The 70,595-nt window shown below is 51.4% G+C and overlaps 2 protein-coding genes across 2 annotated transcripts; both read right to left on the bottom strand.

Annotated features, from left to right (window-relative positions):
* Positions 1 to 16,799: 16,799 nt before the first annotated feature.
* PMP22 (peripheral myelin protein 22) lies at positions 16,800 to 35,264 on the bottom strand. The gene is made up of 5 exons (XM_086762275.1): positions 35,160 to 35,264; positions 34,175 to 34,275; positions 32,888 to 32,978; positions 21,750 to 21,890; positions 16,800 to 18,382 (listed from the first exon to the last, which is right to left on the bottom strand). The coding sequence occupies exons 2-5, from the start codon at positions 34,250 to 34,252 to the stop codon at positions 18,216 to 18,218; spliced, it is 477 nt and encodes a 158-aa protein (XP_086618401.1). The 5' UTR covers positions 34,253 to 34,275; positions 35,160 to 35,264; the 3' UTR covers positions 16,800 to 18,215.
* A 7,535-nt stretch (positions 35,265 to 42,799) lies between these two features.
* TEKT3 (tektin 3) lies at positions 42,800 to 53,865 on the bottom strand. The gene is given in 14 exon segments (XM_086762650.1): positions 42,800 to 43,049; positions 44,101 to 44,188; positions 44,191 to 44,254; positions 45,766 to 45,985; positions 47,198 to 47,329; positions 47,553 to 47,634; positions 47,808 to 47,826; positions 48,619 to 48,729; positions 49,103 to 49,156; positions 49,740 to 49,911; positions 49,913 to 50,096; positions 50,099 to 50,311; positions 51,910 to 51,975; positions 53,844 to 53,865. Coding segments are annotated over 14 exon segments (1,677 nt in total).
* Positions 53,866 to 70,595: the final 16,730 nt, after the last annotated feature.

The following is a 70,595-nucleotide window of genomic DNA, read 5'->3' as shown; positions in this document are numbered from 1 at the left end:
AGTGAATGTACTCTGTTTTCCTACGGATGCGTATTACTCCCTTGACTGACTTTGTAATTGAATTAGTTTAAGATTTCTGTCATCTCTGCCCATGCCTATAAAATCTCTCTCTTGCTCCCGGTACATCTCCCCTTGCAGGAAGAGCTGGCTGCGACACATCAACTGCCATGCTCGGCTGTGGGAATTGGGCCAGCGTGATGTGATTACAGCAACCTTGAGGCTGGCCAAACCTCAGTGGGGTTTGGGGTTTATTCCCCCTTCAGCAGCCAGTTTCCCATGTAGGTACACAAATTTGTTATTTACATATTTACCTTCCTGTCAAATTTGGTGGAAATCAGGCAGTGTGTTCAAGTGTGGGAAGGGGCACAGGGACGGAGAGAAATACATGTCCCTCGACCAACTGACTGCACAGCCAGCCTTTCCCTTTTCCAAGCAGACTCAAAACACTATTTTCTCCTGATATTGGGAAAAATGTTTGCATTTCCCTTCCTCTTTGAACTAGTGGCTCATGGCTGGCTTACCACAAAAAAAAAAAAAAAAAAAAAGTATTGAAATCCAGTAATATTCATCATATAACTGCAGGGAAGGAAGTGGGAAGGAACTTGGGGATGGGGATATCGTTCTTCAAGCATTTTAAACCAAAAGTCCATGTCACTTCCATGAGAATAAAAGAAAGTATTGACCATTTGATGGCTCCTCTTTATAACCAATTCAGAATTAGGCTTTGAATATTCATTTGTTATTTCTGCTCCCCACATTTTGCTTGCTTGAATGGAAATGCACAGAGAGGACTTCTCTGTTGACTTGCAGTCCCTTCACAAAGCACCTCCTGCAACCAGGAGGTAACCAGGGACCACCAGTCTGAACCAGTCTTTTCTCCCTTGTCCCAGCCCAGGATTGACTTAGCAGAAGCTGTTCCTGGGAAAAAAAGACAAAAAAAATAAATAAAAATAATAAAAAAAAAACCAAACAACACCCCAATGCCTGTTGCTGGTGCGTGCAATTTCTTTTTTCCCAGCTGTTTATCCAAACAGCCCTTTCCACAGTCTCAGGCTGGAACATGTCCCAAGCAGCCAGTTTCTTTTTTGTGTGGCAGGAAGAAACATAATTTTTTAAATCATGCAAATGAGGAACAAGATCCGTGTATAAAATAAACAGACAATCCATTTTTCACCTGTAATTGTTTCTTTGCCACATTAATAAAAATATGGCGTGTATTACGGTTAATGAATATGCAAATGAAGGATGATTAATAACTCATTTGGAGAGAAATGGGAAGATTCATTTACCTTCTGTAGCTGCTCTGTGCTTCCCATACTCTGCTCGATGTCCTTCCAGCTCCCGTCTCTTAATGCCTGAATCCCTTTGACACAAAATAGTAGAACCAGTAGTGCCCATATTAAACTGGAAACCATGTCCAAAGCATTTGTTTTTCATCTCTTTGAGGGCATCTAGCCCCTGCGTGGTGTATTTCTTCAGTCACTCAAGCACTCAGGTTGGACAGGAAGATTTGGGATCTGCATCCCACCTGGATAAATAAAGCCCCTTGCCAAGGTGTGCTCCCACAGGGGAACCATTGGGTGTGAGCATGGCCTGGGTGAAGGCTTTTCACTGAAAAGCCCCTTTCCATCCTTTGAGAGACACGTCTATGGGCAATAACCCTTTTTTGACACTATTATGGGGCTTTGGTTGTAATTTGGAAGTTTTCTTTAGAAAACATCTGATGGTGAAACATTTCCCTCTCTCACTCTATTTTTGTACAAAGGTCCTCCTGTCCCTGCTCCTGTCCTGCACAGACCCTCTCCAGCCTTGTCAAGCTTAGGGGGACCCCACTCCTGCTCATTAGCACCTCATGTGTGAGGGTCTTTGGGCTGGAAGTCCATCCACAGAGTGTCTCCCACATCCCCCCCAGCATCACTTCTCTTTCACAGCGGAGCGAGAGTCTGTTTGGCTGCTGCTACAAGAACGGACAAGGCACCTTGGCAGGGAAATCAGGCTGCCACGTCTGCAGGAGGCATCTCTCACCAGCTCGCGATCAGGGACACGGTATGGTCCTGTCCGCTCCCAGACACCCTTCAAGCCGGCGAGGCTGTGCGGGAGGAGGCCCTTGGTATCTGTGCAATGGAAAAAAAGAAAACAAATCTCTTTTCAGGGGAAAGGCGGTGGATTTTTCAAAAGCCAAACGCTTCTTTTCTTTCCTCTTCCTAAATTTCCCTTGCTTTCCAGGCTACATTTGAAAGGAAAAGTTCCAGGACTGCAGCAGCCTGCCTATTGTGAAAGAGGTCCTTCCTCTTGACACTTAAGCAGAGGTGTTATGAAAAGCCCACTACTGCTCCTTGTCCCCTGAATTACTAAGGTTATACCTGAACTGTGGCTTAGCCCCTGTGTTTTACCAGTCTGCAAACTGCAGGGCCAGCCCGTGCTGGGACCAATGCAGCACGCTCAGGGCTTGACCCCGGAGTCAGAGCGAGCAAGGATCACAAAGACCAATACCTCCTCTGCAGCCTGGGATCAGAAAAGGCTATTTTTCTGGGCCATGACATTGAGCTGGGATACAGTAGAATCGGGCACAGGACCCTGCAAAGTCCTTCCACAATGCACAAGGTCTGCGCAGAGAGGCCAGACCCCCACTGAGCGCTGGTGCATGCTATGAGTTTGCTGTGCTTGGGCAGTCTCATACACCAGTGCACCAATCTAGAGAAAACCAGGAGAAGCAGCCCCTTCAGGCTGTGGCAGGACTTTCTGCTCCAGCATTCCTGTTTATTCAGTGTTTGCATCATTTTGCAAGTCACCGTGTTAACATGCACATGTTGTGATAGAACAAAATCTCCACACTGAGGAACCTGAACTGCTGGGTACAAACCACTCAGGCGCAGGCACTGGGGGCAGAGGAATTTTCCTTTGGTTTCACTACAGTGTGGTGGGTTAAACTGGACTGAAACTGGTGCTTGGCAGCAATTTATTTTTTTTTTCTCCCCCACTTTCCCCCCTCATTAACTGACTGACCCTGCAGAGTGCTACGAGGCCACTGAGCTGGTCAGGGTCTTTAATCTCCTCCCAGCACCTCAGGACACACAGACCCTGCCTGCTCCACAGTTATGAAGACCTTGCACTGATTCCTATGAACGCTTTTTCTGCGCCCCGTGATCTCATCCGTAAGGACACACGCACCCTCTCGTGGCAGCAGTTTAATTTTCAAAGAGCCCAAGCTCTGCTTTTGTACAGGTTTTGGGGTCCCCTCCATGCTACACCTGCAAGTGAGCAAAGGCACCAACATGGGACAGACTTGCTGCATCTCATACCCATCCTCCCCGGTGTCCCCACAGCCCCGAGACCCTTTGGAAAACTAGGAAAGTCTTCCTACAGCTGCTGGGAATGGCTCATTTGGGTTGTACGTTTTTTTTTCAGGGAGTTGCTGAACTGGGCGTACGTTACCTGATGGACTGGTGGTGCTTTATTTCTGTAGAATTCAGGTTTTGATTCTGGATCGATCTGCAGAGTCATTTTGGGAATAAACCTTACAGTTTGTATTCGTATCTACTCCTTTCCTCCTAATCCCAGGGCAGTCTTTCCTCCCTACAGAAAAAAAATAATTAAAAAAAAAAATTCCTTCAGCTTCCATAAACAGCTAACTCCTTGAGAACCTCAGCTTTCCAGAAATACACAAACCTTCTTTTGGTCCCTCCTAGTTATCAGAGGTCACAACTCAGAAGGCATCTCCCAGACATCGATGAATAATGGCCGTTTGCCTGAGCAGAGGTGATGGAGCCAGCCCTCCCTGCAGCTCCTGGGCTTGCTGGGGTGTCCCCATGCCCGAGGCTCTCGGATACACACAGAGACAGGCTGACATCAGAGCTTATTTACAGCTTGGGGGGGACCCAGCTCCGTCCATGAGGCTTCAAAAGCCCTGAGGAGCCTAGAAGTCAGTGTAAGGGTCGGTCAGAAAATCAGTATTGTCTCAACCTTGTCATTGAGGACTTCCAGGTGGACTATGGACTTGATCTGGCCTAAAATTTAGGCTCACAACTTGACATGAGTTGCTGTGAGCAGCCTGCCTGAGATGCAGTTGTTTTTTTTTCCTCCTGGGAACAGAACGGAACTGTTATGGACAAGGCCGACTCTGGCCTAACAACAAAATGCACAACATCCTTGAAACGGCGGACAGAGTGGCGCAGAGGTGCCACGGCTCATCCCTGTTGTCAAAACTGGCAGAGATAACCGTGCAGCTGCTATCGAGGAGGATGAATCACAACTGCTGTCTCAAAAACAACGGTGAGAAAGTGCCCTTTCACGGAACTTTGCTAATTATAATGTACAAAAAAACCACACTTCTATCGTAAGGGTCGAGAGCAGGCGGAGATCCCCGAAGTAAGGAGGAGCAAGGTTTGCCACTTGGCATAAAAGGTCAACCCCCAACAACAAGACCCCGGAAGAGCTCTCCCCACCAAGGATCGACATTGATCGTGAGGACCGGCGAGACGCTGCCTGGACCTGGGACCATAGGGACGCCTTGGACCCACGGTGGTAGCTATTATCTTCTTTTTTCCCTTCCCTATCTTTACTTTTCCTTTTCACTCCCTTTCACCTATTGCACGCCGCTTTACGGGCAAAATAATAAAGTTTGTGCTGTTTGATTGAAACGCATCCCTTTGGCGTGTTCGCCGTAATTTTGCACTTCGAGATCGCATTAAAAGAACAATCACGAGTCCCGAGTGGGCCGTGACAGTCAGCTCCTGTAAACCCCTGCTCCTGTGCCGCTGGCGAAGGAAGCAAGTGATCCAAGCACAGGAAGGAAACGGGTCTGTTGTCCATCCTCTTTCAAGGGTGATTCCCTTGGAGGGGGAAAAAAAATAATTAAAATAAAATAATAATAATAAAAAAATAAAAATATACATATATAACAAGCTCATGTGCTTTCCCCAGTGAGCCGCGCTCCCGTGTGCTTGGCTTGACCACGCTGCGCCATACAGGAAGATATTTTTAATGGGGGTAAGCAGGCACATCCCTCGTGTAATCGCTCACACCCCACTACGCTGAGCAACCTTGCAGCATCCCAGCTGGAGCCCAGACATTGCCCAGTTTCCTGGGTGAGCCCAGGCAGGCAGGAACTGGCTATTTGCTTGCCATCAAAGTGAAAATTTGGCTGGAAACATGTCACTGGAAATTAAAATTTTTACAGGAAAGAAAAACCATGATTAATCATTTGTTCCAATTTCTGGTTAAAAGCAAGAATTTTCCTTAAAGTTCAGAAAAGCAGCTGTTTGTTTTGTTTTCTGTAACAAAAACCAGAACATTGGTCCTGAAAGAGTTTTTGAAAACCAGCTGCTTTGGTCAGTAAAGCAAAAACAAAAGGAAACCGTTGCAATGAGTAAAAATGTTTTTCTCTGAACTCCCAAGCATATAAAGAAAAGCCATAATCCAATTGATTACAGCCAGTATTGACTCGAGCCACTTGACGCTGCTGCAGACGATGAGTATTTGACGCCTCCAGCATCACAGACCTCCGCAGCCCCTTCCTGCTCCCAGTGTGCCACAGTCTCAGCAAGATGGGATAACGGCTCCGTTTGCAAAAAAAAATTCTTGCGTCCAGGTTCTCAAGGACTAAACCCACACTGGGGTGGTAATTCCCTGGTGCAGGGATTTGATCTGAAGATCTCGCAAGCAGCCACCCCGTGCTGTGTGCATGGGGAGTGCTTGCATCTCTGCTGGGCGCGGAAGGGACCCGTGGAGCCCAAGCCCACCTGTGGTTGGGCACAGCTGGTGGAGACACACTGGGGAAGGGGCCATGCAATGGCTGTTGGCAATCACTTCGCGTTTTCTCAGATACCTGGACTGGTATCTCCATCCTCCTCACTTGGAACACGGCTCTGTCTTTCCAAGGCTGATGGATTTAGGCAGATCACTGATAGACTTGTCTCTGGCTTACTCAGAGCATTTCAGCCACTAGGAAAAGAAGAAAAAAAAGAAAGAAAAAGAAAAAGAAAAAAATAAAGATATCTCTCTGGATCTTAGGTTATTCATTGATTTTTCAATTTGGACAAACCAAGTGTAATTCAAAAACCAAACTCTTCCTCATTAATGCACCTTTGCAGAATCCAGTTCTACAACAATCAATTAACACATAAATAATTAAAACAACATTTTAGAATAAGATGTTCTGTCCATAAGAAGGCCTGCAACATGCAAATTACAGGGCATTAATTCATACCTAGTTTTCTTAACGGACCTCGACCTTCAGCCTCATGTCTAGCAACAATGAAGTGTGAATTAATCCACTGTATTTCACACACTGTCAACTCATCCCATTTAAATGGGGCACAGCCCCCCCCAAAAGGTCACCCAAATCTGTGGGGAGAGCAGATGACGGTGTCAGCTTTGCTGCAGCTCTCGGAAGGGTTTGGGGCACCTCGAGGCTCCAGTGGCACCAAGCAAAGCCTGCAAACACCTCCCCTGCATGGACCCAGGCTTTATTTAACCCAACACTGGAGCATACAGGCTTGGGATCACCTTGCAGGGTAAAAATACCGCTTTGTCACGAGCTCATCTGATGCCTTAGCCTGGTCCCTCTGAAGGATCCAGGCACGGGCTGCTCCTTGGAGGTCTCCCACCCCAGACCAGCCCCACCACCCGGGGCTTCACAGCCCTCAAGGGACAGGCAAGCAGCAGCGAGCCCTGTGCGCTGTGCCCCATGTGCTGGATCCACAACCACCACGGGAGGAGCAGAGGTCCAGAGCTCAGACCTCCAGTCCCTAGAAAGCCCATGATCTTGGAGGACCCTGGCCCCATGGTCCTCTCCAGGCAGCTGGTTCACTCAGTGTGGTCAGAGGGATGCTTCAAAGGAAAGGATGCAAATTCTATTACCCATCCATCAAGGTTTCCTCCACTAAAATCAAATCTGGGCTGGGAACATGTCTGTGCTCCTGAACTTTGAGATGAGCTTTAATTAAGAGGTAAAATTATTAAAGCTGCGAGTTACTATAGCCTCAGGACCCCGGCCCAGTGAAATTAAGCAGATGGTCCAGGGGCAAGAAAAAGCCCTTTAATAAAGAAGCGTTTGCAATTCATGAGCATTAATTATGTCCACTTCTCTCATTTTAAAATACGTTATGCTTGTCAGCCATGGTATTGTGTAGAAAGCAAGCATGATGAATTAGGCAAACCCCTTCTGGTTCAGGACATGTTCTTTGTGTGACGAAAATTAAAAGTATTATCTCCCAGAAGATAGAGTGATTAGAATATTTAAGCACTCAGGGTTCCCCACCTTTCCCCCCACCACCTCGGCATCCCTTTGCAGGTTTTGGAGGGCGGGGATCTGGCCATCCCCAGGAGGGCAGGGGGGATGCACTGCCCTGCTCCCTGGGATGGGGACTGAGGGCACTGGGCTGCTCCCAGCAGCTGTTTAACAGGGAACCAGTGCCACCCTGGGCAAGTCATTTACCCTTTCATTTCACCCCCTGCCCACCCCATCTATTATTTATAATAAGACTGTAGCCCATAAAACAAAGGATGAGGGAGAGGGTCGATCCTGCCAAACTCCCTGCTCTGCTACAGTTTGCCATCACCGCCAACACCCTTCCTCACCCGATTTCCACGAGTGTGAAGTGCCACGCCATGGCACCCGCTTGCCGGATGCAGATCCCCATCCAGAGCCGCAGCGTTTCAATGGGACCACGCACAGCCAGACACAGCCCTGCCTGCCCAGGCAGCACTAGGCTGGGGAAACCAGGGTGACACCATAAAGTAGAGCAGGCACGAGGCTGAGACCTCCTCAGTCCCCACCCGCAGTCACAGTGCCCACCTACCCTGCTCACCTGGGTGGTACAACAGCCTCAGGAATCCAAACATACGGGCGACCCTGGGGTAGACCAGCTCTACAGCAATGCTGTCACTCTGCTTTTTGCAATGAGAGACAGACCTTCAGCTTTCACTGGTGCCGGGGCAGGGTATCCCAGCAACAGCACTCAACTCTCCAAACTCCAGCTCACCTGCGTGGAAGAAGAGGGCAGAGGTTTACACCATGCTGCCCTCAGGCCAGCCCAGCTCCCTTTTGCCGCTATCACGGCCTCCAGAAATGAAATAATCTCGGATTTTGCCTCTCAGAAAGGGAGGAAATATTGAATCTGTGCTACTTTTTTCAGAGAACAGCCACAAGTGGTTTAATTCAAGTAAATGTGTATACGAGACCCCCATTTGGGACGCAATGCATCGAGGAACCTTGCCATCCTAGTGCAATGAAGCTCTGGCTGAATGCCTGGAACTGTGCTAGATGTCTTGTTGCTCATCACTGTTATTGATAGACTGAAAGAGTTGAATCTACTTGTCTTGGTGGTAAGAGGTAGGTTTGAGACTGGTTTGGACTGGAAGAGACAGATTGGTGTGGGGAGGGAGCAAGCCCTTTGGAAAAACGAGCAGGATGCTCAGCCACCAACAGCACTGCCCGTCCGCACATGAAGCTTGAAAACATGATGTGAATAAGTGGCCACCCTAGCACCCTGGAAAACTCTGCAAAGCCACAGGAAAACACCAGTCTTTCTTATTCTTGTCCTTTTCTTTTTCCCCTCATCTCTTTCTTCTGAGCACTTGAAGCATTCAGTAAGACCACTTAAAACATAACAGCAAATAATTCCTCCTACCACCCCCAGCAACATGAATTGCTTCTTCATTGCTCTGATTCACAGCTAAAAAAGCCTCTCTTTGCATTTTCCTAGGTGCAAACTCTGGTTTTCTATGCAGGGGAGGTCTTGGACCATGCCTGTTGTTACAAGGCTGGTGGGAAAGGGAAGGGATAATAACTGGCTCAGACTGCTCCCCAGCACCGGAGGGCATCAGACAACCCAGCCTGACCTTACAGTGTGAAGCTGCCTGCCCTCCCTGTAATAGCTTCACCCACTACACAGCCTCATTTAGAGGTGACATCGTTTACATTCATAGAGATTTATTGGCTCTTCCTTTTGCCCCAAATTAAGGTCCATTGAGGGACCATTTGATTTTTCCAGGCATTAGTCAAAGAAGCCCAGCACTGGAGGAAATCATCTGTGCAAGTCTCCAACAGAGCCCTAGCAAGACCTGAGCACCAGGCTTTGGGAGGGCACAATCCACTCTGAAATTGGACCAACTCATCCCAAAAAGTGATCACACACACTGTGCTGACCATTGCTAAGGGCCAGTCTGAGCTGGTCTGCAGTGAAGTGAATCTGCAGCCTAGAGCTGGAAAATTGTTGCTTTAAAGTAAAATTGTGTATCCTTACACATAAGCCTGTGAATCCTGTGGTTTTGTTTAGTGAGGGGAGGCCTAAGGTGATAGCAATTGGTACCTGTTGTTTCTCAGCCTTCAGTAATCCCACAACAGAAGGGTCCTTTGAGAGCTTGGGCAAGGTGGCCAGCTGTTTATTCTCCTCCGTCTCCTACGACAATCCTTACACGCAACAAGCAAAACCAAAGGCTTGGGTTTGGCTTTACCCCGCCAACCCAGAGGAGGAGGAAGAGGATGCTCTGGGTGCCTGTTCAGTGCAGTGATGGCTCAATGCAATGGGTGGCTTGTCCTTGGTGCCTCTGCACTGCGCTGGAGCCCAGGTCAGCCTCCTCCCATGCAGAGAGCCCGGGAACAAGCCCAGTCTCCCACTGGGCAATGCAGGCTGGCGGGTACACCCAGCTCCTACCTGTGCTTTGCAGGTGGGGAAACCGAAGCAGCACCGTCTTGCCCACAGAACTGCATCGCACAGCACGGTTTTCAGGATGGCTTAGTCACACCGATCCACAGGATGGTGGGGATGCTCAGCTGCGCTCCCAGATGAGCTCCCTCAGCACAGCAGCTCCCTAGGACCCTGAACCCAGCAGCCTGCTGCAAGTGCTGTAGGAACCTGCTGCCCTCTCCTGCATGTTTCCAGGAAATCAGGGATTTTGTTTTCTTGTCAGCTTCATGGGGTTTTATTTCTGCTTCATGATTTAATTTGGCCGTGATCTGTTTATAGCATGCTTATAAAATATGCAGCCCCTTCTGAAACCTCCGTCCACATTAAAGTTTGCAGGGACAGAAATAATTGCCACATACACTGCCAAGCAAGAACAGCCCCAGAAGTAACACTCCCAGGCTGCTGCAGAACTGCGGAGCATCCTCTCCTAGACCAGGACATTCAGTCATGCAGCTCCTTGGCATTTACACAATATTTCATGCTTGTGTTCCCATCCCTTCACTGGCCATGTCCAGAGAGTCCCGGTCACTCCCTGCCAGAAGAAACTCAGCTGGTGACGCCATCTGAGATTAAAGCTCTTTGGATGCTATTGCCACTACACGAAGACATCTCAGGATGTCCCAAGGAGGTCCCCAAGGTTTGTTCTGAGACTTCTCAGGGAAAGGGGTGGGTGACCCTGCTGCAGGTTTCTCTAGTGAACCCCTAAGTCTTGTCAGCGGCTCAGGGACATCCGAACAGGCCTTAGGGGCAGGCGTAAGAAACACCTAATGCAGCCCAAACTCCTCCCTGGCACAGATGCTGCCCAAAGGACCGTGAGCTAAACCTGCCAGGAGCACCCAGGCAGAGCTCAGCCCCCATGTTTGCTCCCTGCTCTCTCCTGGCAGGGACCAGCCTCACAGCTGTCCTTCAAAGGGCACCGAGTGTCCCAGCCAACAGATCATGCCCAGCAGACACCCAGGCTCATCCCAGTGCCCCAGACATCTAGCAACTCAGGGCCTCCAGATGTGACCAGTGGGTTTTTGGAGCAGCAGCAGGAGGCTAGGCAGGGCTCCCCATGGCAACTGGAGCCAACCCACAGCACAGCTTTCCCAGGTCAGGCACCAAAGCTGCTGAAGGACAACCAGTGATACAGCTACCTCCTGCCACCAGTGGGTCATTTCCATGTGCAACGCTTTCCCTGCACACACATGCATACGATTTGCACGTGCAATTATCCCTTGACACAAGTATCTCTCAGTTGCCTTGCTGTGAGCCTGCCCAGCTGGCAGCCAAAGGAAGCTCCGACTCCCCCAACACTCATTTCCACACACAAACACACCAAAAAAAAACCAAAAAAACAAACCCACCATCTTTTTTTGATGAAGTCAAACACCAGCATACCTCATCGCAGTTCACGGCCAAATTCAGGTCCAGGGTCAGGCACACAAAGGGCTGCACAGGGCATTGGGAACGCACACCCTGCGGAGCTTTAACAACCCCGGGGGCTCGGGAACATCCTGCTCCAGCTGCTCTTGTGCTGCAAAAGGTCAGGTCCAGGTCCAGCAGCACAGCCAGGGCACTGGGGCCATGCTGAAGTGCCTCTGGGCTCAGGGGATCTCTCATTAAGGGGGAATAAGAGAGAAGAGGAGGGGGGAGGAAAAAAAAAATTTTGTGTATACTGAACACAAGGAAAGGGAGATGGAAAGTAATTGACTATCCTGGCTTACTCTCAGGCCTGTTAAATACTCCCCATCCCCGTGGTGTGGGCGGTAGCAGCACGAGGACAGGTGGGATCACCTCCAAATCATCCCCAGGTGCCTCACGGTCGATTAGAGGCGAACGGGGAGCAAGGGAGACGGGTTAAAGATTACGCAAAAGGCCAGGCCAGCGACGCAGCGGGGATCTCCTCTGCTCATCTATATCACAGACACTAATTTGGTTTCATTTACTTCAAAGACTTCCCTGTAGGCTGTGGTGTACGTAGGGTTGGGATCTATTTTTCTCAAAAGAGGTTTGAAAGGGGGCAGGGGCCTTTCTCTTGAAAGCATCCCAAGGGGAGTGCTTTGGGTTTTGATTCTTTTTTTTTTTTTTTTAACAAGGGCTATCTCCAAAGGCAGATAAGAGGGAGCCCTGGGAAATAAAAGCCAAAAAAGTATATATGAAAGGAAACACAACCGACAAAAACTTAAATGAAGCAGTTAAAGCACTTTAAAACAAAGCCTCTCTCCACCCAGGGCCTGCAGAGGGGCAATAAAACCATCCCGCAAAGTGCTAACTGATGATTCCCCCAGAAAAGTACGCCCTTCGGGGAAAGTTAAAGATGTTGAATTATCCCCTGGGAAGTGAATAAACCAGGAACAACTCAGTGCTTTTATCCTTTCATCAGTCTGGGAGAAGTGGCTTGTTAACGCTGGGAGGCTTAGGGAAAAGGTAAACCCAAGAGAGCAGCCATGGGGCAGGGAGCAGGATGTCCCCTTGCCAGGCAGTGAGGAAACTGGGAAAACTGGGTCCCAGACTGCAACCATGGACTTGATCCTTCCTGTGTTGTGATGGAGCTCAGAGCCCAGGAGCTCCACCCACTCCCAGCCCAGCCCTGAGCATCTTTCTGCAGTTTTGGGTGATTGCAGTTGCCCTTTGTGCATCCCACTCCAGGGAAGGGGCAGCGCGTCCTTGGGTGGAGGCAATGCCGGACACAGCGAGGGCTGAGGGCTGCGAAACCACACCGGGGACAGACCCTGCGGAGCATCCCTGGAGATGTTATGCTTTCAGCCCCAGTACAGATCATCCCTGGCTGAGATCAGGGTTAGACCCATCAAACACACTCTGGGTTTCTCTGCAAGGTCTCAAGCACCTCCTGACTTCAAAGCAGGAGACTTCAAGCGCTTGCATACGCTGACTGTGTGCTCAGCACCTGGGCTGCAGCCCCAGATCAGCCCATCCCCACGAGAGGAAGAGGGGACCTGCGGTGGAGGAAGCACTCCATAAATCACTGCACAAAGAGGCTGTGTTCAGGGAAGCATCAGTAACCATGTTAAATAATTACAGGGGAAAAAGGTGACCAAGTGAGAATAGGAGGGCAGTGGGGTCAGTGCCGAAGGGCAGAGATGGGAGGGCAGGCTGGAGGATGAGGATGGCGGAGGGATGGGAGAGCTCAGGCTAATGGATGCAAAAGAAAAAGTGTTGCTGGACTCTGAAAGCAGGCTGAGACTACTCCAGCCACGTCCTCAATGGATCCAAGACAGGTTCTCTGACATTACTTGTGGCATATAAAAATGATGGGGGGGGGGAAATTGCCACCCACCTCAGTTGTTGCTGAATGGCAGCAATAAAATGAATGTGGATGTGGTTCATCTTATTTAGTTAATAAAAAGAGACTAAGCAGACAAGATAGAAAATAAAATGAAAACAATGATCTGTATCAGGGCTGTTTGATTTACAGTGCCAAGGTCACTTGCCTGTACTGCTTCCTCCACACAGATTATGTAGGATAATTAATTGCATGTTGCTAACAAACTTGGCCACTTTGCTAATTGGTTTGAGTTTGTCATGAGGATGTCTGAGGCTCTCTGCAAGGTACTGGCCTTTGACAGGAACTCACAGTCACAAATGCTGGATTTGTTTCACCTGTCTTCCTTGTTAGTTAAGAGATTCCAGCCAAGAGCAGGAGAAGGGACTGGAGCAGCTTCAGCTGACTTTGAGATGACCCCAAGGGTCTGGGTCTCTGCAAAGAACCGTGCTCACTACCACTCGGTTCATCTTCATCTGAGCACTCCCTGGTTGAGTCGCTCTCGAATGAGCTGCCTCGTTCATTTTGACGGAGTAAAGCCTCTTGCTACTGCCAGCCACTACCCTCTGAAGAAAACCTTCCCTGCACGAATTAATGCAACATTGACCAAAGAAGTCAAAACAGAATTAACTAATTACCAGGTGATGACTGTAACAGCTGGATTTCCCAAGTCTCATCAGCACACTAGCACATGCCTTATCTGTATGTGCAGAGATAATGTTGGTGCCAGAAGAAAGAGGGCTTGGAACGGCAGCCAAAGAGCAGCACTGGCCAATGTGCCCAAGGGGTGCCCAGGAGTGGAGGGGTGTCCAGGAGCTGCAGGCTTTGTAAGGAGGCATGGCTGACACCCCAGCCAAGGAGCTCTGGTTGGCACCTTCGTCAAGGACAGCTGGTTGACACTTTGGCCATTCTTACCTGAATCTGCAGTGTGGCCAAGCCCAGATCAAACATTCTCTGTCCCCTCAGGGCTGCAGGGAAACCCAGCCCTGCTCTCTGCCAGGCTTAGCTGCTCCCGCTCACACCGGTTTTGGAGCTAGGTCCTGCCCAGGGACCATCTCCCCCGTGCCACCAACGGACACATGTCCCTTGGAGCAGGGTTGGTGACACCAGCAGGGCTCCAGTGCCACCACTCTCCCCTCCCCGAGCCCAGGGGGCTCCAGGAAATGCGTCCCCACGCTGCCACTGCCCAGCTGCTCCAAAACAGCTGCTCCAAGACACCCAGGATTTTTATTCCTACCATAATTTTTCAATTTACAAGGCAGTAAATGAAAAAGGAATACAAGATTTGCTCAGTGCATTTTCCAGAAGTATTTACTGCTGAGAGCACTAGAAAAGCCATTTAAACAATTGCTTTTATGATACAACACATATTAAAGAAACTTCCCTAATATTTTTTTCACCCCTCCGCCACTTCACGCCATGCTGCTGCTGTTTTGTTCAGCAAGCTGTTTTATGGGCTGCCTTCATTTTAATCGGGCTGTAGCCCCAAGGTGCACTGAAATTGTTGAGTCTCATTTAGCTCCAAGCGTGCTTACAGCTGACCGGGCAGAAAAGCTGGGTCCTGCCTTAAAAGTTTGCCGTTGTCGTGTGAGCTGGAAGAGCCGTGCGTGGGGAACGGAGCTCCCCAGCCCATGTGCTGGTGGTCCCCATGTCCCTCCTGGAGCTGGGTGCCCAGGCTGGGGTTTACAGAATGGTTGCCGTGGCCATTTGATGTAACGAGGGGCACATGGAAGTCTGGGGTGTGTAGGTCGGTGTTTGGGAAAGGCTTTTTCACAAGGAGGGGAGCCTCAGGGACTCGCCATGCTTGGAGGTCTTCGAGCAAAGCTCAGCCCAGTCTGGTGTTCATGATGGGCCCACCCCAAGTGGGAGACAGGACCAGACACCTCTGGAGCTCCTTGTGTTTGTGTTATTAATTATTTGCACTTCAGCTCTGTTAAAAAAAACCCCACACCCCCCCCCCCAGGAGCGGCGGGGGCTCTGGGTGCACGCTGCGGGGCCCTGCCGAGGCCGCGGCCCTTTCCCGCCGTCCCGCGCGCTGCCACCGGGCGGCGACCGCCGACTGCGAGCGGGGCCGGGCCCGGAGCCGGAGCCGCAGCCGCAGCCGGGCCGTCCCCCGTCGCTTCCCCCCGCGGCACCGGAGAGGCTCGGGGTGGCGGAATCAAGGGAGGAATAAAAAAGGCCAAAGAGCCCGTTCGAGGCCAGCGCGATGTCGCGAAAGGGACCTTGGCGGCTGCCGTCCCCGCCGGCCACCGAGGGGCTGAATTTCTTCGTTATGTCCAGTCTGAATCTGCCTCCCTTTATTATAAAGCCATTACCCCTCATCCTGTCACAACAGGCCCTGCTGAAGAGTTTCTCCCCATCTTTCCTCACACACAGCCCCCTTGAGGCACTGGGAGGCCGCTCTCAGGTCTCCCCGGAGCCTCCTCTTCTCCAGGCTGAACAGCCCCAGCTCTCTCAGCCTGGCCTCACAGCAGAGCTGCTCCAGCCCTCTCAGCATCTGCGGAGCCTCCTCTGGGCCTTCTGAGCACTGATCCAAAGTGAAAAACAGCATCTTTTGTGATAGAATGAGGGGGAATGGTTTTAAAATAGAGGGAGGTCTATTCAGACTTGATATTTTACACTGAGGGTGGTGGAGCACTGTCCCAGGTTGCCCAGAGAGGTGGTGGATGCCCCATCCCTGGAAACATTCCAGGCCAGGTTGGCCGGGGCTCTGAGCAACCTGATCTGGTTGGAGATGTCCCTGCTCCTTGCAGGGGGGCTGGACTGGGTGGGCTTTAAAGGTCCCTTCCACCCAAACCATTCTGTGATCTTTAGTTTTCCCATAGGAGGGGAAAAAAAACCCCACCTGTGTTCCTACCTGCTCCTCAGAAGGGAAAATTGTGTCCCTTTTGATGCCAGCCCAGCAGAACCACGCATCCCAGCACTGCAGCTGGCAGGGGCATGAATGCTGCCTCATCAAGCGAGATACCCTCCCAGGCTTAGTCACAGCTCGGGAAAATGAGCACATGGGGGAACATGCCCAGCTGGAAGACCACGAGCAGGAGCCCCAGCCATCAAGCGAGATGCCGGGGTGGTCACACTGTGCTGCCCAGGCCCTGCGCTGCGTGGCCGAGGAGGTGCGAGGCAGCTCCCGCTCCTCTCCTTTGGGATGTGGCTGGGTTGAGGGCTTTGGGATCTGGCCCGATGTTAATAACTGGCCTCAACACATGGCGTTGCAAGAGCCATTGTGTTTCTGCCAGCACCAGTTGCTGCATCAGCTCGGATATTTAATAGCCAAATGAATGAGCAAACGGAAGTGCGACCGCTTCTGTGCCAACCGTTATGGCTGCACACAGCGTGCACAATGCGCTAATCCCCCCGGCCGTAATTGCATCCCCAGGCCCTGGGTGTTTTGACACACAGGACTCAAAGGCTTCTGCTGTTTGTGCCGGGTGGCAGAGCCAGCCGGATCCCTGCGAGGCAGCTGATGCTGACCTGAACCGGCCCTGCTCAGGAGACTGGGAGGGCGTACGTGTGGTCCTGCCAGCTGCTGCCTTTGGGGAGTTGGTGGTCACATCACAGGAGCATCATAGGACAGAGGCAGAAAGATGTGTGTGCACACCAGCGCTACAGCACAGGCTCCATTCCTGTCCCCAGCACTAACTCTGGCACAGGCTTACCCCTCCGGCACTGATATGTCTGCCGTGCTAACAGCCCAGCGAGCTCAGAGCCCCTCTCAGTGGCGTTAACCCACAAATCTGCTACGCAGCATCACGGAGACCTTCCATGGGATTGCCAAGCAAGCAGACCTGTGGAGCACAGCCCACCTCTAACCTGCAAAAACGCCAAAAAGCAGAAGCAACTGAGTTATTCTGACTTTTATTTCATTGCTTCTTAGTCCACACAGTTGGTATAAAATCAGAAAAGCAAAGCAAAAAAAAAAAAAAAAGAAAAAAAAACCCCAACATGAAACAAAAACAACAACAGCAAGACAGTGTCTGGAGTCCTCAGAAGGCAGCCTGGGGTCTGCGCAGGTGCCCGTTCAATTCATGGCCAGACACAGCGCTGACACACAGACAGAGGACAGGCATCTCGCTCCGGCGGCGAAGACCGACAGGGCTCCACCCAGAGCTGTTTCTGTTCCTCTTGACCACGGGGGGAAAAAAGGAACCTCGGTTATAAATGCTTTATTAAAAATAATAGTAAGAGCAAGTCTAAGTACAAAAGCAGTTATAGCTCATTTATATTACACAGAATTATTTCTCATTTCTAGCTTTGTAGTTTACCTCAAGATTGTTAACTGAATTTCCAGTGAATAAGGTTAAATGCCTAGCAATATAAGGAATGGTAAATAGATAGCACCATTTCATATATCTGGTATTTGATTTCATAGATATACTGGGTTTGCTTCTTTCTCATCGGTAGATTAGCTCCACGGCAAGAATAAAGCACGTTTCACAGTCGGGAGCATCAGTGCCCCGGCGGCACGGCACGGCACAGCACGCACCCCAGCCCCACTGGCACAGGCACCCCCAGGGCTGGTGCGGGCAAAGGAGGACAGCCCGCGTTGGATCGCAGTTCAACCTAAGTGATTTAAAAGCCCAAATTCCCAGCGGGTGTGGTGGCAAGGCAATGGGACTTAGGCACATAAGTCATTTAGGCACTTGGGACAATCAAAGCCTTGGCTCCAAAAATCCTTCAAACCTTTCGGAAGCGTCTCCCGTCAGATCTGGACGTGCACTTCAGTTACAAGGATCACAGCATGTGGCAGGAGTGGGGGACCAACCCTCCGGCTGGCGTAAAGAGGCATAACTCTGATTTACGCTAACCTAAAACCAGTCAGAGCTGGGGCTTTCTGATGGTGTGCTATGGGCTGGGAGGGGAAAGGAGAGTTCAGGTTTTGCATGAGAGAAAAATCACCGCGCTCTTGTTACACTGTTAGGAGTAATAGTTCCTTAGGCACTTGCTTTAGGCTTTAAAACATAGCATATGGTCAACAAAAGCAAACAATACTATGTACATATATGTAAAAAGTGTTATAAATAGGTTTTTTAAACCATAGATACTATATACATCTTCAATTAACAAGTAACCCTTTGAGTGTTTCCTTTTGGGGTCGGTTGGGTTTGGTTTTGGTTTTGGTGGGAGGGTTTATTCCTTTTCTTTTTTTTTTTTTTTGGTTAATTTTCTTTTCCGTTTTCTCGTCTATTTTCCCCCGCCTCCGTCTCCTCCATGGACGTCATGAGTGCCCTTGTCACGCCACGCCGCCTCCCGCAGCATCACTCGCGCTTCCGTAGGATGACGTAGATGATGCCGCTGGCGAGGGCCAGGGGGAAGGCCAGCCATGCCAGGATATAGGCGAAGCCGTAGGAGGTGTTTTCCGAGGCTTGGTGCCAGTCCGTGTGCCTCACTGTGAAGATGGCCGCGCCGCACATCACGCAGAGCCCTGCCGGGGAAGCGCACACAGGAAGGGGTTAGCGATGCCACGCACGGAGCAGTTCCCTGCTGGAAAACCGGAGCCGGAGAGGACAATACCCAACACCAGCGTGGGAAACTGTTTGTACTATTGCCCCCTTGTATCCTGTCTCCTGGAAAACTATGGTACGATTTGGAGGGTGTGATGATGAGTGGGGATAATTCCGCCAGGTTGAGCAAGCAAAGCCGGAGGACCGCCTGGGCTAACTGATCCCTCAGGCAAGCATCAGGGATCCGCTCCGGACCAGCCCCGCTCCCCTGGAAGCTGGGTTAACTACTGTCCTTCTGGGGGTTCAGCTGAAATTTCTGCTTTAGATTTCCTCTCAACTACCCAGACTGTAGCCTGGACCACTCCACCAGAGCTGCTGCAAGAGGTCAGACACAAACCTCATTTCTTTTAAAGCATGAAAGTTTCTGTATCACCTGCCCAGGCAAGCGCGGCTGGGGGCCAAGGATGCTCTGGCTGGGCAGGGTCTGTGCCTTGTGATCCCCCATCCTCCTCTGAGGCAGCGAGAGGAGCTCAACTGCAAACCCCGCTCTCCGCAAACCCTGCTGCGCCTGTAGCTCGTCCCTCTTCCCCAGCTCCCGGCGTCCACCCTTGCCAGCCATGGGCCAGCACAGGTCCCCGAGGGCTGGCCGGCTGGGCCCAGCTCTGGTAGGCAGTGTTTTAGCTTTGTTGCAAAACCAGCCCATCGGCGTTGGGGACTACCCAGAGCTAACACAAAGCCACCTCTATTTCTGCCCAAAAACAAGCTCTTTCAGTCAATCCCAGCAGTTCCATTATGCAGTTGCAAGGCTGTTGTCAGAGCTGAGTTCCAAATCCCCTGCATGGACCTCGGGACCACCTACATTCAACCACCATGATATTTGAGCTGCAATTCCACTTGACACTGCTCCTTTGTTCTGGGAAAGTGCAGAAGTGGGAACACGTTTCATTAACGTGCCGCTGGTGAGGTTTCCATTCTCTAAGCACGAGAGCCAACTCCCACTGCCCCGGCCCATGCAAAGAGAGCACAGCAATTGTCTGCCGATGCTGGTGGGACAGAGAGCAGGCATGCGGCCACGCCGGTCACCTACAGACAGCAGAAAATACAGCGGCAATTGTCCGCGTGAGGAATCTGGTAAAATGGAGGCGATGGTTTTTGCAGCATCTGCACTGATTTTGGCCCAGAGAACATGCTGGAGAAGTGAAGGACGGCTGCCTTCAGCTGCCTGCACCCATGCAAGCAATAATGCATCACCACGCTAGAGCTTGATTTTAAGAACACGTTTTAGTCTTGCTTTGGCAGGCCAGGAGGGCAAATGCTACCCAAATCAACATCTCTCCCATGCTGGGCTTACACAGCTATGAGAAGTTACCCATGGATGTGATGGACTCACCAAGGATGGAGGGGAGCTGCCAGGGATCTTTTGATGCGTTTGTGACAGCTGAAATCCCATCAGGGCAAATTCAGCTAGGCTTCGGGGCATGTTTCCAAGCACTGTGGTGCTGAGTATACATCCTGCCTTGCCGCTGCACAGCAGACCCAACTGCCCTGCCCAGCCTCATCCCTGGCAGACCTGCAGCAGACCTTTGTGGTGCCAGAGCTTTGCAAGGCATGGATGAACACCTGCAAAGCCTAAAGACCACAAGAATTTCCTCCGTTGGCTTTGGACAGCAGTGGCCTTCCACAACAAGCTTCAAGGAGACCACACCAGGTTCAGCTCCTTTGAGCAGAGTTGTCCGTATCTCTAGGTGGGAACTCTTGGCAGCACTGGCACAGCCATGTCCTGTTTCCTACCAACCCTGAAATTTAGGGTCAGAAAGACCACAGTTGCCCTGAGCCCCCTCCTCCAGCCCTGACCAGGGAGAACAGCAAGGATGGCCACCAGTGCCCACCTCTGCATGGTCCATCCAGACCCAGACCTCTGCCTATGGGTCCCACAAGCTGTGGGGAAGCTTCACGGGGTCAAGTCACACTTTTCCTGTCCTTCATACTGGCTGGGGATGGACTTGACCCAACAAGGAAGGAGATGGTAGGTCTATAGCCTGACCCTGCATTCCCTTAGGACACTCAGCACAGCTTGGACAGGAGGATTGCAATCCCCTTTTCTCTTCCTCTGAGAGTGAGGATTCACCAGCAATCACTCAGGAAGCCTTCTGCTCCCAGATCTATTAGACAAGATAATTGCATTATTAATGCCCGTTTCCCCTTCTTGTCTCCATAGCTGTAACGGGTTTCAACACATCTATCTTTCCAGAGACGGTGAACTGATATGAACTCACCACCTGCATTATGGCCAAGCAGATACACTTGTGAGAGATTTCATGCCACGCTTGCTAATAAAGGTTAGCTCTAAACTTTTCCAGAGTTTGCAAAGGCCATTCACTTAGAGGATGCTCAGAAACTCTGTCTGAAGTTCAGTGGGTGAGTTTTTCCACCGATTTAGTGGCAGGACCTAGGGTGGTTTTAGTTTAACATCTGAAGCTCTGGCAAATGATTAGTTTCCTTCCCAGACAGTCTCTCATAATTTAGCCAGACCCTCGTTGCACAACTTATTTTTTCTAGTCTGAACGCTTGAAAAATCCTCTCCACTGGCTTCATACGTGGAAACACAAATGGAGCCGGCGGCTTTACAGCATCTATATTTGGAGAACTGCAACATAGGACACGAACCGTGGCTCATTTCCAGCGCCGAGTTCTTTAAGAGTTAAAAATAGTAGCTGAGAGTTCAAAGGCAGCTGGCTCACCCTGCACGCTCTAGCAGCTCTTCGCTGATGTGGAAAGCACCAGGCCCCCTTACGGCAAGTTTATAAATAATCATCCCATCCTCTTTTGCCAAAAGAGGAATGTCACTACTTCCCCACCCCGCCAGCAGCTGCAGAAGCCTTGCCCAGCCCGGCAAAGGTGTGTCCCAGGGTCAGCTCAGCCACCCTGACCATCAGCACCCCACCCCGAGCCATGGGAAGAGCAGGCAGAGCCCTCGCTCCTCAGCCCCCGCGCCCTGCCTGCCCCAGCACCCGCGACTGCCAGCACAGCTCTGCCTCCAGCCCGGTGGGCCTGGCATCTCACCCCTCTGAAACCTCCCCGGCAGGGACAGCAACCATCTTGCATCTCCTGTGATGCAAGGGCAGAAGAGCTTGGATGCATAATGTGCCCTGGCAAGCAGACCCCATCCCAGGGCGTGCGAGACCCAAATTATTCATCGCCTTTTCCGTTCACTGAGCCACACAGCAGCCAGCTCAGTGGCCCTCCTGCTTCTCTACCCAAGAGCATGCTCGTTTCCACCATTACACTCTCCTCTGCTTGCAAACCCTTTCCACCCAGTGTCAGCCCCATCAATCAGTCCCCACTTACCAGCAAGGATTTGGAAGACTCCAGTAACGTAAAACCGCCCGCCCTTGGTGAGCGTGAACAGCTGGCAGAAGAACAGGAACAGGGACAAGACGCTGAAGATGATGGAGAGGATCATCATTGCTTGGACAGACTGCAGCCATTCTGGGGAAAGACAGACAGACGGAAACCTCAGTGCTGGAACCACAGATCGCGAGCCCCCACCACAGCCCGCAGCCTCAGCATCATCCCTGATCCCACCATCGCACCCCTGGTTCGCATTAAGTTTCTTCACAGCCAGGGGATGTGGTCACATCCACTGCTGCACCAGCTGAGGGGGTCCTCAGCCATGGGCATGATGCTGCCTGGGATTTCGGATGACGTGTGCATGGACCAGCATGCTGGAGTAAAATGAATGGCAGGACCATGCACCTTCTCAGGGAGCATTTATAATAAAACATGAGCAGAGATGTTAGCCCCAACCTGAAGCTTGCAGAAACCAAGGCAAAGCCTCTCCCCCGGCTTCACGTCAGGCTCTGGGAGTTCAGCTGTACTAGAAACACAAAAGCCATGTGCAACAAACCGTGAGACACCAAGCCAGCCAAGCTCAGAGGTAAAATAAATACACAGCGTGTGAAAACACCCTCTGCCCTTGTGGAGTCAAAGCTTTTGGAAAGAGCCTTCCCCAGCCACCAAACGCAGCCGCCTCTCGGAGCAGACCAGTTAGACCAGCCCCTGCGTGAGTCACTGCCCAGTTATTTCCAGGCTTCGTGGGTGTGTAACTCCCCGTGTAAAAAAAAAATATAAATAAACAAGCAAAACGCTGCTCCATCCCATGAGCTGCCGCAGCTTGACAGAAAAAGGCAATGCCTCACAGCACCGGGACGGAGCCATGCTCACAAATACCTCTGCCTTTCCCTTTCCCTATAAAGTTTCAGATTAAAATGAGTATTTGCAGCCTTCCTTGAGAGGTCTTTAAGGATGCAACATTGAATAATTCACCGTGAAAGCCAGGCAGAACTTGGTACAGGTAAACTGAGGCACAAACCACTCGGTGAAAGGCAGGAGAACCATGCTTTGGGCTGGATCCTCAGACACGGGAGAGTTAGGCAGCACTGAAGTCTCAGTCTCAGTCCCAGTCCCAGATCCCTGACACAGTTTTACTCCCACCAGCTTCGCTCCCCTGGCTGCACGCTGCAAGAAATGGCTTTCTGCAGCAAATAGCTGAAACCTAGCAAAACTTCCAAACAATGCTACGCTTCAGCTTAGCAACTTTCAGCAGTCAGCGCAGCAAACGAGGCTGTTTGGGACTGGCCAGAGCAGCGGTCACGGCTCCCCACCAAATCCCCGCAAGCTCGTAAGAGCCGACTTTGAAGCGGAGAGCAAGGTACAGCCTGCAGCTGGGACGGCAGCGATGGTCCATGCCGGAGCCCTTCCAGCAAATGCACGCCTGCGGGGAACATCCTGTGCAGTTCAGTAACGTCTGATGTGTTTGACTTGGGACCATCTATTCCACCTCTTGTCTTTGCATCTTGCCTCCTGACGTTCAGGCAATGGAGCAAATTCCGGCCCTGCTCGCCAAAGCGGGCTGCAGCCACCCGGAGCGGCCTCTGGTCATGGCAGAAAGCTTTCTCCTGCCCTCCTTTTCATGCTTCCCATGCCAAATTCTCTGCAGCACTAACGGGCTCTGCTAAAGAGCCACCGGGTTTACGTCCACGCGCACCTGTTGCGGCCATTCCTTAGGAAGGAGCAGCCACCTCTGCTGTCACTTCCAGGAAATCCCAGCACGGCTTTCAGACTGATGTGCACACCAAATGTCCCGTGTATTCACCTACCTCAGCTGGCCATGCAGGGAAACCCCCCTGCCTCCACCGCACCTGACCCTTCAGCGCTGGCCATGCTAAACCAGAAAGCAACGGAAAGGATGAAGCAGCTCAAGCGCTGCTAAAATTCACGTCATAAATCATATCTCAGGTAGGGTCGGAGCAGAAAGGTCAGAGGATGCCTCTGGGAAGTTGAGCTTTCATCTCACCCTTTCCCAAGCCCTAAACCTGGGTCCAGCTCCGTGCACGGGCTGAGCCAAACCCTACCCGGCCCCAAGCCCTGCAGTTTGGTCCAGGACCCAGGAAGCCAAGTCTTTTGTGATTTGAAAGGCCACGGGATCCGGCCTGCAGAGGAGCCCTTTCTGCTCAGAGGTGGACGCTCCAGCTGCCGGTTATTTTAGGAGAAGGCTGTCTAGACGGAAAGCTGAGCTGAGCTGCCCTTTTAATTGCATCCGCCTCCCTGTGCCTCTTTTTTGGTTTTGAATGCGAATGATTTATACCAGCTTTGCAAAATCCCATTGTAATAAAGAGCTGTGTCAGAGGAATATAAAGGCAAGCACTGAGAGAAGGGGGGAAGCCCACCGTGGCCGGAGGGGTTTCGGTAACCAGCCGTGCCCGCTCTGCCGCAGCCAGAGAGCAGCAGGCACGCGAGCTGGCGAGCAGGGAAATCCAAAGATGATCCCACAGACCAGAGCTCTCAGCCTGCTCACATCCAGCCCTTTGCTGCCTTTCGTTGGCTCCCTTCGCAAAAACGAGAGGCAAGATCGCCTCCTCATGACTCCACCAAGCTTCTCTGTTCCCATTAAGCCCAAGCCCAGCTGCCCACAGCTGTATTAGGGCAGCTAATTACCTTTAATTCATCTGAAAACTCCCGTCTACCTGCAGATAGGATTGCTGCCTCCTCAACCCCACGTGCTTTTAACTCCTTTGCTATTAGTGCTGTGTCCTGCCTCCAGGCTTTTAAAAATAAAGGCAGTTTCCCACAGAGAGGTCTGGGCCCCAGAAGCTGCACCACAGGGCTGTCAGTGCTGTTTACTCTCAGGCTGTTATTTGTGGTTTCCCCTGGGCAGCGAATCGGTTATTCCATTTTTTCCCCTGCATCTCTTCAGCTCCGTGTTTATATCTTTGTTCTTCAGGAGGAGGAAGAAAAGGAAACGGAGTGGAAAGGACAGATAACACCCTACCCGCCGCTTCCGGAGAGGACCCATCGGAAGCGCTTTTAGAGCCCTTTTGGGCAGCCAAAAACAAAGTAAGAAGTTTTTACAAAACAAATTCAAACATTTCCCTAAGCTCTGCAAGCCATGGTGTGCTCAGGCCACCACTTACAACAGCAGGGAAAAGACTTCACCCCCGAGATGCTGAAGACCACCTTTCACTGCCCTAAAGCCTAACGTGAGAGAAAGAAACCCAGAGCAGAAATGGAAATCTGGAGCATAAGTTGCAGCTGAACCCCCAGAAAGGCAGTATTTAACCCAAACCCCAGCAGCAAAGCCCCAGCCCTGCTTGCAGGGAGGTTTTATACCCAGAGGAGGGGTGCAGCTGAGCGAGACTGGGGGGCAGCCAGAAAGATGCCCTTGGCCAGGAGCAGAGGGGCTTAGAGGGTAGGTCCCCAGGGTTTAATTCACTGCTCTGTCGAAGACATCCTGTCCTCTTTTGACCCAGCCAAGGAAAAGAATAAAATGCAAACAGAAAAAACCAACTTATTTGAGCAATCAGCTTATACCCTCACTGTAAGACACGACTACATTAGTGCCATATGTTAAAAACACCGGGGTGCCGTGACCTGCAGCTGACAGTAACAGTTTTCACGTATAGCTTTCCCTTTTTACAAACTGTGTATGCACTGTACACTTAAAATAGCAACCATTTCTGGGGAAGAAAACATCCACTCTGGAGGTAACCGTAGCATATAATACATACACAGCTAGAGGGAGGGGAAATTCATGACCACGTCTGCGTGGTCAGCCGTGCTCCTTCAATGCTGCAAACCGGGTATCAGCAGGGTCAGGAGCAGCACATGCGTCTACTGGCACAGAGGTACCAGCCCAGGCCTGCCAGGAAATGAAGTGTTTTTCTGAGCAGAGTTTTTCCAAAGCAGACTTTCGGGCTCCAAGGTCTGATCAAGAACCTGGACCCAACGTGCATCCTTGCCCATGAAGCAGGCAGGTCACATCACAAGCGCTGAGGCTTGAAATGGTTTTAAACCTTGATAGTCAAACAGTCTTAAAGAGGGTTGGAAAAGGGTCAACTGAAGATGCAGAAACATTAGCTCAATTGCATCATTCTTCTGGGGCTGAACTTCAGACCGCTGCCCCTTGGCAACTCACTGTAGCAATTCAGAAATGAAAAAAAAGCTCAGCTACCTGTAGTGCTACTCCAGACCAGCACAGACTCACTGGCTGCCAGCCCCGGCCCCACCACTCAAAGCAAACATCTTTCCTGTCAGGGAGAACAGCACTGTTTCTTCTTTATCATGAGGGTGGTGAGGCTCAGGCTGCCCAGAGAGGTGGTGACTGCCCCATCCCTGGAAACATTCAAGACCAGGTTGGCCGGGGCTCTGAGCAACCTGATCTGGTTGGAGATGTGCCTGCTCCTTGCAGGGGGCTTGGACTGGATGGGGTTTAAAGGTCCCTTTCCACCCAAACCATTCTGTGGTTCGTCAGCCACATCCAGTAGAGCTGCTCAGCTCTCATATGGAAAAAAAAAAAAAACAGCATGACATTGCAACTTTCTTCTGTTTTGGTCCCAGACCTCCCGCTGTAATGAAGTTAAACTTTCCCCAGCTGCGCTCTGGGCTGCTGGCTGCTTGAGCCAGGAAAAGCAGGTTTTGCACCCAACAGATGCTCCTTTCCTCCTGTGTCCACTCCCTGGAGAGGACCACAGGGTGGTGGATCGAGGTATTCCTGGAAATCCCACCAGAAAAGGAGGATTTTAAAGAGCTCCCGAGTTATTTGCAAAGGCTAGAAGATGAGCAGATGGCAACACCAAGGCTGCAAAGAAGTAGTGAATGAACATGGTGCTGCAATTCCTGCCCAAGACTCTTCCCAGTTCTCTTCAGAAGGAGATGAAATCCCCAAAGGCCTCTTTTCTCCTCTTGTCCTCTCAGCTGTCCTCCCTTTTGCCTTCTCCTCGAAGCTCCATCCAAGAAGTCCTCAAGGCCAGGAGGGCCATAGCTCTCCAGATCTGCCACATTCAAACGTGAGCAGTTTCCAGAGAATGGCCTGTCCTCTGCATCTCCATGGTTCAGGCACAAGGCTGCAGCAGCCATCCTGTCGGATCGTTGAAGCTCATGTCCCTCAGAGGCAACCACCAGTGCTGCTGAGGCAGTTGGCACCATGACAAACACCTCCCAACAGCTCCACAATGCCAGATTCAGCTCCTCTCCAAGATCCTCAGCGTGGTGGCTCTGACCTCCTTTTGGCTTGTGTGTGAGAGCAAGCAGAGGTGGCAGAGACGTCACTTCAGGCTCAGGTACCAGCTCACACTGCTTTCAAGTCCAAGCACCAGAAGCAGGGACGGGGAGCAGTGGTGCCTTGACCCAAAGGCATGCCACAGGGCTAGGCTGAGCCTGTGGCTATGGGGACACCTGAAAGTCTCATCAAGGCTAAGAAACTGTTGGATTAAGAGTTTTCCAGCACTGCACTCTGCATGGGACTCCCCCACCCATTCTTCTGGTTTTGCAGTCATCGTTTGCTCTTGTGTTGCCTTCTTCCTCCTTTTAGCTCCTTTTCTACGGGCCAAAGCCCCTCACCCAGCAGGGAAGGTTGACTGACCCTCTTCTTACACAAAAAAAATGGGAGCCAAAGAGGTCTGGAGCAGCTGAGAAAAAAAACAGTTCCCTACCTCTCCTTATGGGATGCTCTTTGTAAGAACAAGCAACAACAAAACCCTGGTTTTAAGCAGAGGAAATCCCTTTCACATTGCAGGCAACATGGTTATAGGAGAAACTGAGCTGAAATACAAAATATTCTCCTGGAATACCCCACAGTTTATTTTAGACAACTAAGACACAAGCTACAGTCACTCCTGAGCTGGCAGAGAGGGGTTCAGCCCTGCCTGAGTTAGGCCAACGTCATCTACCATTAACGACAAAGCGAGTGCCCCGGACCCCCAAACTGCGGAGGTCAGAAGCCGGCTCTTGGCTACTCTGCTGCAAACTGCGAAGACCCTGAAGGACCAGAGATGTCCCCAAACCAAGGCATCGGTATGTGTGGTCCGTAAGCTGAACGGGGCCAGCTGATGGCTAGAACCTCAACCAGAAAGGCCATGCACCATCACATGAACAAGGTGTACGCTATTTAGAATCATAGAATCATAGAATCATAGAATCATAGAATAGTTACAGTTGGAAGGGACCTTCAACGGTCATCTAGTCCAACCCCCCTGCAAGAAGCAGGGACATCCCTGACTAGATCAGGTTGCTCAGAGCCTCATCCAGCCTGGCCTTGAACGATTCCAGGGATGGGGCATCCACCACCTCTCTGGGCAACCTGTTCCAGTGCTCTACAACTCTCATTGTAAAAAATTTTTTTCTAATATCTAATCTAAACCTACCTCATGGCTTCATCGTAACAGAGTCAACATCCTTAGCTACGGGTCATTTCTTGCCAGCTTCCAGCTGCTCAGCAGCAATAAAGCAAAAGGCTGCAACAGCACTGGGCCCGCAGATGCCGCAAGATGCACAGCATAAGAGTGGGAGGTAACTTCAGCATTCAATAAAGAGCTGAAAAACCATGTTTAAATCCTTGAATCTTTGAATTTCTAATTTGCAGGAGCGACTGGACAGTCACCTCCATCTCACTCTCCTGCGCTATGAAGTGTCCCCTCACCAGTGACAAATCCTTGATCCAGTTGGTGCAGCCTCAGCTCTTCCAGTGGGCTGGGGGCAATTTGCCCCCATCTCTTTTTGTTCAGGTATTTTATACTCACTATCAATAATGGAATTAGACATTAGACCCTAATTTTTCTCGGTGCAAGGCTTCAGTGCAGCCTTGTGACATTGTTTTCAGCCACAAAAAGGATTACCGCTAGCTAAATGGCACCTCCATCTCTCCATCCTTCTGTGTCACGAGAGTCTGGCATGGCTGGAAGAAAGAGTTTGATAGAGGAAAGGTAGCAAAGCCGCTCTGGGGGAGCTGACAGAGCAAAAGCGATGGGTCCAGATGTTCCAGCTGTAGATTTTTAAAGTGGAGAAGAAGCAGCGCAATTCCTCCTGGGAAGAGCTGATGGGTCAGGGCGCAGATGCCCCTGCACCATGCCAGGGACAAAGATTTTTCCTGCATCCTCCAGCGCAAAGAAAACAGATTTCAAGCACCAGCAGTGCCACGTAGGATCCTGTCTGCCAGAGCAAAGTGGGTCTGGAAGGAAGAAGGTCAGCGTTCAGCAGAGCAGGGCAGTCCCCGGTGCGTGGCAGTGCCTGCCCCATCGACAGGAGGTCCATCCCTGCCCGCCCGGGCCGTCCAGGGTAGATCTCCGCTCTGGGTGACCCACCTGGGCTTTGCTTGTGGCCATCCCATCAGCAAATCAGCAGCATCAGACGGCTCACAGCACTTAGTAATCACGCGGATTGGCAGCCTGTGCATTTCCCAAGGTTTGGGGTTTCCTTTTCCCTTTAAAAAAAAGCCAAAAACCACCAGCCTGTCTGTGAACAAGTGAGTCATGCGAAAGCCACAGAGTAGCGACAGGAGAAACTGTAAGAAGACAACAGGAAAAATGTCTCCTGACGTTACACAGGGATGTAGGGCTCTCCATGGAAGTTCCCGTTGCTTCCTCGCATTTGGCATTCCCACCAAAATCAGAGGAAGAGCAGTAGAAAGCAGCAGGAAAAAAAATCTTGCCTGCATAAAAGATTCAGTTATGGAAGAAAAATAGGCCATTTTTGGAGGAAAAATATATTGCTGTCTGGAAATTTGGGGTGGAATCTACTTAAGAGCACTTGAGCGGCCCAGGTCCAGCCACGTGCCCTGTGTCTGCAGCGGGATCTCACAGCTGGGGGCTGGCGCGCGGCCGTGCCGACGCACAATTCTGGGATTCAGAGCGGAATTCTTGAGATAAGTCTTTTCCAGGAATGTCTGACAGCGCAAACGAAGCAAAGATTGCAACATTTTTTCCATAGTTCTTGGCCTCTTGGAGGAAAAAAAAAAAAAGGGCATTATCTAACAAGCAAACGCAGAAATGAAAGCAACAAGCAGGCAGTTGTAAAAGGCGAAGAAGTAGGCATCTGCTCCTGCCCCGGCGTTTCCTCCTCCCTCCCATCAGGACCGCTCAGCCCGTGCACACACAGGGGGTTCAAACTCTGTGGGAGGTGGGAGCTCGGTCTTCAGCAAGGCCAACTCCATCCTGCGCCCAAGGTCTGCCAACGTCCCGGGGAGCCCGGGTCCGACCATCCTGGAGTCAAGCCTTGGGTGGTTTTGCCGCTCGTTTTGTCCCCACAGGATAATCTGTAAGGTTTAGGAGCACGATCCCAAACCTACCCCGGTGTTAAAGGCAAGTAAATCTTGCTGGCACCTGGTTTTGGCAAGTTCAGCTTCTCATTGGGCATCCGAATAACGGTCATCTCAACAAAAGGGTCCCTGTGCAGCAGCACGGCGGGCGAGAGGATGCTTCACCCATCTTCACCGTGCTGAGAGCAAGGGGAGAACCACAAACCCACCACCCTGCTGCTACGGCAACCCCCCCAGAGCCCCCATCGGTGCTGGAAACACCAGACCCAGTCCTACGGAATTCCGCATATTCCTAGTACTGAGTTCCGCTCCTTTTCAAAAAGGGAGGAAGAAATAACGGCACCGCAGCAGCTACTGCGATGGCCAGAGGAAAAACTGCCTCTACGTAAAGACCAAGTTCTGCCAAAATTCCCAAACGAGGATTTCTTGCTCTTAGCCCGGAGCAGACCTTGGCACTCTGCAATTAACCGTTAAGCGGGGCACAGAGAAACAAATTCTTCAGGCTTTCTACAACCCAGCGCAGCATGCGCAGCCTGTGTTTTGAAAGAGATTTAAATGAGGACGGTTGGTGGTATTTGGTGTGGGATCTTTCATATTTTTGAAAGTAAGCATATTCCTAGCAAAAAGAGCATGAGGAGCATAATGAGGGCCAGGCAGGGGATGAGCACGAGCCTCAAAGGGGGCCCTGCCACAGCATCCTTGCTCCGTGTCCCCGCTATCGCTCCGATATGTGCCCAGCCGCAGCTGCCCCGGCAGCGCAGAGCCCGTGGGAGCAAGGGGCTTGGAGACAGCAGCGGGGAGGAAGGGTGCAGGGATCCACTGGAAAGGATGCTGCGTGGTATCTTTGTTCTGGTTTTGCAAACAGAATAACAGCCTAGGAAATATCTTTTGGTTTTATGTTCCTACAGCACTGGCGAGCTCTGGATCCTGCATCCGGGCTCCCACCAGATGAAGACTGCTCCTCAGCAGCCCTGCTCCTGCATCCCTGCAGGGGGGTGGCGGGGACAGAAGCTTTTCCCCAAGCAAAGCCCCCTTTTCCTGATGCCTGAGCAGAGCCTTCCTGTAAATAAGAGCTGTCAGAGAGCTCTCAGAGGCTCGAGCACAATGCACCCCTGCTCAAACAGCAGCCCACTCGGGCACCTTATCAACCAAACTCAGCTGCTCAACTGCAGTTTTAGCGGGGTCGTCTGGTCTACAGTCCCTTTAACGATTAAAAAAAAAAAATCATTGCTGGAAAGGATTCAGAGGGAAGCCCCTCTTTGAGCAGCCATATAGACTTACAGCACCCCACAGGACAGTCAGAGCTGGAGGACCCCATCCCAACCGCATTTTGGACAAGGCCCTCTCGACACTGACAACTCCCCGCCACGCAGCATCCTGCAAACACCCAGAAAAAGTGGTGCAGGTTTGAAAAGCAAAAAGATCTGGGGAGGCTTGCCCAGGGGCAATCGGTGCCTTTTATTTCAAAGCGCAAGGTCAGCAGTTTTGGAGCACGCATGAATGGCCGTGAAGCAGCCTGCCTACGCTGCAGATAGCCAGCGCCAGCCAACTGCTGATGAAGGACATGGCTCCAGAAGGCTCCTCGCCTGGGAGGGGTCCAGCTGCTCCCCAGCCGGCCCAGACACCGCCAGGCGTGAGCAGAGACCCGCGGCGGTGGCTTCGCTCCCACCGAAACCAGAGCCTGGGCCCAAGCAGGGAAACACGCCGCTGCTTTCAGCCCGGGGAAGGAAAAAGGGAGAGTGGGCGTCAGCATCCGCATCCCCAGTGGGGTACCCATGAGTGTTCTGCTCCCAGTAGGCTCAGGATTAGGGTGACCTGGATCTCCAAAAACCTCAGTATCCCACCACCACAAGACCCTTTGAAAGCATTTTGTGCTCTCCGCTGTGACTGTTCCTGCCCTGCCAAGACCACGTGGCATCGGTTTGCTCCAACGCCAGGACCGTGTTTCCGGCGTAGTGTGACTGTGCTCCCAGTGACATCAGCATGATTCACAACTGGTTTCACTGAGGGTTACACTGGCAGAATCCGTTTCCATGGGAAAGTGAAAACCAGGCTAACTAAAAACAAGTGCTGGACACAGCACCGCTGGCATCAGCCCTGTCTTCTGGGGAAACTGAGGCACGGGCTTGCCTGACTCCCTGAGCACAGATTTCGTGTTACTGGTACCATCAGGTGCCATGGAAACCCCACTGTCACGGCGTCTTATCAAGCACTCCTTCCCTCCTGACCTCAGCAAACAGCTCACTGGGTGTGACGTCACCCAGTGTGACGTCACCCAGTGTGACATCAGCGCTCACCCAGCTCCGTCCAAAGGTGGCTGTTCGGCCACCCCGGATGCGCAGGTGCCACAGGGGCTGTTTCAGCAGCGGGACGAGGCAGGGCCTGCGGGCTCAGCATATCCCACACGCAGTGCTCAGTAGCGAGCCACAGGGCAAGGAGCGTGCCCAAAAACTCACCCTCTCACAGCAGCACAAAGCAGGGCAGCTTTCTAGACAGGGGACAGGGGGTCCTCTGGAGACGGGCTGTCCTCGGGACACCGTGCACATCTTGAAAACACCCTCACTGCTGGAGCGAGAGGAAGGTGTGCCCAAAACGGCCCCTCCACTCCCAGCACTGCGACGGCCACCCAGCAAACCCCGCTCCAAAGGCTGCCCCACGTTTGTGCAGCCGAGCACTGCCGAAATGGGCTAATAATAGGAGATCACCCAAAAGCTCTCAAGCCAGTCACTTCCACAGCGGCTGAGCGTGCTGAGCACCCTGCCAGGAGCTGCCCCAGAGCTCGGGGGCAGCAGGGCAGAGCAGCAGGCATCAGGTCTGGTACCCACGCATTTCAAAAATCCAGGGTGGAGAATAAAAGCGAGGGGCAGCGGCAGCCCTGATGGCAGGGAGCACTCACCATTCGTGGACGACGTCAGGCAGTGGAAGACGCTACCGGAGGTGCAGTTCTGCCAGAGGTCTGCCGTGTGCCCGCCGTTCACCAGCCATTGCTGCAAGAGAGATGCAGCCCCGTGAGCAGGGAGGTGGCAGGCAGCTGTGTCCCCCCCTGCCAAGGGTTTGGCCCCGAGCAGCCCCGGTGCGTACCGGCACGCGTGTGCCTGGCCAGGCGCTCCCAGGCACATGCTTTTCTTTAGAAAGGGGTTTGGAAAGTAAATACTGATATTTGCTTTTAGCTGCTTTCACCTCAACGGCAGAAAAACAGAAGCTCTTTATTCTCTGTAAACATGGACCACATCCCACGGGGGACGCGCACTTCCCTCCCCTCCCCTCTGCCGTCCTCGCCTGGTGCCTGGCCGGGCTATTTGAATGTTTCCATGTGATTTCTAACGACTCGGAAGATTTTTTGTAATGTCTTCTACTACTATTACCACTCCAAAGGAAAAAAAAAAAAAAACAACGGAAAGAAGAATCTGGTGAAGCAAGCCTAGAACTCACCAGCTCCACAAAAGTGCTGCCTTAAAACCAAAAGTCAAAACTCTTCCTCAGCTGATGATGTGTTAACTGGGCTCTGAACCCATAACAGTGCTGGGAACTCTCTGGTCACGCAGCCTCCAGCCCTCCAATCTTCCCACTGCTGGCAAAACTTAAGCCTTGAAAAATCACCAGCAGGAGCCTGTCCGGGTGAGGAGACGCAGGCTGTGCCTCACTCACAGCCCAAAGGAGCAGAGCCAGAGAGCAAAGCTGCTGGTGCGGGGGAGCCTGTGCCCAAACCAGTCCCGTTTCAAGGGGTTTTGCTCAGACTGGCTGTACTGGTCCTGCGGGCTGAAGCCCGTTAGCAGGTGGAGCTCTTTTATGAGAGGGGAATGCAGTGTCAGGCCCACGGAGGGGAGTTTGGATGCTCTGAGGCTGCTCCGTGGTGCAAACCAGCGCAGCGGCCGTGGGGAGATGCGCTTCTGCAGCACTCCCCTCCGCACTGCTGGGGATGCTCTGAGCATCGCACAGCCCAGCGACCCACCAGTTACACCCAGCAGCACAAACACGGAAAGAGCTTTCTCTACCAAATGCTCCAAAGCCCCGCTGTTACTAAGAACAAAACTAGCAAGTAAAAAAATTCCTGCTAAAAGCCAGGCTGGGCAATAAACCATAAATAAAACCAACAGTTTCTGGTGTCTTCATGCCGTAACCCCCTCGTCGGCCGCTCCCAGCCTCGCCGGTACCCCAGTGCCGGAGGAAAGCCCGTACTTACGCTCACGATGGTGGAGATGAATAGGAGCACCAGCACGGTGACGTGGAGCACGATGATCCCCAGCAGCAAAAGCAGCATCTTGGTGGTGGCGGAGGGCAGAACTGGAGAGGGAGAGGGATGCTGCTGAGTGCGTGGATGTGTGTGTGCGGGTCCTCGCGTGTGCGCGGTCCCCGTGTGCAGCAGGAGGCGCCCGCCCGCGGCAGGAGCGCGCCCGGCTCCGGGGATGCTCGGGTAGCGCCCGGCTCCCGCGCTCCTTCCCTCGGGCCCCACCGACGGAGGGAGGTGGGGTGGGGGTCCACTCTCTACACCCCCGGGGCGTCCTCCGAGCCCTTCCCTCGAGTCTGCTCCCCCAAGCCCCAGGCTTCCCTGGCCTCCTTCCTCTGGGGGGGGCTTCCTCGAGGGGCTCCCCCAGCCCCTCTCCTTCGAGGGGGGGGTTCCGGTCCCCCAGCCCCTCTCTCGTCGGGACCCCCGGGGGGGGAGAGGGGTCTGTCTCGGCGCATCTCACTCATGGGGGCTACCCCAGCCCCCTCTCCGCCGGGAAGAGGGGCGTCCCTGCCCACCCACCCATGGGACCTCCGGGTCGGCCCCTCTCCCCACTGGAAGCTTTCCCGAGCCAATGTCCCCTGGCCAGCCCCGGGGTGCGGTAGGGGGGTCCTAACTCGGCCCATCTCACCCGACGAGGCTACCTCAGTCCCTCTGGGGGGGAGGGGGGGGTGTCTCCTCGGCACATCTCCCCTCGGGACCTTCAAAAGAGGCTCTCTTGGCCCCTCTCCCCTGGGAGGGGGGTGGGCTTTGGCTTTCCCCGGCCCATCTCCCCTCGGGACCCTCGGAGCAGGAGGGAGGGGCAGCCCTGACCCGGTCTCCCTAGAGGACCCCCAAAACCAGGGCGGGGGGGCTCCCCCAGTCCCTCTCCCCTGTATCCCTGGAGGGTCTCTGCGGCCCCTCTCCCCCTCGGAGCGGCCGTTCCCCCCCGGGCCGTACTCACGTCGCGGCGGAGCCGAGGGCAGCGGGAGCGGAGCGGGCGGCGGAAGCGGGCGGCGGGGCTGCCAGGTTCCCCTTTAACCGGAGCCACCGCCCCGCTTGCGTCTGCGGGACGGGGAGGGCCCGGCGGCGCCGGCCGCTCCTCCTATAAACGGGGCAGCGCCCCGGCCCCGGTACGGAGTCATTCACCGCCCCATCCCCATCCCCATCCCCATCCCCATCCCCATCCCCATCCCCGCTCCCGCCTCTCCCCTCCCGTCGGGCAGCGGGGAGATTTTTGGGGCGGACACGCCATAGCCGAAACTGCCTCCCCTCCGTTCCCCCCGCCTCTTTTTTTCCCTCACGACGGACCCCCAGCCAGGGCCCCGGGGCGTGGGGAGCCCCGTTGTTCAGGCACCCGTGGAGGTGGCCGAGGGGGAGCTGCCGCGTGGCAGCTCTGCCTCGCTCCGCTTTCCATGAGCGGCCACGCGTGGGCGCGGGTGGATGCACGCGTGTCTCGGAGCGGTTGACACAGGATCCGGCCCGTGTCCCCGCAGTGTCGCAGAAGGGATTTCTAGGGAGGGCTGGCAGGGAGCTTTCCTCTGCCGGGGATGCGTGGGGATGGGGACACGGTCAGCCACGGGGTGACACGAGTGGACAGAGAGCTCTGCCGTATCAGGTGGGTCCCCTCGCCCTGGCAGGGGACAGGGATCCAGGGGACGGGATTTAGGGGAACGTCTCCTCAGATTTACCCAGCGCGGCTGCGTCCGGCAAAGCGACACCTTCGCCGTTTGCTCCCACGATGGCAACGTGATGCTGGCTCTTGGGCTGGAGTTTTTTAGCACTTGAAAGCCAAACCCTGCGGGACTGAGCAACTTTTCACTAAATGGAGGGTGAGATTTTCCAAAATGCTGGAGGACTTAGGTGCCTGGAGAGGAAGGGGTGGCTGCACTCCAGTATGGCAGCCTTCATGTGTTCCTCAACCGCAACTAATTTGTTCAAATAAATCTCCCCCACCCCACAATAGTCCCCGCAGGTCTCCTGCACCCCCCTGGGAGTCCTAAGCGCCAACCTCCCCATCCCCTCTCTCCTCTTCACGCACCAGCTCCACGCCAGTCCTGCTTTGTTGCAGGGAATTCGGCATCCAGCCACCGAAACTGTAACTCTTGGGAGAAAGGGGGAGAGGAGCATGCTTGGCTCCTTCCTCCTGGCAAGCACAGGCGTGTTCCCTGCAGCACGGGCTCTGGCTCCTCCGCGCCCGTGCTAGTGGTCCCATCGCACGCATTCGCCAGCAAGTGGGAGTTCAGAGCGCTCTGTGGGGGTAGGGGAGGAGAGATGGGCCCCCAGCCTCCCACCCTGCTCGAGCCCCCATTTCAGCGTGTGCCTGCGCGCCCCGCTGCGATGCCGCCAAGCAAAACTGTACTGCAGCACGGTTTCAAAGCTTCAGAGTATGCAATTTGCCCTCCTCTCCGAAAAATACCCACCCGCATCTCTGCTGCTGCACGCTGTCAGGAGCCAGCGCCATCCCTGCCTGCAAGCCCCAGAGGACTGAAACATCTGGACGGCCATCAGTACATTCCTCGCTAACGAGGTTATTTTGGGCAGCCCAACTCTGTGGGTTGGGTGAAGGCGCTGCTTTCAGAGCAGAAGGAGCCACCGCACTGGGGCCGCACAAACGCAGGGGGAGAAGGGTCTCGTCCCCAAGGACTGCGATCCAGCCTGCCGTTAAAGATTGTCTTCTGGTCGTAGGTCTGAGAGCTCGGCTGCTGCGTCCCTGGATAAATTATCCCACTCGTTCCCCAAAAGCAGAGCGGGGAGATGCACAGTGGTGAAAGGCAGCCGGGAGGTGTGGGGGTCCCATACTATACCTGAGCTCCATGAACGTGGGAGAGCAAAACCACCTCGGCTCCAGTTCCGAAAACAGTGCCAAAAGCAGCTTTTTAAGCACAGGGGAAATATCTGAAACTCAGTCCAGGGAAAAGAGTACCTGTGGGTAACGAAGCCTGTTTTGGCTGAGAGCTGAGGATTAAAAATGGTGGAAGAAGCCCAGAGAGAAGAGCACATCACTCCCATGCTCCTCAGACACTTCTCTTCTTGGAAAGGTGCATCGTCCAAATGGAGCGGGGCTTTGGAAAAACATCTGCTGAGCACGCGCTGGCAATGGGAACCGCGCTGCTCCGGGGAGCACAGCCAGTTCATGTGAAAGCGCTGGAGGCAAAGCTCCTCTCTCCACTTTCTGTCAACCAGAGGTGCTGGATGGCAACTGGCCGGGCCAGGAGAAGAGGAAGCAGGAGACTAAGGATGTTCGCAGCAGAATCCTTGAGGTTTTGATGGAGAGACAGCATCACCCTCTGGCCTGGCACAGGCTGGAGAACTGCCCAGTGCTCCCCATCAAGGGGCTTGAAAGCCACCCAGCTCAGCCTCCATATGAGTGTGGCTAGCAGTAGCCATCACCACTGAAATAAAGGCAGGCGCCACAGTAAATTTAAAAAATGTTTTGTGTACAAACAAGATTGGCCACAGGCTGTGCTGGGAATAGTGTAAGATTGATGGGTTGTATAAACACTGCATAGGAAAATGTGTATTTCCCACTCTGAATCTATTCCTTGGAATCCCTTAAAACTCTTATAATGCTTTAGCCTGAATTTCTAGAATAAAGGAGGGAAAGGGGATTTTATATCACTTTAAGGGACTCAGATGCTAATCTGACGAGGCAGGGATGGACTTTGAGGACTCTGCTGAAAAGGGGCTAAGCCTCACTTACCCGTGTCCACGGCATCACCTGAACCAGCGCATCCCGGGCTCTGCCACCATCACTCCAGTGTACGGGCACAGCACGCCTTTCCCTGGGCCGGGTGAATGAAACCACTCTTAAAACAAGCATTTGCAAATTCTACAAAAAGACAAGATTTTCTCTGCATGTCTTCCTTTGGATGAACTTGTTTAACCCCAAGATTTTGCTCTGTCGTCATAATTTTAGGGACTCACTTCCCATTCTCTACCCTGGCGATTAAGGCCATCAGCAATGGGGGATTTGAAATGCAAAGGGGAAGGGGCAGAAATCCGCACCGCCATCAGCGAGCCCGTGGCTCACGTGGGCCTGGGAACGGAGCAACGGGGAAAAAAATCCTGGTTTCAAACAACTGTGCAACTAGGGAAAGGGGAGCAATGTATGGCCTGGCTCGCATTTATGAAGAGCCTCCCCCAGACACGCATGTGCATGTATATACATAAAAATACACATACACAGGGAGAAATCACTATTTAAATGAGTATTTCCAGCTGAAGGGCTGGGGGAAGGCTCTCCACCTGGAGAGCCGGCAGGGAGAGCGGGGCTCCGGGGGCCGCCAGGATCTTGCCCTTTCCCCAGCACGCGGAGGGATGTGCACCGAGCGCGGCTGGGTCTCAGCCAGGTGGCTGGGGAGGCGGCGGGCGCCGTGCCCTGGGAAGGGGTGCTGCTGCGGGTTGCTGAGCTGCACGGCTACCCCACGGCAGGGCTGCGGGAGGAACGAGCCTTTCTCCAGTGGGAAACAGTGTTTGGATCAAAATGCACTGGGAGAGAGTGGTTTTCACCTTTTCCAATAAGACTGGGGGAATGGCTATCTGAAAATGCTGTTTAAAGCAGAAAAAAAAAATAGAAGGAGAGATATTTAAATTCAGTAAACTTCTAAAACAAGGGGTCTAATACATCTTGGAGACATTTACTTACTTTTCCTGACATTCATTTTCCACCAAACCAAGAATAACTTACTAAATATTTCAGTCCTGTCTGCATTCATGCCCAAAAAACAACTTCATCCAACTTTTTCCTTTCAACTCCGAGCCAGTTTTCGGCACTGATAGACCCAGGCTGAAATCACTGGAGAAAAATCCCCCTGGCTTCAATGAAACTAAAATTTACCCACTGACTCCAAGAGTCAAAGAAACCAACTGAACCTCCCCGCTGGGACACGACTCTGTGGCAGAACACATTCTGATGCTTGTGGTGATTCGTGCTTGTCTCCTGACAGCATAGAACAGGAGCTAAATCTCCATGACCTCCTCTTCTGTGTTGACCCTACAGAGGATACGGATCTAAACCAGCTTCAAGCCACCTTTTTGCCCAAACTATTGAGTTTCACATTTTTGGCTTCCGCGGTCCTGGCTCCGGCCCCGTTCACTGTCTCCTCCAGGGCCCCAAGCGCGGGTGCCACGCCGAGCGTGATGCTCCATCCCCTGCAGCTCCCTGCTGAGGGATGCAGTGGGTGCCGCACGTCTGCACGGGCTCAAGGAATGACTGGAAGGAGGCGACGCGAAACAAACCCATTGGGGGATATTAAATTCAAGGACAACCCCGTCTGCTCAGGAAGTCCTTGAGAGACTAATTGCTGGAAGCTGGGAAAGTAGACTGGGAAAGTATCGCAGGGCATTTGCCTTGTTCTGGCACTTTCATCTAAGCATCTCCTGTTGGCTCTGTCCGAGGCGGAATCTGGGGCTCACTGGACTCTGGTCTGAGCCAGGACAGCCATTCCTACGTGCCTACACTGCCCAAATTTTCTAAGTTTTCTGCCTTTTTTTTTTTCTTTTTCATAGTAGCAATGAGTTTGGTTTTTTTTTTCCTGTCTGCTGATGCTGGTTTGGGAATTCTCTCTCCCTCCAGCATAATAATCCGCAATACACTGTTCACTTTTTTTTTTTTTGCAAGCTTTGATTTCACCCAAATTCTTATCAGCATGTCTCCTCCAGGACATTCACTGATTTTTCTTTTCTTAGGCAATAAAACCACCCAAGCCTCCTTTCTGAACAGCTTCTTGGTAGACTGGCCTTGACTGTTCGACTGTCTCTGGACTGGCACAAAGCTCAGCTTGCGTGAAGCAGCACTGTCCCACTTTTATTAATTTATTTTCTTTTCCTCAGTCAGTAAACAACCAGTTTACAAACCCGGCTCGGCAGGGTTTATTGGGATGATGCAGAAGGGTGGGAATATGGCTGTGGGATGCAAAGGAATTTCCACAAACTAACTTTCTCAGCAACTTGGCTGATAAAGCCAGCAATAAACCGGCAATAAATGGCAATAAAAGCAGGCACGTTGTTCTTCAGGCTGAGGACATTTAAAGAAAGGAAGCGTCACATCAGGGCAGAAAGACAGCTGAGGCAGATGGGGGTACCATTTAAGAGTGAACTATGAAAGGAAATGATTTAATGGTACGAAAGCAAAAGCATCTTGCACATCAGAAGTGGGACAGTTGTTTAAAGCACCTGGTCTACGTTAAATACAGAGGCTGCTGGGCTACAACACCCAAAAGAGCCCTGCAAGGGATAGAACCGAGGAGTTTTACTCAGTCATGGGAGGCAAACCTATCCCTGTGCAGGGGAACACACCACAAGCCACGTGTCTGTTGGAATTTCACCCAAATCTCTCTCCCCAGAGACCCATTTCACGAGTTTTGTGGCTGGGCTGGCTCCCATAGTGAGATGTGCGTAGGACAGATTGTGAGAGGGAGGAAAAAAATTAAAAAAAAAAGACTAGACAAGCAAAGTGCTCGGGGGGATTTTAGAGATTCAGCTACCAGAAGTAACATCAATATTGTCAACTTACGGAAAACTGGCGTGGAGAGAATGAACCCCCAAGGGAGCTGGGAATTCTCTGATGTCTGGGAAATCTGCGGCAGGAAAGCGGAAAGAATTTGTGAAAGGAATTAGAGAAACTGCAACTGAAATTCCTCTGGTCACGGCTCAAATGGAGGAGAGAAACGCATGGCCAATATTGTGTAGAGAAGCATTGAGAGGGTGGGACAGCAACATAAATTTTAGAGTTGGATAATTGGGACACTGTAAACACTGTCAATTAGGAGAAAGCCTTAAAGGAGCAGGGCCAGTGGGAAAGACAAGTGTTTCAGGTGCTCTGAAAGCAAAACTGGAGAAAATCGGAGACTTTGAGTGCTGACTGTTATCTGTGTGCCCTTGTAGCAAAACAAGGCTCAGATATTTTCCTTATGTGACCCAAAAATGAAAGTGGAAGTGAAATGAGTGTGAAGGTGTCGCTGATGCCAGGACTTCACTCAAGCTACTTAAAACCTTTCAGAAAGGGACTGTGGGTGCCTCCACTCCCCAGTGCTCAGCTGGAGAGCAATTCACGGGGCCCATTTCTCAGAAAAGAAACCAGGCCGCTCTGCCGGAAAATCTGCCGTCCAGAGCGGGGCTTCCAAACAGCGGAGTGGCCAAAATCACCAGGGTTTGAGAAAGTCTTCAGTAGAGGAACACGGGCAGAGTAACAGCACCAAGGCTAGCCTGGACACTAACAAAAACTGGTCGTCCCTATGAGATCAGCATGCCGTTGGCTTGTTTTGGGGAGGGAGATAAGTGGAGAAAGGGAAGGCGCAATGAGCTGGACGGTTTTTCCTGGTTACGGTGATATCTTCTCTTTAGAAAGGGCGGCTGCTCTCTCCAATGGTCTCTGGCTCCAACATACGCACAAAGTAGAGGAAACCTATTTTTAGTCTCCACGAGACAAAAGTGCTAGCAAGAAAAAGGTTGAAAAGGCAATTGCTTCCTTCTTAGGGCTGCTGATGTGAAGAGAGATCCTGCCAAGCTGCTGGGGCAGGACCTTGGTGTGGGTCACGGCTCTTGGGGGCTGCCCCGGGATGGTGGGGGGGGCAAGCAGGTCTGTCTGGACCTGGGCTGTGAGGTGGGGTCATCTGGGGATGCGAGACAAGAAAAGATGCTCTCAGCTCCCGAGAGCCCTTGCGCAGGGCCAGGAGGTCCATGCCCTGGATTCCCGAGGGAGAAGAAGGGACTTGAGCTCCTTTGGGATTCTTAGCAGCTACAGGCTTCAGGCTGAGCTCAGCTCCACTTGGGTTAAATTTTCAAGAGTGTCTAAGTGACAAGTGAGTCGAAGGAGACAATCGGCAAAGTGACTTTCACACTGAACTTCAGGTTGATTAAACACTTATCTTTCTGCAAATTCAAAAATAGGTCTGATTTTCAGCAAGAGAGCAGGCATCATGGCAGTCAGGGTGGCCAATTTATTTCTTTGTCCTCAGAGTGCTTTGATGCTTCCACCAACATCCTACATGCAAGAGTTTAAATGAGGAACCCATCCATACTCAACAAAATTAAAACCACAGCATTTTCTTCAATTAGCTGGCGAGAAGTTCTTCCCATTTTAAAGACCCCGGCAGTGACATTTTAAGTGACATTTAAGACGTTTCAAAAACAAAAAAAAATAATCATTGGAAATCAGCTTAAAATGCAAGTTTTTGTGTTTAGGAACAGAACATACTGCAGCGCTTTGCAGGAGAGTTTGTGTTTCTCCTGCTGCACCATTAAAAACACATCAGGGATGTCAACAGCTAATTACTCTGACAACTAACTTTACTTCCTCTTGTGCTGTTCCATGCCAGAGAGACTCAAAATGAGGAAGACTGGATGGTTTTTCTCCTAAAATCACAGACTGAAAGGGTAGGAATGAATCCCCATGGATGGATTTACTCCTAGTTGCATAGGAGGTATTTTCAGCAGTGAAAGGAGGAAAAACTGAAGGAAAAAAGATATCCTGGTAGACCATGTAACACACAAAGGTATAATTTAATTTCTACTCAGGGTTTTCATCAGGAATTGAAAGTCTAATAATGTATTTTTAAAGCATCTTAGCAAAACTGGCAATGCAACCTAGCAAATCTGGGATTACCTCCCGCAACAGATCCTGTCAGTCCAGCTGAGCCCAGCCAAAACGTGACCCAGCAGCCGTGCAGCGCTGGAAAAGGTCCTGCACATCCCCAAGTGCTTCTCCTGGTCGATGAAGAGCGAGTTGGCTTTGACAGCCAGGTCATGCTCCAAGGCCAGCTTGGCACGAACCAGCATTTGTCGCGTGTCCTCATCATCCCTCAGCCGCTGCTGACGGCTCTGGATTGTCTCATCGATTTCATGGACAAGGCTGGAAAACAGCAAGAAAGCCCCGTTAACAGTCCCATCACGGGGGTGGTTTCCAGCATGGCATTGCTGATGGGCCCCTCGGACACGGGATCTCCCCCTTCAGCATGCTCAGACCAACTTGGACCCCTCATTTCTGGCAGATGCATAGGAAAGCTGAGGGCAGACCTGAGTGGGGAGGCGTGGTTAAGTCTTCTCTAAGGCTTCGACAACACGCAGCCGCGTCTCCCAGAGCAGCTCATGTCACCGAGAAGAGGGATGGGCAGCTGTGGTTTCCTGTTCCTGTTTGGTTTTGCGGGTTTGTTGGTTCAGCCCCCTGGATTTCCCCTGTGCAGGGGTCCTCCCCACACCCAGGGATGCACAGACAGCGGAACTGGACAGCCAGGAGAGACTGAAAGTGAATGTGAAACAAATGGAGGATGGAAAAAAAAAAAACAGCTTGCAAGATGCTAGACCGGCTCAGGGGCTGGGTTTAAATGGTTTTCCGAAGGCTTCACACAGAGTCACATCCAGAAGGCTCCCAGGAGGAGGTGTGGGGTTCGGGCTGCCTCGCAGGGGGTGCTGCCAGGCACTCAGGGCAGCCCACTCCTCTGCAGCCCCTCGGGGCGCAATCCCAAAGAGCTCACTACCTCCTTGAAGGGATTTCCAGCGTCCCCAGGGGAGGGGAGGACAGCCTTCACTGCTCCTCACCCTTCCTTGCAGTTACCCAAAAGGAAGGAGCTAAGCACCCTCCATGCTTAGGGCTTATCATTCAAAACTAGGCGCATCCACCCGCCAGGAAGCCGGCGGGAGAGAAGATGAGGTTTACCTGACTGGGAAAAAGCCAGCCCCTCGCAGGGTGGCGTCAGGCTGTGCCCAGCCGTGGTGTACGTACAGCCTCCTTCCTGGGGGCACCCAAAGGCTGGGATACAGTCATTGCTTTTGATTAGGTCACTGCACTTGTGGAAGGACTGTGCAACCCTCCCTCCCCCCGTGATTAATTTTATCATCCAGTGATGCTCTTAAGTGCTACCACCAGTGACTCCTCAAGGACCCCACTGCTGACCCTGCCTCACCACAGCTGGGCAGCGTTCCGGCACAGCTCCACATCTGGGCTCCACGGGCACTCATCCAGCCAGGTCTGAGCCACTTCAACAGAGGCCCTTTGTCCCTGACAGCTCTTCAGATGGTTTCTATGTTCATCTCGATCTGAAAGATTTCCTGCAGCGTCTGGCATGAAAAAGAAACACATGCATAAATTAAAAAATATGTTCCCAAATGACTACATCATTTCCCTTTCTCCCGTCCGTCTGCAGAAAAAAACAAGTTCAATAAGCAGACGCTGGGCTCAGACCGCTGTTGCTCCACCACGTATCGAGGCACAGATCCAACAGAGATTTCTCTTCAGGGAAAAGCCTCTCTTTGCTGTTGCTGTCACATCACAGGAGGTTTTGGAGCAGTCACGCATCTATTGAATTGCCAGCTTCCCCAAATTACCGCTTGCAGGAACTGATCATCCATCAATAGCGACTAACAGAGGAAAGGTTTTTATGGATCCTCATTTAAGGACGTGGCGTCAGCCCGCAGTGCTGCAAGCCTGGTCTTCGCTCCATTAATCGATGCTGTGTCGCACACCTTTCAGGAAGCTTTCCATGAAACCCGCTGGTCCGAGCCAGGTGCCCATCACTGATCTCCACTTCCCCAGCTTGGCAGAGCAAACGCACATTGTCTTGGTTTCAGCAGGGATGCAGTTAATCAGCCGGTGTGTTTTGGATTTGGGATGTGAAGAATGTTGATAAACCCACTGAGTTGTTGTTAATGAGACCAAGGACACTGTCCAGCTTTCCAGGTCTCAATAACGTGCAAGTGCAGGAAGCTGGGAGGGATACAGATGGAATAATTGACCCAAACCGGCCAAAGAGAGTATTCCATGCCATAGACGTTGTGCTCAGTATTTAAGTGGGGGTTGCCTGCGTTGGAGGCATCGCTCTCTCTCCCTTGCTGGCTCTCTCTCACTCCTTTGCTGGCCACTCTTGTTTCGTTTCGGTGATCGCTGTTTGGAATGGGCTGTATCGGTCATTGGCACATCAGGTGGTGAGGAGTCATGCATTGTTCATTTTGTATATTTTAGTATCCTTACATTTTGTCATTATTGTAATTTCCCTTTGCTATTCTAATAAACTATCTTCATCTCAACCCACAAGTTTTCCTTTCTTCCCATTTCGCTCCCCCATCCTACTGGGGAGGGTGAGTGAGCAACTGCGTGGTTACTAGGACTAAACCATCACACACGGATACCCCTGCAGCAAATACAGAGCACTGGGATTGAAAGCATGTCCTTGGAGGAGAAGTGAGCCTGCGAACCCCCCGAGACAAGCACTCCAGAAGAGGCCCAGCAAAGACTTTTTTTGCAGGGCAGCCAGCACTTCTGACATAAGTACCAGGAGATGCCACCAGCATTGGCATTTTCTGCGGGAAATCCCTGTGCTGCCAGGCTGTCACATAGGACGCACTAGCAAAATACATCTCAAGTATTCCTTGAGATGAAATTACAGTGCCGACTCATCCTGCTCCAAGGAGAAAGTCCCCAGCAGTTTGAATTTCAGACAGAAAATGATGCTATAAACCGCTTCTTGTAGTGACCATTCCTCTGCTTGGACCGGGTCTGCGCGGAGGGTCTTGCTTCGGAGGTGTCACTGGGAAGCGACGGTGTCACACCGAAAGGGAGGGGTTCAGGCTACCTTGGCCAGGTGGGGCTAAATCCTGTTCCTGGTGTTGGCTGTCTCAGCAATGCGGTTGGTGAAGGCGACGTTCGCCCTGCTGAACTGGTGCCACATCTCATCGGCCGACACCAGCAGCAGGTTTTCGATGTTCCTCAGCTTGGCAGAGGCTGCCCGTTCGCTCTGGGAGCAGAGGATTTTGTCGTCCTTGATCCTGGCCCATGACTCCGGCACTGAGATCCTGGGGACGAGGAAAGGAGAGGCCCCCGGTGACACAGGCAGGCACGGACCCTGCCAGGGAGCAGCATGGGTTAAATGTAGATCTACGCTCTTAATCTGACCACATGAAAGTGAAACATCTGGACACCATTTGTTCAATTAAACTTATCAAACGATGACATGTTCACGAAGACAACTGTGATACATCTGAAAGCTCAGACAAACAAAAGATTTCCTCAGAAACATAGAGATTTTAATCAGATCTCATATTTACATGTTCGAGGCCAAGTGATTCACAGCCTCACGACAGCGTGCAGATTGCAGTCAGTTCATTTTACCCATGGCTTTTCTCAGTTCCATACTCAACTGAATGAGCGGTAGATAATACTGAATTCCTTGTCTGTGCATTGAGGACAAAGTCCACACCTGTGCTGTAGTCCATATCAAGATCAACAAAAGACCTGAATTCCACATAAGCCCCAGTTAAAACGTGCTCATCCTCGGTGCGTTTTACCCCCCTCTGAATTTTAGCGTCGATCCTTTGCAATTCGTTGGCTGTCTAAATATGTCTGAGCTCTACTGTGAAGAATTACACAAACATTAGAAAAACCAGACCCATCTATGCCCCCGCCATAAACTGCACGCATCTATGAGCGGCAGATTTATTCCCTCAGCCCTTTGCCACTTAGGGCATAACTCTGCCAGGGCTGCTTTAGGTCACCAGAGCCAAAGCCAAATTCCTGGCATCCAAAAGCAGCTGAACTCCATCGCAGGACCATGCTTCTCTATTTCTTCATCTTCTGCATCATTTTGGCTCCCTGCCAGGCCCTCTCCGTGCAGGGGTGAACCCCCTGGACTTTACATCACTGAAGAGCACTCAGGCGAGCGCTGACACATCGCTGAAAATATGCAGAAAGTCACCGAGCTGGGCAGAGGTGCTGAACTGAATTCATTTTCAGGCTGATTTCTGAAACCATGTAGAATGTTTAATCAAATGGGACTCGCTTTTGCCCTCTGGATGTTCGGCATCCAGCTGAAAGCAGAGGCTTGTGCTGCCTTTATGGTGAGCAGAGAGAAATGGCCCCTCCAAGGTGGGGATGGACGTGCCATGCAGAGATACCTGCCTTTATAGGGTGCTGGGGACAGCTGGGGACAACCAGGTCCCTGCCAGGGAGAGACACCCTGCATCCCGGGGATGGCTCAGCACCCCTGCGCTGCCCGGCGTACGCTCAACATGGTGTCAACCCGCTCCGTCCCTGGTAGCGGCTGTTTCAATCGGAAGGTGTTCCTCAGGGGACGGCACTTGGTGTCGATGCGGTGGGCCAGCTACTCGTTGGCCAGGTCTCTCTCCAGCTCGTGCTGGGCCACCACCAACACACAAACAACAGCCATGGCTGGGGATGTATGGGTGGAATGGTTTCCTTCCCATCCCTCTTCCCCGCAGCTCCCACCTGGGCAGCTGTGTGCTCCTGTGAGCATCACTGCCCACTTCCCATGGAGCCTGCATGGGTGTGGGTAGAGGTAGAGGTCTGCTGGGGGTCCTCATTACAACTGCAGATGCACATCAGCCCTACGGTGTGAGATAAGGAGCTTCTCCTCACACAAGATGGGCATTCGCCTTACCTAGGTACTGCTGCATCCTCTCCTGGCAGGACCTGTGACAGTGACTTCCTGGGCAAAGGCAAAGCTCGATGTCATCAGTGTCCATACTCAATCATTCTGGTCACGCTCGTCCCTCAGACCTCTCCAAACCTGCACACAGCAAGAACTCACCTGCTTCTCTTTCGGCCCCAAGCCAACAGGCAGGGAGGGGAGGAGGTGCCCCCCAACCCCAGTGCACTCACTCGTGCCTGCACCCGGTGACTGGGAAGGGACCAGAGGGTGCTGCAACCATCAGGGCGGGTGGACAAATCTTAACATCAGTGCCAAGTGCTGGTGAGTCCCACTGCACGGACAGGGACAGACAGGCACAGTGCTTCCCTCGACCAGCAGCACTACACACCCCCGTCCCCAAACCCGCATCTGCCCTTTTTGCTCTCAAAATGTTTTCTCTTCCCCAGGAGAAATCCCACACATACAGGACAAGATGATGGACTTCACTGTGGTGTAAATCCCAAGTCGTTCCTCCGCTGGAGGAAGGCACGCGTTGCTTTCCGCTCCCTTGACTTCAGCACAAATCCGTGGCGTTTGTGAAACCCCGGCTACCAGAGGCAGGTGACCAGCGCTCCAAACCCAGTAACTTTTAAGCCCTCCTGTCTGCAGGAGCCAGCTGGAAAGCAGGGCCTAAATGGATTCCCAAACACTTAAAATCCAAAATGCCATTCTGGAGACACCAGGTCTGGTTATTTTCCTAAAATCCCACAATCTTTAAGCTAATCTTCTAATTTTTTAGAAGAAAAATAATCTCCTAATTCTCATGAGAAAATCTTCTAACAGAGCAGCAGCGTCACAATCCCAGGGGCTGCAGTTTCCTTCCCAATTTTCACGATGCCTTTGCAGTGATTGTATTTCGCCGTCCCTTGCGTTAGAATCCCATCTTCTGTGCCAGCTCTTGGCCTCTTTGCTTTTTATTCACCATTTAAAGGCAGGCAGGAGCGCACGTTTTTGTGACTTCTATCAAACATTTTGCCTAAGCACACATTGCAGCAGTCCTACACTGCTCTGAGCAAAGCACAGCTGGGGGTAGGTGTAATATCTTGTATTAGACCAACCGATGGAGTTGGGAAAACCAGACAAGCTGTCGGGCACACACTGCCTTCTCCATATCTGCATGTGAGATATAGATATACGTATGAGATATAGATATAGAGCTACATCATACGTATGCGATATGGATGCAGATGGATGCTGTTCTGGCAGGGCTCTGAAAGGCAAGACTCACAAACTGCTTGCCGAGGGACCACAGACCCCGACGTGCTACACAAACACGCAGCTGATTTTCAGCCATTCCCTCCTCTGTGAGGACAAGTCTCACCCACACGGCGTGGGGATGCTGCTGCGTGGGGGCACGCCAGCCCTGGCCCAGCAGGTTTGGGGACTTGATGAGTTTAGCACCCCGCCAGCACTGAGGAGCCAGCTAGGGAACAGGGCTGCAAAACCTGTTTAGGCAAAAATAGATGATCTGAGTTGCCAAACTTACCATGAAGAGCTGTTTCTCCACGGCATCATGGACAAGGTCAATGCCCATCCTGTTCTCTCAGTGAAGCAAGCACCCTCAAGCAACATGTTGGGGACATGCCATCTCTGCTGGTGGCAGGGCTCCCTATGGGGACAGTCCCCATCTTAAGTAAGGTAAAATAAGAAAATAAATTATAAGTGGGCACAGAGATGACAGGAGGGGAAAAAAGTGCCCGAGGCAGCTGGTTTAGCTAAGAACACACAGCTGGGCTGCAACATCAGCGTTAAACGAACATGAGGGAGCACGCGTGTCCTGCGTGCCACCACAGCTGAGTGCAGGGACCTGTGTCAGCCTCGGTGCTGAACTCGCCAGAGCCGCATGGTAAGACACGGGCTTTTGTCTCCCAGACCAGGATTTTGGATATACTGCTTATAAAAGTGTTTGGTTAAGCAAATACTGTTCTGATGTGCTCAGCGTGTGCTGGTAGGGGATGCAGCAGATGGCAAGGGATTTGTTTATTACTAACTTAACTAATGGGCTCTTAATACAAGCTTTCTAGACGTTACAGAGCTGCAATGAAACTTAACGAGACGTTTGAATGGCTGCAGATGTTTCGGCAGTGGGCTGCAGATTGCAGCCCACTGGACACGGTGCTCACCTGGGGAGGGGTCTCCACCTCGGCCAAGGCTCTCTCCAGTCATTTCCTCATCTCCGTGTGTGCATTGGTCTCCCCGATCATCTCATTCAGCTCATGGCAGAGCTCCAGTTTCCAAAATTCAGCATCATTGACATGTTCTCCCAGGTTTTTGGTGCTTTCCACTTGGGTTTTCTTTATCCTGAATCAGGCAGAAGGTACTGACTCCCAGATGCTTGGCATTGTGCTGGGAAGTCTCCATCTCTTTGCAGTTGGTCAGGTTGGATCAGTACCAGTCATCAGGTGTGTATGGGGTGAAGAGAGTTGTTCTGTTGGAAACAAATGGAAGCATCTTGCTGGGGGTTATCCTCAGGGACTTTTGGAAAAGGGAGCCAACGCTGGGTCGATAGCAGCTGTTTTATAGTAAGCGCTGGGCATCCAGGGGAGGCTGAAGCTCTGAGACAAGGGGTAGTAAGGAAAATGGGTCTTAGAGCTTGAAGCCGTGGTGCTGGTGGCAGAAACATGGTAGGCATTGACCTTGGATGGGCGTACGTTGCCATTAAGAGAGAGCGGACCAGCTCCGTTCTTGAATGCTGCTATTCAGGTCCCTGTCCTGCACAGAGGAGAGAGAAGATGACAACCTCACTCAGTAAGCTCCCGCACTTGTGATACTTCTTACAGCAACACACGCAACTTGTAGCACACAGAACAACGCACACAGCACCCACACGTTGCCTGAACAGGCCTAGAAGTCTCGAAAGCGAATCCCTTCTGACAGCAGCCCAAGCATTTGTATATATGAGGGCCTGACTTCATTGTTAGTATCTAGCGTCAGGTCTTGAAATGCGGAGAGAAACAAATCACGGCTGCCAAGGGCCATGACAGATATTCTGCTTTCATTTCCCTAAATCTGTCCATCCAATGAAACTGTAGTCGCTGATTCTCTGCTGTTCGGTTGTTTCTTTTGGCCGGCATAGCCGCTGATCATATAGTGCTCCAGATGGAATTTTCTCTTTAAAAGTTCCATTACCAGCCCTGATCGCTTTGGACATACAGCTGCTACCAGCCCAGCACAATTTGTGGGTGAGGGACTCCATCCTCATCACCTCTACCTTCACTCGCATTAAACGCTCGAGTGAGGAGCCCGCACGTGAGCTGAGCTTCGCAGGACTATATCCAAATTTGAAAAAACCTCCACCCGAAAAGAACAGCCATCTCTTGACTTGCGAAGGAGGAAAAATGCATCTGGCTCACCTGATGTAAAATAAACGCGCTTGGGAGGGAGATGTCCCACCAAGTCTTTTCAGAGTGGTTTGTAAACGCCGGCCTTCCAGTCACCTTAGAATGGCCACACAGGAAGGTTTTGCTACCAGTAGCTGCATACAGCACTGTGGGTGCTAATTGCTCTTTTCAGATTGAGGTTATCATCAATTGTCATCACAAACGTGATTCAGAGGGCCACCAAACATGCCTAACACACCTAATCTGAGGACAAACCCTCAGGAGGGTGTTTGTGCTCAGTATGAAGCTCTCCTAAGGTTGCAAGTGTCACCCACCGGCAGGAATAAGTCTGTGTGGCTGTGGCAGCCAGCTGCTGGGTTGGAGGGATGTGTCCTTCCCCTAACGCCATCCCATCCCCACTGTTCCCAGCCTGGCTCAGAGTCCCAGTGAAGAATCAGGACACTGGTGCCCTACAAGATCCCTGGATGGGAGCGGGGTTTGACATGGAGAGTGCGCTAAATCCCATATGTGTCAGCATAAAATCAACCTTATTTCTTTAAAAACGGGATGTGTGCTTGAAATAAACTTGCTTTTATTCTAGAACAAAGCATCCACAGGAGCAAGCACCTGACTAGAGGTTTAATTGCTCCTGCTGGGCCACTCTGATCACTTTGCACATGTAGGCAAGCTGAGAGAGGCTGGCTTATTTTTAGGACCACAAAACCCTTGGGAAAGAGGGTTTTTTTCATTTTAGTCACCTCTGCAACAAGGAACGCCTCTCCCTGTACAAACTCCGGTTTCCTACTGGAAAGGTGACAGATGGGAGGCAGAGAGAGGTGCCCGCAGCCCCTAGTGTCTCTCGGAACCATGCCCACTCGCACCAGCGGATGAGCAGACATTGCACTTTGAGGGCTGTATTTTCAAGCTTTTCCCAATTTTGGCTGTGCTGGCATGGGCTGACCCTGTACCGTACCTGACGGCAGAGCAGCACGGCAGCGGGCACCCAGTCTCACCCCAGGATCCAGCCCGGCTGAAGAGGCTGCGGGACACAGCAGGAAAATCACGCCCTCAAATTTAGCACAAGAAACTTTCGCAAACACAACCTTGCGAGCCAGTTTGGCAGAACCGAGGACGAAATGTCTGTGCTTAGGTCCAACAAAAACCACTGTTTGTGCCTGTTCCCACAAACTACTCACTTCAGCTCTTTTGTCCCCGTTAGGGATAAACAGCTGCACTTTCCCTAGCTCTGTGCCACTTATTTATACCTAAAAAACGGGATCACAGGGTGGGAGATGGCTTTCCACCCCTGCAAATAAATTATTCCCTTTCCGATACTGACAGACACACGTTTAAGAAAGGGAGAAAAAAAACCTTGGGAACAGACTGAGGTTCCATTTCCCTGCATTTTCAGCAGAAATAAATACCCCTGCATCCCCCTCAGGGTCAGCCATGCCAGGATGATGTTTTCTGCCACCTCTGAACATGGACACGCAATGGGAGCCACAACCATCCCGTCTGGGTAAATTTGGATGGTATAAGAGATACTGCAGGGGACTGGGAGAAATATCTGCTTCTTTAGTCCTCCCCTCTGCTGCAGCATCCCCAGTGCCACCAGTGAAGCAGGACCACGGGAGCATTGCCACAGGGGGCTCAGTGACCAGGTAGTGCCTGGGCAACTCCCTGCAGCCCTGCAGCCACAGCCATTGGGCAATCTAGTGCTCTTGATGGGCAACCTGGTGACACCTCTTGGCAAGAAAATACCCTCATGTGGCTTTCTAGTGCCTACCGTGGGCAAATTGCTGCCCTCACTGGGCAAGCTAGTGCAGCTATTGGGCAACCTGTGCTCTTGGTGGGCAACCCAGGGCCACCCCTGGGCAACCCAGGGACTTCACTGGAGAACTTGATCCCACCCCTGAGCAATTCCCAGTGCCCTCAATGGGAAACCCAGTACGGTCCTCAGGCATCCTAGTGTCACCCCTGGGTGACTGAGTGCCACCTGTGGGCAAACCAGAGCTCCTGATGGGCAAACCAGTGTCATCACTGGTCCTCCTGGGCCGACTTGTGGCCAAGCAGGGTGGGTGGGTGCACCAAGATGGAGGTGCTGGCACCTCCGGTGAGGAGATGCACAGCGTCCCCAGGAGCTCCGCGGTGGAACACCCTCATGCAGCACCATGGCATCGTGCACCAATCACCCAGTGAGACCGGGAATGTTTCCTGGGAGAGGGTCCTTCCCCAGTTGTTTCAGGCTTTAGCTGGGGAAAAGGCACTGAAACAGGAGGAGCCCAGTAGTGCCAGTGGTGGCTAGCACAGCTGCTCCGGTTGACACAAGGGGGTTTCTCTTGAAAACACCCATCAGGTCTGCTGTGAGGACCTCTATGTCCCAATTTATCCACAGGAAACATTTTAATTTCCTTCATTGTACCGCTTTAGATTAACTGTGAGCTACGTGGATGGCTCATCGAGCATGCACTGACACATCTGCTTTCTCAAAGCCTTTTTCAGCGTCCTCTCATTCCCCAGCTATTGCAACTGTGGACTGAGACTGTCCCAAAACGTTTTACAGCTTCTTAGAGCAGCGACGCCCTGCCCCAGCGCTCCTGCTTGCTGCGCGCGCACACGGAGCTGCTCCCCGTGAACAAGCCGCGCCTCTGCTGCCAAAGATCCCACACGAAACAACAACTCAGACTCTCTCGTGGATACAAAGTTTAGCACACTCGGATTTCATTTCAAACACACGTCTTGCTTTAGCCGGGTGAAGAATCAACTTCGTCAAACTGAAATAAAAAGTTCAGCAATTGCTTTTCTGTAGCTGCACCAGATAAAAATCTTTTCCACTAAAGCCAGCCAGGCTCTGCCCTCGGGGGACACCCACACCCCCCCAGACCAGCCCCGCTCCCTGGTCCGTACGACGCTCCCAGCCTCCGTCCATGCCCGCTCCCTGCCCGGAGATCATTTTCTTCAGATGAATCACTGCCCAGCAAGGGATACCACTAATTGTTGCAGGCAACCGCACCATTTTTAAAGTATTTGCTAAATTAAGCAATAATAATTAGATAATGCTGTAAATGGCCCACGGGGGCTTTGCAAAGCACGCAGATCAGGGACCTTCTGGGGAAGCACTCATGAGCACCGCGACACAGAGGGACAGCAGGGGACATCAAAATCGATGAAGCTTTGGTCCCACCATAGAATCTGGAGTGGCTTTTCGAGTGAAGGCCTGATGATGCACCTAAAAAGCTGCAAAGACAGAAAATCGGCACAGGTAAAGCAAGCTACGTGACTCTCGAGAGTTATCAAATGCAGTAAATGGTCCCCACATCCCTTGTACTCTGGGTACCACACCGAATTAAGTGGACTATTCACAGAATCACAGAGTGGTTTGGGCTGGAAGGGACCTTCAAAGGTCATCCAGTCCAATCCCCCCTGCAAGGAGCAGGGACATCCCCGACTAGATCAGGTTGCTCACATCACCTTCACTTACTCAAGTAATTAAATCACACCCCTTAATTGTGACTACAACTCCAATAGCAATAAACTCACTAAAATGACACAACTGTCACTCTCGGCTCGGGCAGGGCACATCCTGTTTTGATGGATGCGTGAGAACAATTTGTCCCAAGGCCGCGACCATTTTAGCTCGGAACCAAACAAGAAAAACCAGGGTGAAAACGTGTGACTGATGTTAAGCAGGAGTGCCAATTCTCAGCACACCAGCCCAGGTTGGCCTAGTTGACTAAACTAGAATTTCAAGGGATACATTTAGATACCCAAGTACAAAATCTACTGCCAAAAGCTGTCAGTCTTTGTCGCAGCTCTACGTCCTCGCCATCTATTAATAAAACTTTGCGCTGGATCATAAGCCTCCCTTCTGAAAACACCCAGATCCAGATCTTTTACAGCATCCGTTGTGAGTCTACACGTACTCATAACACTGCCCAGTCACAGTTTTACACCACTTTTGAATTCCTCTCTCGCCTATGAACACTGTACCTGCCTGAAAGGGATCAATTGTCCATTCAACAGCAGAGTAATTCTCAAAAGTTGCCTTAATTCATGGAGAATTAGAAGAAAAATTAAACGGTGCTGTCATGCCAAAGGACAAGCAGGCAGCGTGTGCTCCTGCCTGGGGCAGGGCTGCCTTAGGGATTCAAACGGGCTGCAAGGTTTTCTCTCTTTATGAAACCAGGGCTGGGTGTTAGGGACGAGCTGCACACGCAGCTGCAGGGACAGTGCCGCAGGCTCCATCCAGCCAGGAAACACGCGAGACTTTCCAGGGTTTTACTGGGTTTCCTGCGTTCTGGTGAAAATTATGAGTTGACCATAAAACACGGAGGGCCAAGGACTCTCGAGGTGAGGCCTGGGCTGCGTTGATCTCTGCAAGTGGCCAGTGGAAAAAGGTGGTGATGGCCATTGCCAGCGTCCCCACTGCCGTGCTGGAGGCTCGGACACCAACCCTGGAGCAGAGGGAGCAGGTTGGGAATAGGAAGAGCCAGCTTTGGACACGGGGAGCCACTGGAGATCATCTGAGGCTCTTCCTTCCTCCACCAACAGCCCCTTGAAGAGCTCCTGTCCTTTTTGCATGGTTGGAGAAGCTCAAGCATTTGTGCCATCTCCTCCACAGCCCCATGCAGCACCTGGAAGTGCCACCATCCTGCCGGCTGGACTCTGTAGAAAACCCAGCTCCCCAGTCTGCTGGCAGGCACCTCCCTGCCCTCTGCAAGCGGACAGCCGAGCCCCAGCAGGGCAAATATCCACGTATAAATAAGGGGCAGTGCCAAATCCAAGTGTGTGGTTAGTTCCAACCCGTTTGAGTCACTTCCTTGCTATCCTTAAACAGCTACAAAAACGCAGTCCAGCAACAGGTTGCCCCAGCAGGACCTGACTCCTCTGCTTTAAGGTGGGATGAACTCTGCAATGTCCATGAGCCTGTACTGGAATAAATCCAGCGTAAAGAAGAATTAGCTCCCAGTTAACGCTGCAATGTAGCCAGGACTGCCTGCACGTGGTTGTGTTGGCGAAGGCTTGAGAACCCACCGTACGTTGCCAGCACGTGAGTCTGCGCAGTCCCGGCCTGCGTTCAGTTCTCACACACGAGCTGTTCGTAGATAAATTGTTAAAAAACACAAGTTGTGAAGCCTTCCCTCTCTCCGAGGTGGAAGTGTGCTGTATGTGTCCTGTTGCCCTGAAAGAGGCATGAGCAACAGTCCAAATATTTTGCACAAATCAGTGACAGCTACCTAAAGTGAATCATTCCTTATCTATGTGTTTCATGTGTTTTGGTTTTTTTTTACATTTTTTGAAGAGGTTAACAATTTCTTTCCCAAAACCCAAAATTTCTTGGAAAGTTCTTATTCTCCTTTTCCACCCTGACTTTTTAATCACTAAACTCAAGCAATATATTTGGGTCAACTGCAAGTGGCAAGGGCAGGCTGCAGTGAGGGGAGGCACAGCAAAAACTCTGCCTGTCCTGCCAACGGCCCCCTCATTTCCTTGGTGCAAAGGTAGCAGGGGCCATTCCCATCTCTCTGGTACCCTCGTCATGATGGGGTGAGCACGTCCCACCTCCAGCCCTGCCTCAGAGCTGAGGTATCGGCTCTCCTCTATAGGAAGACATTTCAACAAATTTCTCAAAGATGCTAAAAAAGATGATGGATTTAAGCCACCAAGATCCATTGTGCGGAGATGCAAATGCCATTTTACACTGACATATCTCTGTCCTCACACCAAATTGCCCTGGAGCGATGACACTCAGGAGCAACAGGTGATGTGTATTAGGAGCCCGCTTGCCCCAGGTTGGCCCACGGGGCACACATTGAACAGGAGTCACCTCACCTAAGTTTACACATTGCAGCTGAAATTATTTTCATTTACAGTAGGAAGAAATAGAGGCCATTATCTGCAGCTTTTTTTAGGATTAGAGAAATGGTGCACGGGAAGGTGCGTTATTCCCATGTCCCGTAAGAGATGCACCCAGACTGGGTGTCTAACTGACCCTGGGCAGATGAACCCAGATTCTCTTGAAAATGACCTTCATCCTTTAGCAAGGCCAGACCTACTGAAAATCTACCCTCAGAGTTTTGGTTTCCAAAGGTGTCAAGCATGGAAAGTTGCCTCTAGACTTAGGTGGTTATCACCTCCAAACATGAGGCTCTTAATGAAGAGAGAAACCAATAAAGAGATCAGAAAGTAGACTGGTGGATGAATTATTCTGTCTAACCCTAATAGTGTTTGATTGAGCTTTCCAAACAATAAATGTGGCATGAATAAATAATTACAAATCCTTCCTTGAGCTCTCACAATGAGTCACAACCACCAAACCGCAGAAGCTCAGGGCAGGCTATGCCGCGCATCGGCAAGGTTAAGACACAGATAACTCATGCAATCACAGCATCGTGATCTCAGAAAATGCAGTAATTTACTGGTAATGTTCTCAGTGGCACCCAAGGAACTATCAGAAATACAACAGTGATTTTAGGGAGAGTGTCCCTGTAGCCACTTCAATACACTGTGGGCTTGAGGGGCAAGCAAAGGGCTTGTTCACACCAGTGCAAAACTGTTCTACAACTCAATCAACTGCACAGGCAAACAGGAGACAGCCCCAGGCACACTCACCAACTCACAGCCAGGTAAGAGGCGTGAGAAAAGATGAATGCGTGCCCAGAGCAGAGGATGCAGAGCATCGCATCACGTCCCTGGCTCCCTGGGACCTGCCAGGAGCCTGACGGGAGTTTTTTCTCCCAACCAAGTTCACACAAGGTCACATTTTGGGGTTACCTCCTTGGCACACACAAAAGGCTTTATGAAACTCTTCCCCAGCTAATTTTCCTTTTTATGCCCCATTTTGCTGTAACCCTTGATTTAGCAAAGGTGCAACCTTCCAACTGCCCCGGGGGCTCACTTCTTTCCAAGGAGGAGCCCAGGCAAAAACTGTTCAGAGCCAATAGCTCTGTGGTCCAATAACTGATGAAGGGGGAAAAAGTGAAACAAAACCAGTTTCTCTATATTTGCCTTGAAATATCCCGCCTGTGAAAGCATTTAACCATGTGCTGTTTATTAACGTGACAACCAGCCCCATTATGTCAGTGTAATTTAAACACAAAACTTAAAATGGAGCCCCAGCATCTGAGATCTGCTGAGTGGAAATAGATGGCTCGCATGATTGATGCTACGCACATGCTTTTGCGCTTAGCCGCGGTGAGTTATTGGTGGCCTCTCCGTGCTCGTATACATTCCTCATTTCTGAGCCAGATGCGAAAGCAATTAGCACAATGAGAAGACTATCTCTAAGTCTGTGGGGCTTTTTATAGGTTAGGGTTTATTTTTGGACCTACTTTCTTGAGGTGAATTTTGGCAGGCCGCTCAAGGACTGGTTTATGTCATGACTGGCTATTGTTTAACGTTTTTTATTGCTTTGGCAAGGGCTGGAGCTGGAAAGGGGAGGGGAGAGTTATTGTATTTTTCTTTTCCTCTGTCATCGTATTGAGGCTACTATTTCACAAACGGCAAAAGGATCACAAAGTCTGCAGAGCCCATAGGAACAACCTCAGCTCCTGCTTCCTCAGGAAATAGCGAAGGCTGAACGCAGTCCTGCTGCGGAAGTGCCCAGAAAGCTCCCGAGGTAAAAACCAGCCTTCATAGAAATTGCTTTTAAAAAGAAAGGAAGGAAAAAAATATCTCCTCACCCTTGCAGCCCTGCCAGGGTGCTTATATAAATACTCCTCCCCGTGGCAGTAAATTTTTGCGAAGGAGGGATGTGCCTCTGCACCGTCCCACGGCACAAGCCCTCACCTTGCCTTTTGTTGCCGCTCACGAGGACATGGCCGGAGAGGAGCCTTTGCTCCCTGCTCACTGGGTGGAAAAGCCCCTGATCCCTGGGCTGTGGGGCTAGCCTACATGGGGAAACAATTCCAAATAAGCCCTTCAGACCAGCTGTCCCCGAGACTGCTGGAGCTCCAGAAGAGAAGGGTCCACGGACCGCTTCCATCAGCGCAGCGAGGCGCTGGAGAGGTGTGCAGTGCCCTACCCCACTGCTATCGCGCTTGTCCAGCTCAGTGGGAAGGAAAAACATCTCCCAGTGCACAATTACCCCAGTAAATACTCAGTTAATGTTCGCTGCAGGACTGGTTGCAGCAAACCTGCTGGGCACAGAATCAGGAGCCACTTGATGTTGCATTTAAGCTCCCGGAGCGCATCTGTTCCACTTCTACCCCACGGCTGAGCAGTCAACAAGGCTCCACTGTGGGACATGAGGTACAACCAGGTCAGGAAAAAAAACAGCCATCTCAGGGAAAAAAATACTCTCAAAACCAAGGTGAGACATTGGTGTGCAGTGACCAGGCTTCCCTCAGGCCAGGGAAACCAGAAGGGCTTGAGTTGGAAGGTTGCACCTTTGGTAAATCAAGGGCTGCAGGAAAATGGGGCATAAAAAGGAAAACTGCTTGGGGACAGTTTCATAAAGCCTTTTGGGAGGTGACCCCAAGGAAGCCAGAAGGGGCCAGAAGTTGGCCCCGTTCTTTCTCCCACATCCCGTCCCTCACTGGGCTCAGGATACGACCAGCCATTCAGGCTTGAGCACGCAGGTGAGAACAAACAGAGGGAACATCTACTCTGCTCCATCCCCATCCATCTGCCCAGGGGACCGCGGAGGGCTGCGGACAAAACACAACAATTTCGATACCAGTTGTTTTCATTTGAACTTCCTAAAATTCAGGTGGCCTTGGCTGGTCTGTCCCCAACATACACACAAAACACGCTGAGTGCTTGTGACTATGCTTGGTTTTGAACCACGACCCAGACCGTGCTTGGCTGATGTTAACACTTCTGCAAAGAGATCGCTTAGAGTTACCTCTGCTAAAAAAATGAAGAAATAATTCCACATTTCGGTATCACTTACTATTCAGGATCACTTGAGGGATTGTCTAACTCCAGACAAAGTTTCCTTTTATCATATTTGGCCACTGAGAGCTCTGAGAAGCATCAAGGCCATGTATTTAAGAGCCATTTCAATATGTGGTACAAAAAAACTCCAACTAATTTAGTCCCTGGATAAGGACGACAAAGCAGCTTACCTCGCTTGGCCAAATATTCACCTGGAATTGGAGCCTGGATCTGAATTGCCTTGTCCTTTCAGAAAATTTGGCTTTCTTACCACATTGGTGACCAGCCCTTAGAGCCGTCCCATGCCAGGATGCCAGAGATGGATCCGTCAGCGAGGTATGGGATGAATTTGGATCGGCTCCCAGCTGCAGCCGCTGATGTGCAGGGCTCTGGGTGGTTTAGGTCAGCATCGCTCTCTGGTTTCCATACATCAGCAGCCGCTGGGGTTTGGGGATTACCAAGGATGTTTACCACTTCAAAACAAGGGGAAACTATTTCCATGTAAACCTGACAAATGATTAAGACAGATACAATCAGATTAGATCCAGATTATATCATTTGGTAGATTTTTTTTTTTTTTTGCTAGAAAGGGCAGATCAAATTTCCCAATAAAACCCCCTTTTTCCTACCCCTGTGAGCATCTCCCGTTGCTCATCTGTCCCCCCGTGACAAGCCTGCAAGAGGAGCGTTTCTGTTCTGCCATGCCCTGCCGCAGACCTTTAGAACTATCATTAAGATTTCATTACGTAAATATTTTGCCTGACACTTTATCTCATATTACATGTCATTTTTATCCTTGGAACACTGTGGTCCGCTTAGCCAGATGAAGTACATGGTGCCTGCTAAAGAAAATGGAAAAGCAGTGCTGAATCAATGGCTTTCCTTCCCTGCGAGTGGCAAATATGTTCAAGCAGTTTAAGCAAAAGGTGTTTTCTGATTGCATCCCAAGCAACCTTCAGAAAATGGTGCTCCAAAAAGCACCTGTGAACCACTTTGGTCTGGGGTTTGACTTGATAACTGGGATTTTCACCTGTATCCCCAGAAGTTTTCCTCTAAGTCTCATGGTTTCTTCCTGAATCTTGCCTTCCATGATCATACAAGGCACATATGCTTTTCATCAGTTCTGGGACACCGGGAGGGGCGAAGAGAAGCTGGGGAACAAGCAGGCTCCCCAGAGACGCAGCCAGTGCCACCGACTGAGGACAGGACTCCCCATCACCTCGCTGGACATCTGTGGGTGTGCAGTGGGATTTGTTCTACTGCAGGGAGCTCTGCAAAACCCATCCCCAGGGTAATTTCCTTTGGACAAACAGCTGGTGCATGGACAGGTCCGCAGTGACCCGAAAGCCCTTTCCTGCAGGTACCTCCCCAAGGCAGACCGGGGAAGCCGTGCCAGGTATCTGCACACCACAGGGGAATCACATGGGTATCCTCATGGAGACAGGCTCCGGCTCTGGAGCCTCAGCGGTGTGCCTGCTGCGCGGGTCCTTCAGTCCCCACTGCTCAGCTGAAGAGAGATCTGCAAGCCAACATAGACTGGCTGCATGGCAGACATAACCAACTCTGTTCTTCAACTATTTTTTCCCCTAACTTGTATTAAAAAAACCACAAATAAAGACCTTCTGCCTGACACCATGCAGCTCTAACAGAGAAACCAATCTCTCGAGTAGCAAGGCACCAGTAACTGATGTTAACAAGAGCATCCTGCAGCCTCTTTCTTGCTGTTTCGTGCCCGCTCCACAGCGGCTTTTCCTGTGACCTGAGAGCCATCCTGGGCTTTCCCAGCATCACCAACCATCCTCAGAAAGAAAAAGTTGGACAGAGGTGTCCTGCGCACAGAAACTCATCACACAAATGAACCTGAGGGCAGGCGGGAGGAACTCTGGTGCTGGTGAGCCCGAGCCAGAACACATCTACCTTCTCCCATCCAAAGCAAAACAAAACACCCTGGTTTCACCTTAGAACAATGAAAACAGATAAAACCAGACAAAGATAACGAAGCAAATAATAACCAGAAGAGATTTGCAATAAATCATGAAAGCTGGAAAACTACTCCAGGAAATTTGCATTTTTCCACGCTTTCCCAAGAAACAACTTTGTGATGCACTCGCCCTGACCACCTGCAATCGCTATAGATGCAAACACCTATAGAAGCCAGAGAGACCAGTAACACTTGAGAAACCAGTAACGGAACTCGAGGCTTTCAGCGAGACCACTGCTGGTTTGAGCGCAGTGAGACATGCGGGAGATTTCTCAGCGACGCCAGGTTAGCAGCGATGTCTGCCGGGACCGGGGCTGTGGGCAGCAACTCCTTGAGAAGGCACTTCTAGACTAGAGAAAAAAAAAAAAGTGTTTATCCTGAGCCAAGGAGCTACAAAAACCCAGCACAGGGTGCGGGGCCACGTGCTTTGCTGTGGAGAAGCACTTTGTGCCCATTTTCAAGGAGAAAATGTAAGGCAGAAATACTGGGAAATAATTAATTTATCCATTGCTTTGCAGGCTGCAGCTCTGCCTGCAGACAGGCTTTTGTGAGGCTGGAGACCATGAGCACCGCATTATCCCACCTGGGGTGGGGGGGAGGAGGGATGTTTTCCATAAGCTCAGGAGAGCAGAGGGATTCCCAAGTACAATAGAGGCAGTGCTGGATAAAACCTGGGCTCAGAGCGGAGGAAAAATAACTGGCGGGCAGCTTGGTGACAGTGACAGCCGCACATACGTGCCCTGGCTTCGCTGCCGTACAGCTCTGCTCCCTCTGACCGCATGCTCCAGCCCTGGATTTTGTATTTTTTTCTTCTGATAGATCCCAAACACATTTCATCAGCTGGATCTGGAAACAAGGCAGGAGCATCACGTGGATCAAAAACCTTTGGCTTCTTCAGGGACAGTCCTTTGGCACAGCAAACTCCGGCTGGCATCGCCCTCGCCGGTGGAGCAAAGACGCCCCAAAGGGTGTTTATGTCACTAAAACGGATCTTTACTCCACGCAGAGCAGAGAGCAGCAGCCCCGGGACCCTGCGGTGAAGGCAGGCATCCTCCACCGCCAGGCACACAACGTCGACTCGCGGAGGCGCGTCTGAAGCCGCGTCTCGCCGGAAGTGTTTTTTCCTCTTATCTCCGCAGAGGGTTTATTCCTCAGTGGATGCGAGCAGCAGGAAGGAGGCAGCTCGGGCTGGACCAGCCCCTCCCGCAGCGGAAATTTTGGCAGGAGCTCAGCTCCTTGGCTCCATTTTTCACAAACAAGTGCCGAAGGGTTTCAGGTTTGCAGCCTGGTGGAGCTCACATTTTTCCACCTTATTATTTTTCCCTCTTTCTGAAGCATGAGATTCAGCTCCTGGGGGCTTTTTAAGGCTTTATGCAAGCTATCTTTCAGATTTGGGTTTTGGTGGTTTCGTTACACCCACCTTGAGTTTTTTTTGAGAAGGACCCAAAATACAAAGCCAGTAACTGGCCAAACCCAGTGAGTTTTGCCTGGTTTTAGGCCAATATTTTTCAAACCCACCTGAACACATAAATCATCTCAGTTGTAAAGCTGGGCTATAAAAGCAGAGGCAGGTCATTCACTTTCTTATACATTTAATATCCTCACGGCAGGGAGTGATTCTGCCCTGAAATCGCCTGGTTTTGTCCACTGAACGCTCACATGGAGACACTTGCCCTGCAGACATGATCTGGGACAAACAACACCCTCCACCAGGCCCATGGCAGCCCCCAAAATATTGCTTTTAAGCTAAAGATGCAATTCTGTAAAGCTGATATCGCGATGTTTAAGGTCTGACCCACGCTCAGGATTATGTGATTGAGTCGCGTATCACCTGAGCCCAGTTCTTGACTTCTGTGGAAAAGCTTAATTCAAATACAACATCAATGTCTCATGAAGAAAAGCTTCAAGCAGAGCTCCTGGAGGGATGCACCAGGAGCAGGTACGATGTATAGGAGCCGGGAAGATGTAGCTTGCACCGCCCGGAGATGTTAAGCTCTCAGCATCTGATGGCATTTATAACTTGTGAGATTTAAATTCCACTGCCAGCACTGAAAGAAAGGAAACGAGGGCGGAAGGACCTGCCTGTGCTGTCAGTTTTTATTGGGAGTACCAGGAAAACGAGTACTTTTCTTAAAGCCATCATTCTCGTTGCAAGGCTGTATCGAAAAGTCATCTCTCACGCTGAGATTCCTTTCTAAAACTCATATTTGCATAGAAAATGTGACCCCAAAAGGGGAACATTAGTCAAAACTGTTCAAATGCTGCAAACCTGTATTTTCTAGGAAAAAGGGGGTGGGACTACAGTCTCCATCCATCCAATCTCTTGTTGAACTTCACGGGACCTGCAGTACTCCAGCATTGCACTTTTTAAACCGAAAGAGACGGGAACAAGAGTCCTCCGACCCCAGAGACATGCAGCCACACACAAAAGCCTTCCAACTCGCTAGCACCTGGGTGTAGGATAACTCACAGTGGAAGAGACTTCAGCAGGTCACATCGCCCAACCTCATTTTTCCCATGGGATGTCTTCACTTCTCTCTGCCAGGACACACCAGGAACGGCTGTGTCGTCCCCTCCTTGCTCCAGCCCTGTGGCTGTGCTCCCTCCTCGGCCGAGCGACGGGCTCCGACGGCAGCGGGGTGGAGGATGCCAACCCACACCTGCTGCAGGGTGGCCAGCAGGTCTCTAAGGAGCAGCTCCATCAACCCAAGGAGCCAGCAAGCCACTCTGGTCCTCATCCAAGGGGTCAGCAGCAGCTCCAAGCCACCTCAACAGGGTTGGATGCTCCGGGGGCGATCACCCGTGGTCAGAGTTGAAAGCCGTCACTTCGCAATTCCAACCTGGCTATTTCGGGAAAGCACTTCTTGTTTCCCCCGACCCTTTTTCCTCCTGGCAGCATCCTGCCCCGCAATGGGGAAGGGCTATTCTTAGAGACATCTATTTTGGGTTGGAATGCTGGAATTAAGAGCCTTCCTTCCTTTAAAGAAAACATGCCAAACGATATTTAGAAAGCTTCACCCCAGTTCGAAGGCCTTGTAGTCTGGCTGCTGAGTGAAGCAGATTTATTCATTAAATAATGAATTTGTTAGCTTAACATTTCCCAGAGGCTGTGATGCACCAGGAGCCACGAGCACCACCCAGCCAACCTCCTGAGTCTCTGGGAAGTCGAGTGATTTTTCCTTTAACGTGCTGAGTGGCTGCCATGGGTTTTATTCATTCCCTCTTTCTTAGCAATGCTTTCTATCAGCTTCGAATAGGTTTAGTAAAAATATTTTCCATCAAAACCTTTTTTGACGGAAAACAGCTTTTGGACACAGTGGAAACTTTCGTGGAAAAGAAAAATTAAAATAAAATCTGCTCAACTGACATTGGAGCCCTTTATTAAAAACTCAGATTTGATTTCCTCCTTGAAACATTTTTGTGAAGGCACAGTTGGTGCAAAAAAAATATTATTTTTTTTCAAGGTGAATACAAGTTTGTGTGGAATTATCAGAAAAGTTCTTGGTTATCACTCCTGGACCAGGAATGGCTTGTGAGCAGGTTAATCTGACCACAGCAGCTCCCAGGCAGAGCTGGGGATGTCTCTTGGCTTTACAGGAGTGTTTGCTGCCCCAGCACGAGTCCCCTGACCCTGCAGAGATGAGGCTGGAGGGCATGGTCCCACCAACTGCTTTAGCGTCCAGGCTGGACCACACTGCCCCAGGCGCTGCACTGCAGTCTCCGTGCTCTCCTACCCCGTCCTGGGGCAACAAGGCAGCTCTGTTCCTTCTGTATAACAACGCTTAAAGCTTAAACCAGGGATGAAATGCACATTTCCTCCGTAAGGCAGGTTTCCCCCAGGGCTACAGGTGGCCACAGGACTACATATATATAGGACAAGGGGCTATGGTTTTAAAATAGACAGAGGTAGATTTAGACTATATACAGGAGGAAATTTTTTACGCTGAGGGTGGTGGAGCACTGGCCCAGGTTTCCCAGAGAGATGGTGGATGCCCCATCCCTGGAAACATTCCAGGCCAGGTTGGCCGGGGCTCTGAGCAACCTGATCTGGCTGGAGATGTCCCTGCTCCTTGCAGGGGGGTTGAGCTGGGTGGGCTTTAATGATCCCTTTCCACTCAAACCCTTCTGTGATTCTACATGGTAGATGTTCAAAGGTGTCTTGAATGCCAAAATAGATGCAGCTTTTCACAAGTAGCAATGCAGTAAGATTCCTGGAAAACTGTATAAAATAATATGTATCCACCTTGCCTTTCATGTCTATTATCCCAAGGACCTGGAAGGTCACTGGTTTTACACAGCAGCTGAGATACTGATGTAGCCGCAGGACTCCAAGACTGAGGGGTCTGAAAGGAACCAACCCAAACATCTCAGCGCTCACTATACAATCAAATCAGCTGGCAGCAACACCTTCCATGGAAGCAGCGAGACGAAATTACATGGCAGAATCTTAAACATGAGAAGTTTTGGACCGAGGAAGCCACTCTGTTTGCACAGGGGCTGGACTGAACTGCCGCGTTTCCTCCGCAGAAGTCTCCTCTGGTCCCCGCGCATCTGGCTCAGCACCAACCCTGTAACGTGGCAGCGTGGTACTGGGGGGCCCTGGACTCTCATTCCCACCCTGCTCCACCTTTTCCCTTTCCAACAGCAACGCAGCAACTTTTCTAGAAAACCAAAAAAGAAATTCTTGACGCTGTTTCTCACCAGGCGCTGGAGAGACCCAGTGCAGGGTGAGCAGCGTGGCCGCGGGTGCCTCCTGCGTGCTCCTCATCATCGGAGAGCGTTTGGCCAAGGTGAGCAACCACCACCCAGCGGGACCCCACACAAACCGGCACAGGCTGCTGCCACCTCGCTCGCACGCACGCACGGTAAGGGTTTCAATATTTTGCTAAATAAAGCAAACGAAAGCTGACTGTGGCTGCTGGCAGCGGCCCCGGTATTGCTTTAGCAGCTGCAGGCTGAACCCTTGCAAGGCAGAGCCAAGAGCCACGAGGAGCTTTCGGGCTCTTCAGCCCACATCAGGGGTTTGTGGCATTCGAAGTGGGTCTGTGTGGACACACACAGAGCTACGGCATCCTCCAGCCCCACGGGGTCGGAGACACCCGCCACCTCCACCAGCAGACCACGACCATCCGGCAGAGAGGAGCCCGTTGGTCCCCAGCATCCTCCTCTGCTCCGCGTCCCCGGCCACCCCGGGAATGGGACATGACTTGAAAGCAGTGGCGTTATCCCAGGTTTTATCTACATTATCTCCTGTTATATCTGACTGTGATGAATAATTAACACAGACTACATCCTGAGCAGGCCTGGCCAGGAGCTGCCGTTTCCATTACTCGGGAAATCCTGACATTAAGGGAGAGATTGATTCTGATTCTGCATAAAAAGCTAAAATTCTTCTGTTTGCCAAGAAGCAACATTTCCTCCCAGTGATCAATTTAGGGCCATTACAGTGTTCCACTTCAGTAACTCTTTTCATTATTCCTCTCATTCCTGTGCATTTCTTAAATTATGCCCCACATGCATGTGGAATTATACAATCTATAAAGACAATATTATAATAAAATGTATGGCCCACATTACATTAAATTAATTTAAGTGACAGAATAGAAACATTCTGCTTCTGCTGGAGTTTTGCTACTGTCCAAACAAAATATTTCAACAACTTCTTTGCTTCTGGAAAATGTTGTTGGAATCAGCACATTTCTACTCCATGGCTCAAGTTCAATTAACCTGCTTTTGCATATGGAAAGTTGCACTGAGAATAATTTTTCAGTGGCTCTAATGAGCTACACCCAACCTATTCCTCCCCAAAACACTCTCACCCATCTTCTACTTGTTGATGTTCAAGTGCTGTGCCAACAGATAAGCAAAGAAGAAAGAAACAGAATCCATGTTTTTCCAGCCTCATACTCCAATCCTGAAAGCTGGCAAAAAAAAAAGGCTGCTGAGGGGCTCAGAGCAATTCCATCTCCACTCACTTCTCCATGGGCTACTCTGGATTAAATAACTGACTTCTGGGTTTGATGGGCAAATTTTCTACTTCTCTATACCAACAAAATATGCAATAGGTCTTTGATGTGACGTGACTATGGATACAACGTGCTAAGAAACATGCACCTATAGATATATTGAGGGATCTATATGCCCACAAGGTCATTTGAATACTTTGATGTCACAGGGAGACATGGAAAAAAAAAAAAGGGAGTGCAGAAAAGGCACAGTCAGATTTGCTGCACATTTGGATCCTGAGGATGCCGAAGGATGAAAGCCACCTCTGAACGGAGCAGGACCGCAGAACGATTGGTTGCGATGACTGAAAACATCACTATGAACTTTGTTTGCTGTGCATCACCCAGTGCTTGGTGCTTTCTCTGCCTTCACAGGGTTTTCGGTAGCAAATGCTGCTTTGTTGGAAGCGTCCCACAGACAAGAGGGAAGGGCAAATATTTTGAGGGGGTGTCTCCTTCAGGGCTCAGGTGGGCCCAGAAGCGTCACACACCCTCGGGGCTCATCTCTGCAGGACAGCACAGGCCTTCCTGCCTGTCCTCCCCCACAAGGGCCCTAACATCCTTTGCACCGAGCTGTGCATTACAGACCATTTTGCAACAACAAAAACACTCTTTTCTTCCATCAACTCGTGATGGAAGCAGCACTCAAGGAGAGCTACCCTTTTTCACCGCCTCCAGAACAAGCTACCTTCAATGGCCCATTGCCCACGACCACAACACGCGGCTCATCTGCAATGAGAGTGCTGGCTTCCCAGAAAAAGCAAGGATCAAGTTTCCAAAAGCACCCGTACAACAGCCGGTGCGTGGGATGGGCGAAGCCGCGAGGCAGCTCTTCATCCTCCCCTGGGCTAGAGTAGGAAAGAGGGGATTTTACCGGAGGATGCCAGACCCTGGAGCCCTGCGACGAGCGTCACCAGACCAGCCAGGCACCAATGGCACAGAGCTCGGCAGAGACGTCACATTGGGAGCCCGTGCTACGTGCTCTCCCCGAGGCTTGATGGCTCAACAGTGACCTGTGTGTCTGTCAGCCTTGGCCATTTGTAAAGCTCCCTGATAGCAAGATCTAGACATTGCACTCAAAAAATAAATACATAGATATAAATTACATCAGGCTGCATTTATCAGGGGCAGGTTGAGTGAAGCCAGGTGAGGCTGGTGCTCTCCAAGAGCAGCCCTACTGCACAACCCATCCATCCATCCCACCAACGTGTCCAGACCCGGAAGATCTTCCTTCTCAGTCTGCGTCTAAATCTTTATCTTTTGCACAAACTCAGCATGAGTTTGGTTTTCTGCAGCTTATTCCAGCCACCAACAGACGTTCCTGCGCTAATCCTAGGGCAAGGAGGACCGGGAGCCACTCTCCAAGGTTGGGTTGATTTGGGTGCAGCCCAAACACAACTCTATGGCGGGTTAAAGGGACACATTGCCCACGTAGGTCAGCTTGGTGACTGGCCCAACCCAAAAACAAAGACAAGGATGGAGTAACAAGGCAGGGCTCGATCCTGTACTGCCTCCAGCAAAGTCACATTTTGCAGGAAAGACAGGATAAAAGCAGCCTCCACCTTTCTGCGCTCAGAAAGATGTCAGCATCCCCCAACACAACCAACCCAGGGCGGCTGCAACGCCGAGCGGGGCGGCACTGCAAACCCAGGTGCGGCTCTTCACCCGGCGAGCAGCGCACGGCCACGGGGTTTTATACCCAGTCTATGAAAATGGAAATACTGGTGCTGAACTGTACGCGCTGAGGTGCCGGGGAGCTCGCTGACAGGCGACGTGGTTGGATGTACGAGGGCTAGTGCCCCAGCCCCGCTCTTCACCACAGCTAAACCCTTCCCTGGAAAGCTTCCAAAAAGAGAAAAGAGAGCTGACACACAGCAGGAGAAATGTGAAAGTGCATAGCCACGCTTCAGCAAGATTGTAATCAAATAAAAAACCTGATGGACGTTGGTAGGCAAACACAGCCGGAGACGTTGCTCTGAGCCCCACCTGCAATAAAGCCTAATCTCGGACTGGAGACAGCTTATTTCGAGGGCTCATAAAGCGCCGTTGTACGTACACAACACGCCATGAGGACTTGGGAGCAGTGCCAGAGCCAATGCCACTTCTGCCTCTTGTGCAAGGAGGAGCTTTGCCCCGGCTGAGCGCCCTGCTCCTCAGGAACAACACAAACACATCAGCAGCGTGCTCCCCGCGCCGCGGCTGCCTGGCCCCTGCCTCGGCTCGACAGATTTTTAAACATAGACACGGAAGAGCGCGTCGCGCCGGCCCTGCCTCCTTCCCACAGTGCAAAAACCTGAGAGTTTGGGAAGGGAGCCACATCCAACATGTTTGGCACAAGGTGTCTTCAACTGTTCTCCTTGCCACAACCCACATGGGATTTTACCCCTTTTTCCCTGGAAAAAGCCGCCGTGTTGCCCTAACTTCTCTTTGCATCCTTTAATTCCCAGGAAGCTGCTGTTAAATTGCTCCCTGCTGCCCTGGGAGCACTAAAATCCAGGCTTCCCAGTCCCACAGAAGAAATCACAGCACACGGCCATGGGATGCTGGTGCCATCCCGCACGGCGCCTGCAGCCGTACTCGCCGTGTCCGATCTCCGCCGGGCCACGCAGGGAGGAGAGGCACAGCGACCCGCCCAGACCCGCCGGCACGGAGATAAGGGAAGTAACGCTGCCTGAGCAAAAACAGCAGGTGAAAAAAAAAAATATAAATATATCAAAGAGCAAGGAGTGTTGCTGAATCACCAGACATCAGGGAGCCTGATAAAGATGACAGCAGTAAATAGTTGGGGAGCGTGGG

Source organism: Chlamydotis macqueenii, chromosome 18, assembly GCF_036417535.1.
Source record: "Chlamydotis macqueenii isolate bChlMac1 chromosome 18, bChlMac1.mat, whole genome shotgun sequence".
In the NCBI taxonomy this organism is placed as follows: domain Eukaryota; kingdom Metazoa; phylum Chordata; class Aves; order Otidiformes; family Otididae; genus Chlamydotis; species Chlamydotis macqueenii.
Note: the sequence above shows the minus strand (reverse complement) of the source record. Positions and strands in the feature narration are given on the sequence as shown.

Coding starts and splice junctions, on each gene's coding strand:
- PMP22 (XM_086762275.1), bottom strand. CDS start 34,252: ATGCTGCTTTTGCTGCTGGGGATCATCGTGCTCCACGTCACCGTGCTG. Junction 32,979..34,174: donor TCATCTCCACCATCGTGAGC/GTAAGTACGGGC, acceptor TCTCTCTTGCAG/CAATGGCTGGTGAACGGCGG. Junction 21,891..32,887: donor CCTGACGTCGTCCACGAATG/GTGAGTGCTCCC, acceptor GTCTTTCCCCAG/AATGGCTGCAGTCTGTCCAA.